General features: G+C 40.2%; 2 protein-coding genes across 2 annotated transcripts in view; both read left to right on the top strand.

Annotated features, from left to right (window-relative positions):
* LOC133664809 (5'-3' exoribonuclease 1-like) overlaps positions 1-6,885 on the top strand; it is a 34,064-nt gene extending 27,179 nt beyond the window's left edge. Inside the window, 2 exon segments of the mRNA XM_062069729.1 lie at positions 6,551-6,686; positions 6,689-6,885. Coding sequence (XP_061925713.1) covers positions 6,551-6,686; positions 6,689-6,885 — 333 coding nt within the window.
* An 11,915-nt stretch (positions 6,886-18,800) lies between these two features.
* Positions 18,801-64,130, top strand: LOC133664278 (5'-3' exoribonuclease 1-like). Its single transcript, XM_062068790.1, has 25 exons — positions 18,801-18,835; positions 24,076-24,171; positions 24,277-24,380; positions 24,585-24,710; positions 27,387-27,549; positions 30,440-30,553; positions 30,853-30,951; positions 33,676-33,791; positions 33,850-33,996; positions 34,062-34,151; positions 35,209-35,344; positions 37,968-38,157; positions 38,219-38,288; positions 38,350-38,539; positions 40,053-40,121; positions 40,221-40,304; positions 44,366-44,449; positions 44,518-44,697; positions 47,015-47,123; positions 48,578-48,735; positions 48,856-48,969; positions 49,960-50,059; positions 50,117-50,361; positions 52,371-52,478; positions 60,925-64,130. Exons 2-25 carry the CDS (start codon positions 24,082-24,084, stop codon positions 61,213-61,215), a joined length of 3,177 nt encoding a protein of 1,058 aa, XP_061924774.1. The 5' UTR covers positions 18,801-18,835; positions 24,076-24,081; the 3' UTR covers positions 61,216-64,130.
* Positions 64,131-69,758: the final 5,628 nt, after the last annotated feature.

The raw sequence follows: 69,758 nt of genomic DNA, 5'->3' as shown, positions 1-69,758 counted from the left end.
TGTGTAATGTGAGAGTATGTGTACTTTGAAGCACTGTTGATGTGTACTGTATGAGTATGTGTACTATGAAGTACTGTTGATGTGTAATGTGAGAGTATGTGTACTTTGAAGTACTGTTGATGTGTAGTGTGGTAAATATGTGTACTTTGAAGTACTGTTGATGTGTAATGTGAGAGTATGTGTACTTTGAAGTACTGTTGATGTGTAGTGTGGGACTATGTGTACTTTGAAGTACTGTTGATGTGTAGTGTGGTAAATATGTGTACTTTGAAGTACTGTTGATGTGTACTGTGGGAGTATGTGTACTTTGAAGTACTGTTGATGTGTACTGTGGGAGTATGTGTATTTTGAAGTACTGTTGATGTGTAGTGTGTGAGTATGTGTACTTTGAAGTACTGTTGATGTGTAGTGTGTGAGTATGTGTACTTTGAAGTATTGTTGATGTGTAGTGTGAGAGTACATGTACTTTAAAGTACTGTTGATGTGTAGTGTGGGAGTATGTGTACTATGAAGTAGTGATGATGTGTAGTATGTGAGTATGTGTACTTTGAAGTACTGTTGATGTGTAGTGTGAGAGTACATGTACTTTAAAGTACTGTTGATGTGTAGTGTGTGAGTATGTGTACTATGAAGTAGTGATGATGTGTAGTGTGTGAGTTTGTGTACTTTGAAGTACTGTTGATGTGTAGTGTGTGAGTATGTGTACTTTGAAGTACTGTTGATGTGTAATGTGAGAGTACATGTACTTTAAAGTACTGTTGATGTGTAGTGTGGGAGTATGTGTACTATGAAGTAGGGATGATGTGTAGTGTGTGAGTATGTGTACTTTGAAGTACTGTTGATGTGTAGTGTGTGAGTATGTGTACTATGAAGTACTGTTGATGTGTAGTGTGTGAGTATGTGTACTATGAAGTAGTGATGATGTGTAGTGTGTGAGTATGTGTACTATGAAGTAGTGAATATGTGTACTGTGTGAGTATGTGTACTATGAAGTAGTGATGATGTGTAGTGTGTGAGTATGTGTACTTTGAAGTACTGTTGATGTGTAGTGTGTGAGTATGTGTACTTTGAAGTACTGTTTATGTGTAGTGTGTGAGTATGTGTACTTTGAAGTACTGTTGATGTGTAGTGTGAGAGTACATGTACTTTAAAGTACTGTTGATGTGTAGTGTGGGAGTATGTGTACTATGAAGTAGGGATGATGTGTAGTGTGTGAGTATGTGTACTATGAAGTAGTGATGATGTGTAGTGTGTGAGTATGTGTACTATGAAGTAGTGAATATGTGTACTGTGTGAGTATGTGTACTATGAAGTAGTGATGATGTGTAGTGTGTGAGTATGTGTACTATGAAGTAGTGATGATGTGTAGTGTGTGAGTATGTGTACTTTGAAGTACTGTTGATGTGTAGTGTGTGAGTATGTGTACTATGAAGTAGTGATGATGTGTAGTGTGTGAGTATGTGTACTAAGAAGTAGTGATGATGTGTAGTGTGTGAGTATGTGTACTATGAAGTAGTGATGATGTGTAGTGTGTGAGTATGTGTACTATGAAGTAGTGATGATGTGTAGTGTGTGAGTATGTGTACTATGAAGTAGTGATGATGTGTAGTGTGTGAGTATGTGTACTATGAAGTAGTGATGATGTGTAGTGTGTGAGTATGTGTACTATGAAGTAGTGTTGATGTGTAGTGTGTGAGTATGTGTACTATGAAGTAGTGATGATGTGTAGTGTGTGAGTATGTGTACTATGAAGTAGTGAATATGTGTACTGTGTGAGTATGTGTACTATGAAGTAGTGATGATGTGTAGTGTGTGAGTATGTGTACTATGAAGTAGTGATGATGTGTAGTGTGTGAGTATGTGTACTTTGAAGTACTGTTGATGTGTAGTGTGTGAGTATGTGTACTATGAAGTGGTGATGATGTGTAGTGTGTGAGTATGTGTACTATGAAGTAGTGATGATGTGTAGTGTGTGAGTATGTGTACTTTGAAGTACTGTTGATGTGTAGTGTGGGAGTATGTGTACTATGAAGTAGTGATGATGTGTAGTGTGTGAGTATGTGTACTTTGAAGTACTGTTGATGTGTAGTGTGTGAGTATGTGTACTATGAAGTACTGTTGATGTGTAGTGTGTGAGTATGTGTACTATGAAGTAGGGAATGTATAACTGTGGAGATTGAGATGGAAAGGAAGAGAAATGTCATCGTTACGTGTGTATATAGGGCACCGAGGTCCAGAGTAGATGAATTTAATGATAAACTTGAAGAAATACTGTGCCATCTAAATGAAAAGAAAACATATGTCATGTGTGGGGATCTAAATATTGATTTGCTGAGCGCTCCTAGAAATACATCAACAAGCGAATATCTAGAGATACTGTATAGTAAAGGATTATATCCGTTGATCACCAAACCAAGTCGAATAACAACAACGTGCGCCACACTGATTGATCATATCTTTATAAATGTTGTAGAAAAAAACAAAATCAAGAGTGGATTGGTAGTTAATGATATCAGCGACCATCTACCTGTATTTTTTACTTATGAGTGCCAAATCAATGAGGGGGACTGTCAAGTCAACAGGAAGAGAGAAGAAACAGCCCACAAATATGTAAGGAAAAGATTAAGAACCGAAGCGACAATTGACATGTTTAGAAGCGACCTTCTTGTAAGGGATTGGATGGAGGTATATGTAGGAGAGGTAAATGATGCATATGAAGCTTTTTTAAATATATATTTATCACTGTATGAAAAACATTGCCCAAATATGCTATATAAACAAAAGGACAATTACAGTGAAACTCCTTGGATCACAAGGGGACTACAGAATGCATGTAAAAAGAAAAATAGACTTTACAAGGTATTTTTAAAATCTAGGACAAATGCAGCAGAAATTAAATATAAGGTTTATAAAAACAGGTTGACAACAATAATGAGACAAGCCAAAAAAGACTATTATAGTAACTTGTTAGAAATAAATAAAGCCAATATCAAAGGAACATGGAACATATTGAAAAAGGTGATGGGAAGCACACCGGGACCTATCAGCCCGCCAAACCACTTTGTAAAAGAAGAAAAGATAATAAAAAATATGGACGAAGTGGCAAATGAGTTTAACTCATTTTTTGTAAACGTAGGTCCAAAACTAGCAGAAAATATAGAAAAACATGATGATGGGTCATTTCAGAATGGGTTGGGAGGTGGAGGCAGAGTACTTAAGTCAATGTTTTTGGGAGAAGTCAGTGAAAATGAAATTATAACAATTGTAAATAAATTAAAGAACAAAACATCAACAGACGATGATGGGTTAGATATGATAATTGTAAAAAAGACAATTGACTGCATCATTGAGCCTCTCTGCTATATCTTCAATCTCTCTTTCAATACAGGGACCTTCCCAGATAGAATGAAGGTAGCAAAGGTTATTCCACTCTTTAAAGATGGGGATAAGCACATGTTTACTAATTACAGACCGGTATCACTTCTGTCCCAATTCTCTAAGGTGCTTGAAAAAATATTTGTACAAAAATTAGACCATTTTATTGAAAAAAACAAGTTGTTGAGCGAGAGCCAGTATGGATTTCGTTCAAACAGATCTACTGCCTCTGCTGTGATGAACATAATTGAGGACATAACAACAGCCACCGATAGTAAGAAATACACAGTAGGGGTGTTTATAGACCTTAAGAAAGCGTTTGACACAATCGATCACTCTATCCTTTTATCCAAATTACATTCATACGGTGTGAGAGGAATAGTTTTAGATTGGTTAAATAGCTACTTGAATAACAGACAACAATATGTACAATATGCTGCTAATACATCTGAAAATATGAGTATTAAGTGTGGAATTCCACAAGGGTCTGTTCTGGGACCGAAACTATTTATTTTATACATAAATGATATCTGTGATGTGTCAAAATTACTCAATTTTGTATTATTTGCTGACGATACCAACTTTTACAGCTCTGGACATGACTTAAATGAATTACTAAAGAGTATGGAACAGGAAATGGTCAAACTCAAAAAATGGTTTGACGTTAACAAATTATCATTGAATTTGAAAAAAACTAAGTTCATGATTTTTAGTAAGAGAAAAAAGCCTGAAAATATTGTACTGTCAATAGCTGGAACAAGCATTGAAAAAGTCTCTGAGATTAGATTTTTGGGAGTGATTTTAGATGATAATATTAGTTGGAAATCGCATATCTCACATGTTAGAAAAAAGATGGCTAAAAGTATATTTATATTAAATAAGGTAAAAGATGTATTAGATTATAAAGCAATGCGTACACTGTATTGTGCACTTGTACTGCCTTATATCAATTATTGTGTGGAAATATGGGGTAGTACATATAAGAGTAACACAAAGCCACTGTACCTCCTTCAGAAGAGAGCGATCAGAATCATACACAAAACAGGTTATAGAGAGCACACAAATGGATTATTTATTAGCTCAGGACTTTACAAATTTTATGAACTAGTTGAGCAGCAGACATTATTGGTTATGTTCAGGGCTAGTAGTCAAGAGCTACCAACAAATCTACAAAAAAATTTCACTTTAATAGAAAAAGAAGGAAGAAGGAAAGGGCACTTTAAGCATCAGCTTGCACGAACAACATCAAAACAAATGTGTACATCAGTGGTGGGAGTAAAACTCTGGAACTCTCTCCATAATGAAATAAAGCAATGTAAAAACACATTTCAATTAAAAAAAGTCTTTAAAAACAGAACTATGATGTTATATGAGCACTGACAAAAGGGACGCAAAGGGAAAAATAAGGGGGAAAAAATAAAAATAAAAAATAAAAATAATAATAAACACACAAAAAAAACAACGCTTACATTATCCTACATGACTGTAGGTATTGTATAGTCTAGCTTTCCTTTCATTTTTTTTTTTTTTTTTCTTTATCGACATGCACTATGGATCCTTGGTTGAATGATCACATTGTTCTTAGCTTTGTTTGGTTTGAATGATACCTTGTTATGATAGCCTTGTTCTATTCAGTTTTGTTTGGTTTGAATGATTACCTTATTCTTTTTCAGTTTGTTTGGTTTGGATGATTGCCTTGTTCTTTTTCAGTTTGTTTGGTTTGAGTGATTGCCTTATTTTTTCAGTTTTTGTTTTGTTTGTTTATTTTTTGTTCAACTTATCTTGCTTGTTTATTCTTTTCATTGATTGTTTGTTCTATTAATTTCTATGAGTGTGTGCACTGGGTAGGGGTACAAACTTGTAGTTTTTAGGCAACAATAACTTTTCTTGTCAACTGGGTCATACATGTCCTGTAGCCTTTTTTACTACTCTAGAGTCTACGCCCCTGGTGGGTGGGTGCGTGTGGGTGTGGGTGCCTGTGTGTGCATATGTGATATATTGTTTTGTATTGATTTGTTGCATTGGATGTTCTAATGCACTACCGGCAAAGAGATACCAAGAAAATGTTTCTTTTGTGCGAAGGGGCAGGAAATATAAGATTTTCTTCATCCTGTTCCTTTTCGACATGGCTGTGTATTGAATGCAGTAAGGTATGTGAGATTGTTGAAATGTTGTTGAAATGTACACATCCAAGTACGAAATAAATAAATAATTGAAAAAAATTGAAATAATTGAATTGAATTGATGATGTGTAGTGTGTGAGTATGTGTACTATGAAGTAGTGATAATGTGTAGTGTGTGAGTATGTGTACTATGAAGTAGTGAATATGTGTACTGTGTGAGTATGTGTACTATGAAGTAGTGATGATGTGTAGTGTGTGAGTATGTGTACTATGAAGTAGTGATGATGTGTAGTGTGTGAGTATGTGTACTATGAAGTAGTGATGATGTGTAGTGTGTGAGTATGTGTACTATGAAGTAGTGTTGATGTGTAGTGTGTGAGTATGTGTACTATGAAGTAGTGATGATGTGTAGTGTGTGAGTATGTGTACTATGAAGTAGTGAATATGTGTACTGTGTGAGTATTAGTACTATGAAGTAGTGATGATGTGTAGTGTGTGAGTATGTGTACTATGAAGTAGTGATGATGTGTAGTGTGTGAGTATGTGTACTTTGAAGTACTGTTGATGTGTAGTGTGTGAGTATGTGTACTATGAAGTGGTGATGATGTGTAGTGTGTGAGTATGTGTACTATGAAGTAGTGATGATGTGTAGTGTGTGAGTATGTGTACTATGAAGTAGTGATGATGTGTAGTGTGTGAGTATGTGTACTATGAAGTAGTGATGATGTGTAGTGTGAGAGTACATGTACTTTAAAGTACTGTTGATGTGTAGTGTGGGAGTATGTGTACTATGAAGTAGTGATGATGTGTAGTGTGTGAGTATGTGTACTTTGAAGTACTGTTGATGTGTAGTGTGTGAGTATGTGTACTATGAAGTACTGTTGATGTGTAGTGTGTGAGTATGTGTACTATGAAGTAGTGATGATGTGTAGTGTGTGAGTATGTGTACTATGAAGTAGTGTTGATGTGTAGTGTGTGAGTATGTGTACTATGAAGTAGTGATGATGTGTAGTGTGTGAGTATGTGTACTATGAAGTGTGTACTGCCTACAGTTTGACCGTGAACACTTCAGCCATGTCTTCGTGGACCTGAAGTGGTTTGAGAGCAAGGTGGGCAACAAGTACCTGAACCAGGCTGCTGGGCTTGCGGCAGAGCAGGAAGCGGCCAAGGCGGAGGTAGCTAGTACTTCCTAGCAAACACCTTGTGCTCCCTGGTCCATGACACGTCTGCATCTCTTCAGGTGTCTGTGACATCATCACATCAGGTGTTGGGAGGCGGGGTCAAGGAGGAGGAGGAGGAGGAAGATGACCTCTTTGAAACAGAGTTCAGACAGTACAAGCGCACCTACTACATGACCAAGATGGAGGTGGACGTGGTGTCTGAGTGAGTCACACACGCACACACACACACACACACACGCACACACACACACACACACACACACACACACACACACACACACACACACACACACACACACACACTTCTTCTTAGCTGTCCATGGTGTAGGATGATGACAGAGGGAGGGGGGGTTCAGCAATGTTGCCGCTGTTGCCACTTGATGCGGCTGTGGAGTCTGATGCGTGAGCCGCACTTCCCTCTGCAGATGGGGCAGGGGAGCCCGCAGATGGGGCAGGGGAGCCCGCAGATGGGGCAGGGGAGCCCACAGATGGGGCAGGGGAGCCCGCACAGATGGGGCAGGGGAGCCCCGACGTTGGGGGTAATGTCACAGGGCACGTCTCTCAGACCTTCTTTGCTGGTTGCTGTGGTTTATTAGGGTTCGCATGTACCCTGTACAAAGGACTCCCACAGGGAGTCCTTTGTACAGGGTACATGCGAACCTATTGAAATTGTAAGGTTTATTATTATTCCGCAGCTTTGCGCACTACGTTGCCCCCCATAACATGCTTCAAATCTCACCAAATTGTATACACACATAGAAAAACTGTGACAGCACACTTTAGTAAAAAAACCAAACCCCAATTAAAGCTGCAAGCAGCGTTGGTCGGGTCCGCATTTTGGCAGGTGCTAGTCCTAATTAGATCGCAATTTCCGCCAGTCCTGATGTGTGTAAAAAGTTTGGTGAGTTTTGAAGTATTTTAAGGGGGTCAAATTACAGCGCAAAGAGGCACAAATGAGTGTTTTTATGAAACTTTTGTTTTGAAGGGGTGATTGCCAACTTCCTGTTGATTTTTGCTGAAGGATGTCAGTGTGTGAAATGTAGCTCTAAGTCAGACCTACATAGAGGTTTTTGTTGCATGTCTCTACAATATTCGTACGGGGAGTTAGAGGAAGTTGTGTCTGTGTTTTTTTCCTAGGTGCTGCGGCACAGTGGTTCTTTTCTTTGAAGGCTCGTAAAATCAAAACCGTAGCACTTATTACAACGCTTTCGCCAACTTTTAATCAGAAGGTTTCAATCTCTCTTCTGTAGAAGTTTGAAGCCGAAACGACAAACGCGCTTGGAGGAGATAATGTTTGATGTTTGGTGACCGGTTTCAACAAAAATTTTGTTTTGAAGGAGGGATAGCAAACTTCCTGTTGATTTTTGCTGAAGGATGTCAATCTATGAAATGTAGGTCTAAGTGAGACCTACGTAGAGGTTTTTATTTCATGTCTCTAAGACGTTCCTACCGGAAGTTACAAGCCGTTTTGTCTGTGTTTTCCTCTGAGAAGCAGTTTTGTCTCTGTTTTATTCAAAAATTGCGCTAGAGCGCATTTTTGAGTTTTAGGGTTCTGGTTTTTTTAGATCGCAATTTCCACCAGTCCCGATGTGTGTAAAAATTTTGGTGAGTTTTGAAGTATTTTAAGGGGGTCTAATTACAGCTCAAAGAGGCAAAAATTAGTGTTTTTAGTCATTTTTTGCCAACTTCCTGTTGGTTTTTGCCCGAGGATGTGAAATTATGAATTGTAGGTCTAAGTGAGACCTACGTACAGGTTTTTGTTTCATGTCTCTACGACCTTTTTAGTGGGAGTTACAGGCAGTTTTTTTTTTTTTTTTCCTAGGGGGCACTAGAGCGCAATTTTGATTTTTGGGGTTTGGTTTTTTTACTAAAGTGTGCTGTCCCAGTTTTTCTATGTGTGTATAAAATTTGGTGAGTTTTGAAGCATGTTAAGGGGGGCAATGTAGTGCACAAAGCTGCGGAATAATAATCAACCTTACAATTTCAATAGGTTCCTTTGTACCTGTACAAAGGACTCCCTGTGGGAGTCCTTTGTACAGGGTACATGCGGACCCTAAAAATCAAAATTGCGCCCTAGCGCCCCCTAGGAAAAAAACAAAAACAAACTGCCTGTAACTCCCACTAGGAAGGTCGTAGAGACATGAAACAAAAACCTCTATGTAGGTGTCACTTAGACCTACAATTCATAATTTCACATCCTCGGGCAAAAACCAACAGTAAGTTGGCAATTTCCCCTTCAACACAAAAAATGACTAAAAACACTCATTTTTGTCTCTGAGCTGTAATTTGACCCCCTCAAAATACTTCAAAACTCACCAAACTTTTTTACACACATCGGGCCTGGTAGAAATTGCGACCAAAAAAAAAAACCGAACCCCAAAACTCAAAATTGCGCTCTAGCACAATTTTTGAATAAAACAGAGACAAAACTGCTTCTCAGAGGAAAACACAGACAAAACTGCTTGTAACTTCCGGTAGGAACGTTTTAGAGACATGAAACAAAAACCTCTACGTAGGTCTCACTTAGACCTACATTTCATAGATTGACATCCTTCAGCAAAAATCAACAGGAAGTTTGATATCCCCACTTCAAAACAATTTTTTTTTAAAAACCGGTCACCAAACATCAAACATTATCTTCTCTGAGCACGTTTGTCGTTTTGGCTTCAAACTACTACAGGAGAGAGATTGAACCCTTCTGATTAAAAGTTGGCGAAAGCGTTTTAATAAGTGCTACGGTTTTGATTTTACGAGCCTTCAAAGAAAAGAACCACTGTGCCGCAGCACCTAGGAAAAAAACACAGACACAACTTCCTCTAACTCCCAGTACGAATGTCGTAGAGACATGCAACAAAAACCTCTATGTAGGTCTCACTCAGGACTACCACTGGACAAAAGTATTGGGACACCTAGGACTAGCACCAGCCAAAATGCGGACCCGACCAACGCTGCTTGCAGCTTTAATTTGGGATGTTAACGTTAGCATTAGCATGTGATCTATCATGTATATCATCTAATTGCTGCCTGAATGCTACTGGCTACTATTAGCATTAGCATGTGATCTATCATGTATATCATCTAATTGCTGCCTGAATGCTACTGGCTACTATTAGCATTAGCATGTGATCTATCATGTATATCATCTAATTGCTGCCTGAATGCTACTGGCTACTATTAGCATTAGCATGTGATCTATCATGTATATCATCTAATTGCTGCCGGAATGCTACTGGCTACTATTAGCATTAGCATGTGATCTATCATGTATATCATCTAATTGCTGCCTGAATGCTACTGGCTACTATTAGCATTAGCATGTGATCTATCATGTATATCATCTAATTGCTGCCTGAATGCTACTGGCTACTATTAGCATTAGCATGTGATCTATTATGTATATCATCTAATTGCTGCCTGAATGCTACTGGCTACTATTAGCATTAGCATGTGATCTATCATGTATATCATCTAATTGCTGCCTGAATGCTACAGGTTACTATTAGCATTAGCATGTAATCTATTATGTATATCATCTAATTGCTGCCTGAATGCTACTGGCTACTATTAGCATTAGCATGTGATCTATCATGTATATCATCTAATTGCTGCCTGAATGGTGCGGGCTACTATTAGCATTAGCATTAGCATGTGAGCTATCATGTATATCACCACTTGGTTTGTAACGGGCCGCACAAGAATTTTTTTTTTTTTTTTTTTTATGAAATCAACATAAAAAACACAATATATACATTATATATTAATATAGATCAATACAGTCTGCAGGGATACAGTCCGTAAGCACACATGATTGTATTTATTTATGTAAAAAAAATTTTTTAAAAAAACGTGGAATATAGCACATAGTACAAAGTGTATACAAGTAGTATTAGTATATGTTTCCCGTGAGTTCCTAGCACAGCAGGCCAGATGTTACGTGGAATATAGCACATAGTACAAAGTGTATACAAGTAGTATTAATATGTTTCCAGTGAGTTCCTAGCCCAGCAGGCCAGATGTTACGTGGAATATAGTACAAAGTGTAGTATTAATATATATTGATGTTTCCAGTGAGTTCCTAGCACAGCAGGCCAGATGTTACGTGGAATATAGCACATAGTACAAAGTGTAGTATTAATATATATTGATGTTTCCAGTGAGTTCCTAGCCCAGCAGGCCAGATGTTACGTGGAATATAGCACATAGTACAAAGTGTAGTATTAATATATGTTTCCAGTGAGTTCCTAGCACAGCAGGCCAGATGTTACGTGGAATATAGCACATAGTACAAAGTGTAGTATTAATATATGTTTCCAGTGAGTTCCTAGCCCAGCAGGCCAGATGTTACGTGGAATATAGCACATAGTACAAAGTGTATACAAGTAGTATTAATATATGTTTCCAGTGAATTCCTAGCACAGCAGGCCAGATGTTACGTGGAATATAGCACATAGTACAAAGTCTATACAAGTAGTATTAATATATGTTTCCAGTGAGTTCCTAGCCCAGCAGGCCAGATGTTATGTGGAATATAGCACATAGTACAAAGTGTATACAAGTAGTATTAATATATGTTTCCAGTGAGTTCCTAGCCCAGCAGGCCAGATGTTACGTGGAATATAGCACATAGTACAAAGTGTAGTATTATATATTGATGTTTCCAGTGAGTTCCTAGCCCAGCAGGCAAGATGTTACGTGGAATATAGCACATAGTACAAAGTGTAGTATTAATATATATTGATGTTTCCAGTGAGTTCCTAGCCCAGCAGGCCAGATGTTACGTGGAATATAGCACATAGTACAAAGTGTAGTATTAATTGATGTTTCCAGTGAGTTCCTAGCACAACAGGCCAGATGTTACGTGGAATATAGCACATAGTACAAAGTGTATGCAAGTAGTATTAATATAAGTTTCCAGTGAGTTCCTAGCACAGCAGGCCAGATGTTACGTGGAATATAGCACATAGTACAAAGTCTATACAAGTAGTATTAATATATGTTTCCAGTGAGTTCCTAGCACAGCAGGCCAGATGTTACGTGGAATATAGCACATAGTACAAAGTGTATACAAGTAGTATTAATATATGTTTCCAGTGAGTTCCTAGCCCAGCAGGCCAGATGTTACGTGGAATATAGCACATAGTACACAGTGTAGTATTAATATATATTGATGTTTCCAGTGAGTTCCTAGCACAGCAGGCCAGATGTTACATGGAATATAGCACATAGTACAAAGTGTAGTATTAATATATATTAATGTTTCCAGTGAGTTCCTAGCACAGCAGGCCAGATGTTACGTGGAATATAGCACATAGTACAAAGTGTAGTATTAATATATATTGATGTTTCCAGTGAGTTCCTAGCACAGCAGGCCAGATGTTACGTGGAATATAGCACATAGTACAAAGTGTAGTATTAATATATATTGATGTTTCCAGTGAGTTCCTAGCCCAGCAGGCCAGATGTTATGTGGAATATAGCACATAGTACAAAGTGTAGTATTAATATATATTGATGTTTCCAGTGAGTTCCTAGCCCAGCAGGCCAGATGTTACGTGGAATATAGCACATAGTACAAAGTGTAGTATTAATATATATTGATGTTTCCAGTGAGTTCCTAGCACAGCAGGCCAGATGTTACGTGGAATATAGTACAAAGTGTAGTATTAATATATATTGATGTTTCCAGTGAGTTCCTAGCCCAGCAGGCCAGATGTTATGTGGAATATAGCACATAGTACAAAGTGTATACAAGTAGTATTAATATATGTTTCCAGTGAGTTCCTAGCACAGCAGGCCAGATGTTACGTGGAATATAGCACATAGTACAAAGTGTATACAAGTAGTATTAATATATGTTTCCAGTGAGTTCCTAGCACAGCAGGCCAGATGTTACGTGGAATATAGCACATAGTACAAAGTGTATACAAGTAGTATTAATATGTTTCCAGTGAGTTCCTAGCCCAGCAGGCCAGATGTTACGTGGAATATAGCACATAGTACAAAGTGTAGTATTAATATATATTGATGTTTCCAGTGAGTTCCTAGCACAGCAGGCCAGAAGTTACGTGGAATATAGCACATAGTACAAAGTGTAGTATTAATATATATTGATGTTTCCAGTGAGTTCCTAGCACAGCAGGCCAGATGTTACGTGGAATATAGCACATAGTACAAAGTGTAGTATTAATATATATTGATGTTTCCAGTGAGTTCCTAGCCCAGCAGGCCAGATGTTACGTGGAATATAGCACATAGTACAAAGTGTAGTATTAATATATATTGATGTTTCCAGTGAGTTCCTAGCCCAGCAGGCCAGATGTTACGTGGAATATAGCACATAGTACAAAGTGTAGTATTAATATATATTGATGTTTCCAGTGAGTTCCTAGCCCAGCAGGCCAGATGTTACGTGGAAGGTCTCCAGTGGATCCTTCACTATTATTACCATGGAGTCAAATCCTGGAGCTGGTGAGAACATGATCCTTGTAGATGATTATTGCCATGGTCCGTCCTCTAATGAGCAACATAATGTTCAGGTACTACCCCTACCACTACGCACCTTTCCTGTCCGACATCAAGAACATAGCACAGCTGCACTTGACCTTTGACCTGGGGAAAGCCTTCCTGCCCTTCCAGCAGCTGTTGGCAGTCCTGCCTGCTGCTAGCATGGAGCTACTACCTGAATGCTACAGGGTAATGTTAGCATTAGCATTAGCATGTGATCTATCATCTAATTGCTGCCTGAATGCTACTGGGTAACGTTAGCATTAGCATGTGATCTATCATGTATATCATCTAATTGCTGCCTGAATGCTACTGGCTACTATTAGCATTAGCATGTGATCTATCATGTATATCATCTAATTGCTGCCTGAATGCTACTGGCTACTATTAGCATTAGCATGTGATCTATCATGTATATCATCTAATTGCTGTCTAAATGCTACTGGCTACTATTAGCATTAACATGTGATCTATCATGTATATCATCTAATTGCTGTCTGAATGTTACAGGGTACTATTAGCATTAGCATGTGATCTATCATGTATATCATCTAATTGCTGCCTGAATGCTACTGGCTACTATTAGCATTAGCATGTGATCTATCATGAATATCATCTAATTGCTGCCTGAATGCTACTGGCTACTATTAGCATTAGCATGTGATCTATCATGTATATAATCTAATTGCTGCCTGAATGCTACTGGCTACTATTAGCATTAGCATGTGATCTATCATGTATATCATCTAATTGCTGCCTGAATGCTACTGGCTACTATTAGCATTAGCATGTGATCTATCATGTATATCATCTAATTGCTGCCTGAATGCTACTGGCTACTATTAGCATTAGCATGTGATCTATCATGTATATCATCTAATTGCTGCCTGAATGCTACAGGGTACTATTAGCATTAGCATGTGATCTATCATGTATATCATCTAATTGCTGCCTGAATGCTACAGGGTACTATTAGCATTAGCATGTGATCTATCATGTATATCATCTAATTGCTGCCTGAATGCTACAGGGTACTATTAGCATTAGCATGTGATCTATCATGTATATCATCTAATTGCTGCCTGAATGCTACAGGGTACTATTAGCATTAGCATGTGATCTATCATGTATATCATCTAATTGCTGCCTGAATGCTACTGGCTACTTTTAGCATTAGCATGTGATCTATCATGTATATCATCTAATTGCTGCCTGAATGCTACTGGCTACTATTAGCATTAGCATGTGATCTATCATGTATATCATCTAATTGCTGCCTGAATGCTACTGGCTACTATTAGCACTAGCATGTGATCTATCATGTATATCATCTAATTGCTGCCTGAATGCTACTGGCTACTATTAGCATTAGCATGTGATCTATCATGTATATCATCTAATTGCTGCCTGAATGCTACAGGGTACTATTAGCATTAGCATGTGATCTATCATGTATATCATCTAATTGCTGCCTGAATGCTACAGGGTACTATTAGCATTAGCATGTGATCTATCATGTATATCATCTAATTTCTGCCTGAATGCTACAGGGTACTATTAGCATTAGCATGTGATCTATCATGTATATCATCTAATTGCTGCCTGAATGCTACTGGCTACTATTAGCATTAGCATGTGATCTATCATGTATATCATCTAATTGCTGTCTAAATGCTACAGGGTACTATTAGCATTAGCATGTGATCTATCATGTATATCATCTAATTGCTGCCTGAATGCTACTGGCTACTATTAGCATTAGCATGTGATCTATCAGGTATATCATCTAATTGCTGCCTGAATGCTACTGGCTACTATTAGCATTAGCATGTGATCTATCATGTATATCATCTAATTGCTGCCTGAATGCTACTGGCTACTATTAGCATTAACATGTGATCTATCATGTATATCATCTAATTGCTGCCTGAATGCTTCAGGGTACTATTAGCATTAGCATGTGATCTATCATGTATATCATCTAATTGCTGCCTGAATGCTACTGGCTACTATTAGCATTAGCATGTGATCTATCATGTATATCATCTAATTGCTGCCTGAATGCTACTGGCTACTATTAGCATTAACATGTGATCTATCATGTATATCATCTTATTGCTGCCTGAATGCTACTGGCTACTATTAGCATTAGCATGTGATCTATCATGTATATCATCTAATTGCTGCCTGAATGCTACTGGCTACTATTAGCATTAGCATGTGATCTATCATGTATATCATCTAATTGCTGCCTGAATGCTACTGGCTACTATTAGCATTAGCATGTGATCTATCATGTATATCATCTAATTGCTGCCTGAATGCTACTGGCTACTATTAGCATTAGCATGTGATCTATCATGTATATCCTCTAATTGCTGCCTGAATGGTGCAGGCTACTATTAGCATTAGCATGTGAGCTATCATGTATACCACCACTTGGTTTGCACCGGCCTTCAAAAGTGTCGACTCATTTGAAAGTTTATCCAAGTAACCATGATTGTTGCACTTAAGGGCTTTTATTTTGATGTTTTAGCCCCTGATGAGCAGTGAAGATTCCCCCATCATTGACTATTACCCCACTGACTTCAAAACAGACCTGAATGGCAAGCAGCAGGAGTGGGAGGCCATTGTTCTCATCCCCTTCATCGATGAGGTACTTCTACTTCAAATGTATATATTGTATCAGCATGTCATATTTATTTTCTCACATTTAAACACTCTCAAAGTTCAAACATTGGTGGATTTAAAACAAATAAGTACCGTACACTACTGTATTAAAGAATGAAACCAAAGATCAAAACCTGTTTTTAAGGATTTTTTTTACCTATAAATAAGCCTGGGTTTTATCGTAAAGCCAGCAGCATTTCCACACATAACCAGTCACACCATCTTTTTGGGCCTTAAATCCTTCGCTCTTGTCTTCATCCTGCATTACAACAAAATAGGTCGGTCTCATCCATATTAAAAACTAGTTCAAGACCATTTCCCTCACCACAGTATACATTCTGCACTGTACAGGATTGATTGACAATGGTCTACAGTCCCTTAGCCAATCAGGATGCAGAACACATGGCAGCCATGGACATGTGCAATGACGAGATGTTTCTCCACAGAGACACCTGCTGGCAGCCATGGACATGTGCAATGACAAGATGTTTCTCCACAGAGACACCTGATGGCAGCCATGGACATGTGCAATGACAAGATGTTTCTCCACAGAGACACCTGCTGGCAGCCATGGACATGTGCAATGACGAGATGTTTCTCCACAGAGACACCTGCTGGCAGCCATGGACATGTGCAATGACAAGATGCGCAGAGAAGAACGTGAGAGAAACCATCACAAAGAGTGTGCTCTCTACTTCTACGATGCAGACATGGACTTCACTCTCACCTCCTGCCTGCCTCACATCTTCCCCCACATGCAGCACTGTCACGTCAGGTACCTCCTACAACTCCCAGCATGCACCTGTGTACGTCCTCCTACAACTCCCAGCATGCACCTGTGTGACTCCACCCTACTCTCTGCCTTTGTAGGACACAAAACATTCCTATGGACGCCTGGCAAGTTCCACTAAAACACCTTTACAGGACTGTGGACCGCTCAGCCACCTACTTCTGTGGTTTCCCCACGCTGCAGCACATCAAACATAAGGTACATCATCTACTTCTGTGCTTTCCCCACGCTGCAACACATCAAACATAAGGTACATCATCTACTTCTGTGGTTTCCCCACGCTGCAACACATCAAACATAAGGTACATCATCTACTTCTGTGGTTTCCCCACACTGCAACACATCAAACATAAGGTACATCATCTACTTCTGTGGTTTCCCCACGCTGCAACACATCAAACATAAGGTACATCACCTACTTCTGTGGTTTCCCCACGCTGCAGCACATCAAACATAAGGTACATCACCTACTTCTGTGGTTTCCCCACGCTGCAGCACATCAAACATAAGGTACATCATATACGTATGTGGTTTCCCCACGCTGCAACACATCAAACATAAGGTACATCATATACTTCTGTGGTTTCCCCACGCTGCAGCACATCAAACATAAGGTACATCATCTACTTCTGTGGTTTCCCCACGCTGCAACACATCAAACATAAGGTACATCATATACTTCTGTGGTTTCCCCACGCTGCAGCACATCAAACATAAGGTACATCATCTACTTCTGTGGTTTCCCCACACTGCAACACATCAAACATAAGGTACATCATCTACTTCTGTGGTTTCCCCACACTGCAACACATCAAACATAAGGTACATCATCTACTTCTGTGGTTTCCCCACGCTGCAACACATCAAACATAAGGTACATCATCTACTTCTGTGGTTTCCCCACGCTGCAGCACATCAAACATAAGGTACATCACCTACTTCTGTGGTTTCCCCACGCTGCAGCACATCAAACATAAGGTACATCACCTACTTCTGTGGTTTCCCCACGCTGCAACACATCAAACATAAGGTACGTCATCTACTTCTGTGGTTTCCCCACGCTGCAACACATCAAACATAAGGTACGTCATCTACTTCTGTGGTTTCCCCACGCTGCAACACATCAAACATAAGGTACGTCATCTACTTCTGTGGTTTCCCCACGCTGCAGCACATCAAACATAAGGTACATCATCTACTTCTGTGGTTTCCCCACGCTGCAACACATCAAACATAAGGTACATCATCTACTTCTGTGGTTTCCCCACGTTGCAGCACATCAAACATAAGGTACATCATCTACTTCTGTGGTTTCCCCATGTTGCAGCACATCAAACATAAGGTACATCATCTACTTCTGTGGTTTCCCCACGTTGCAGCACATCAAACATAAGGTACATCATCTACATTATATACTTCTGTGGTTTCCCCACGCTGCAACACATCAAACATAAGGTACATCATCTACTTCTGTGGTTTCCCCACGCTGCAACACATCAAACATAAGGTACATCACCTACTTCTGTGGTTTCCCCACGCTGCAGCACATCAAACATAAGGTACATCATCTACTTCTGTGGTTTCCCCACGCTGCAACACATCAAACATAAGGTACATCATATACTTCTGTGGTTTCCCCACGCTGCAACACATCAAACATAAGGTACATCATTTACTTCTGTGGTTTCCCCACGCTGCAACACATCAAACATAAGGAACATCATTTACTTCTGTGGTTTCCCCACGCTGCAACACATCAAACATAAAGTACATCATCTACTTCTGTGGTTTCCCCACGTTTCAGCACATCAAACATAAGGTACATCATCTACATCATATACTTCTGTGGTTTCCCCACGCTGCAGCACATCAAACATAAGGTACATCATCTACATTATATACTTTTGTGGTTTCCCCACGCTGCAACACATCAGACATAAGGTACATCATATACTTCTGTGGTTTCCCCACGCTGCAGCACATCAAACATAAGGTACATCACCTACTTCTGTGGTTTCCCCACGCTGCAGCACATCAAACATAAGGTACATCATATACTTCTGTGGTTTCCCCACGCTGCAACACATCAAACATAAGGTACATCATCTACTTCTGTGGTTTCCCCACACTGCAACACATCAAACATCATCTACTTCTGTGGTTTCCCCACGCTGCAGCACATCAAACATAAGGTACATCATCTACATCATATACTTCTGTGGTATGCACCGATTACATCATGTACAGTATGCACTGACTACATTATGTACAGTGAGCACCAACTACATCATGTACAGTATGCACTGACTACATCATGTACAGTATACACCAACTACATCCTCAAATGTGCATAAAATATGTTTTGGGGTTAAAAATGTACATAAAAGATGTTTTGAGGTTAAAAATAAATATACATAAAATATGTTTTGGGGTTAAAATTGTACATAATATGTTTTGAGGTTAAAAATAAATATACGTAAAATATGTTTTGGGGTTAAAAATGTACATAAAAGATGTATTGAGGTTAAAAATAAATATTCGTAAAATATGTTTTGGGGTTAAAAATGTACATAAAATATGTTTTGAGGTTAAAAATGTACGTAAAATATGTTTTGAGATTAAAAATAAATGTACATAAAATATGTTTTGGGGTTAAAAATGTACATAAAATATGTTTTGAGGTTAAAAACAAATTTACATAAAATATGTTTTGGAGTTAAAAATGTACATAAAATATGTTTTGAGGTTAAAAATGTACATAAAAGATGTTTTGAGGTTAAAAAATTAATGTACATAAAATGTTTTGGGGTTAAAAATGTACATAAAATATGGTTTGAGGTTAAAACAAATGTACATAAAAGATGTTTTGAGGTTAAAAATGTACATAAAAGATGTTTGGGGTTAAAAATGTACATAAAAGATGTTTTGAGGTTAAAAAAATTTACATAAAAGATGTTTTGAGGTTAAAAATGAATATACATAAAATATGTTTTGGGGTTAAAATTATACATAAAAAATGTTTTGAGGTTAAAAAGGTACATAAAAGATGTTTTGGGTCAAAAGACACGTTAAGTGATTGTGATATCAGATACAAAAAGACAGCAATGTGTGGATTAAAGATGGATGAAGTCATATCAGATACAAAAGAAAGACATTTAGAGAGTAAGCTGTGACTAAAATACATGTCATGCTGTGAGATGTGGGTGTGAAGGACATGTCCACCGAGCCCCAGGAATGTATCAAGTGTCTTTATCTTTGCAACATAACAGAGGACGACTCTAACTTGGACTAGAAAGAACTGAAATATTCATGACAACACCAACAATGTACATGAACGTTGTAGAGGACAACTATGTGTACATGAACATTGTAGAGGACAACTATGTGTACATGAACATTGTAGAGGACAACTATGTGTACATGAACATTGTAGAGGACAACCTATGTGTACATGAACATTGTAGAGGAGAACTATGTGTACATGAACATTGTAGAGGAGAACTATGTGTACATGAACATTGTAGAGGACAACTATGTGTACATGAACATTGTAGAGGACAACCTATGTGTACATGAACATTGTAGAGGACAACTATGTGTACATGAACATTGTAGAGGACAACTATGTGTACATGAACATTGTAGAGGACAACCTATGTGTACATGAACATTGTAGAGGACAACCTATGTGTACATGAACATTGTAGAGGAGAACTATGTGTACATGAACATTTTAGAGGAGAACTATGTGTACATGAACATTGTAGAGGAGAACTATGTGTACATGAACATTGTAGAGGACAACCTATGTGTACATGAACATTGTAGAGGAGAACTATGTGTACATGAACATTGTAGAGGAGAACTATGTGTACATGAACATTGTAGAGGACAACTATGTGTACATGAACATTGTAGAGGACAACCTATGTGTACATGAACATTGTAGAGGAGAACTATGTGTACATGAACATTGTAGAGGAGAACTATGTGTACATGAACATTGTAGAGGATAACTATGTGTACATGAACGTTGTAGAGGAGAACTATGTGTACATGAACATTGTAGAGGACAACTATGTGTACATGAACATTGTAGAGGAGAACTATGTGTACATGAACATTGTAGAGGACAACTATGTGTACATGAACATTGTAGAGGACAACTATGTGTACATGAACATTGTAGAGGACAACTATGTGTACATGAACATTGTAGAGGAGAACTATGTGTACATGAACATTGTAGAGGACAACCTATGTGTACATGAACATTGTAGAGGAGAACTATGTGTACATGAACATTGTAGAGGACAACTATGTGTACATGAACATTGTAGAGGACAACCTATGTGTACATGAACATTGTAGAGGACAACTATGTGTACATGAACATTGTAGAGGACAACTATGTGTACATGAACATTGTAGAGGAGAACTATGTGTACATGAACATTGTAGAAGAGAACTATGTGTACATGAACATTGTAGAGGAGAACTATGTACATATGAACATTGTAGAGGAGAACTATGTGTACATGAACATTGTAGAGGACAACCTATGTGTACATGAACATTGTAGAGGAGAACTATGTGTACATGAACATTGTAGAGGATAACTATGTGTACATGAACGTTGTAGAGGAGAACTATGTGTACATGAACATTGTAGAGGACAACTATGTGTACATGAACATTGTAGAGGAGAACTATGTGTACATGAACATTGTAGAGGACAACTATGTGTACATGAACATTGTAGAGGACAACTATGTGTACATGAACATTGTAGAGGACAACTATGTGTACATGAACATTGTAGAGGAGAACTATGTGTACATGAACATTGTAGAGGACAACCTATGTGTACATGAACATTGTAGAGGAGAACTATGTGTACATGAACATTGTAGAGGACAACTATGTGTACATGAACATTGTAGAGGACAACTATGTGTACATGAACATTGTAGAGGACAACTATGTGTACATGAACATTGTAGAGGACAACCTATGTGTACATGAACATTGTAGAGGAGAACTATGTGTACATGAACATTGTAGAAGAGAACTATGTGTACATGAACATTGTAGAAGAGAACTATGTGTACATGAACATTGTAGAGGAGAACTATGTGTACATGAACATTGTAGAGGACAACCTATGTGTACATGAACATTGTAGAGGACAACCTATGTGTACATGAACATTGTAGAGGAGAACTATGTGTACATGAACATTGTAGAGGAGAACTATGTGTACATGAACATTGTAGAGGAGAACTATGTGTACATGAACATTGTAGAGGACAACCTATGTGTACATGAACATTGTAGAGGAGAACTATGTACATATGAACGTTGTAGAGGAGAACTATGTGTACATGAACATTGTAGAGGACAACTATGTGTACATGAACATTGTAGAGGACAACTATGTGTACATGAACATTGTAGAGGAGAACTATGTGTACATGAACATTGTAGAGGAGAACTATGTGTACATGAACATTGTAGAGGACAACTATGTGTACATGAACATTGTAGAGGAGAACTATGTGTACATGAACATTGTAGAGGAGAACTATGTGTACATGAACATTGTAGAGGACAACTATGTGTACATGAACATTGTAGAGGACAACTATGTGTACATGAACATTGTAGAGGACAACCTATGTGTACATGAACATTGTAGGGGAGAACTATGTGTACATGAACATTGTAGAGGACAACCTATGTGTACATGAACATTGTAGAGGAGAACTGTGTGTACATGAACATTGTAGAGGAGAACTATGTACATATGAACGTTGTAGAGGAGAACTATGTGTACATGAACATTGTAGAGGACAACTATGTGTACATGAACATTGTAGAGGACAACTATGTGTACATGAACATTGTAGAGGAGAACTATGTGTACATGAACATTGTAGAGGAGAACTATGTGTACATGAACATTGTAGAGGACAACTATGTGTACATGAACATTGTAGAGGAGAACTGTGTACATGAACATTGTAGAGGACAACTATGTGTACATGAACATTGTAGAGGACAACTATGTGTACATGAACATTGTAGAGGAGAACTATGTGTACATGAACATTGTAGAGGACAACCTATGTGTACATGAACATTGTAGGGGAGAACTATGTGTACATGAACATTGTAGAGGACAACCTATGTGTACATGAACATTGTAGAGGAGAACTGTGTGTACATGAACATTGTAGAGGAGAACTATGTGTACATGAACATTGTAGAGGACAACTATGTGTACATGAACATTGTAGAGGAGAACTATGTGTACATGAACATCGTAGAGGAGAACTATGTGTACATGAACATTGTAGAGGAGAACTATGTGTACATGAACATTGTAGAGGAGAACTATGTGTACATGAACATTGTAGAGGAGAACTATGTGTACATGAACATTGTAGAGGAGAACTATGTGTACATGAACATTGTAGAGGACAACTATGTGTACATGAACATTGTAGAGGACAACTATGTGTACATGAACATTGTAGAGGAGAACTATGTGTACATGAACATTGTAGAGGAGAACTATGTGTACATGAACATTGTAGAGGACAACTATGTGTACATGAACATTGTAGAGGAGAACTGTGTACATGAACATTGTAGAGGACAACTATGTGTACATGAACATTGTAGAGGACAACTATGTGTACATGAACATTGTAGAGGAGAACTATGTGTACATGAACATTGTAGAGGACAACCTATGTGTACATGAACATTGTAGGGGAGAACTATGTGTACATGAACATTGTAGAGGACAACCTATGTGTACATGAACATTGTAGAGGAGAACTGTGTGTACATGAACATTGTAGAGGAGAACTATGTGTACATGAACATTGTAGAGGACAACTATGTGTACATGAACATTGTAGAGGAGAACTATGTGTACATGAACATCGTAGAGGAGAACTATGTGTACATGAACATTGTAGAGGAGAACTATGTGTACATGAACATTGTAGAGGAGAACTATGTGTACATGAACATTGTAGAGGAGAACTATGTGTACATGAACATTGTAGAGGAGAACTATGTGTACATGAACATTGTAGAGGACAACTATGTGTACATGAACATTGTAGAGGAGAACTATGTGTACATGAACATTGTAGAGGAGAACTATGTGTACATGAACATTGTAGAGGAGAACTACGTGTACATGAACATTGTAGAGGACAACAATGTGTACATGAACATTGTAGAGGACAACTATGTGTACATGAACATTGTAGAGGAGAACTACGTGTACATGAACATTGTAGAGGACAACTATGTGTACATGAACATTGTAGAGGACAACTATGTGTACATGAACATTGTAGAGGAGACATGATGTATGTTCATGACGTCACTAAACATCATGTGTTCACCTCAGTTCCACATGAAGAAGAGCGGGGTGGTGGTGTTCCAGCAGAGCAGCAGAGGTGAGAACATGATGTTGAGCATCATCACTCCTCCACAAGAAGACATGGTAAGTCCTTCAAATACTCTGCATGTTTTATAAATACCATGTCTTCTATGTCCTTGCAGCTCTGCATGCTTTATAAATGTGTGTGTGTGTTGTATGTCCTTGCAGCTGTGTGAGCAGGTGGCTGAAGGAGTGCTGGGCAGGTGTGTGTTTGTCAACTGGCCACACCTGGAGGAAGCTCGCATCATCGCTGTGTCCGATGGAGAACGCAAGTAAGGCCACCTTCATGTCCTGATAAGCCACGCCCACTACACGGCACAAGGAAAACAACATTATTAGCCACACCTTCACACATGGCACACAGTAGCGTAGTAGACCTAAGTATTCATTACATTTTATTGAACAAGTATATTTCATAGTTTAGACCTCCAGTTTGAATAGTAACACTGTGTACATCTTGTCTGTGTGCTGGGCAGGTTCTACCTGCAGGAAGCAGCAGGTGTGCAGAGGGTGTATGACACACCTCCACCCACACAAGTCTCCTACCTGTCAGACAAGGAGCAGAGAGACTGGGAGAAAGACGTCCAAGGCATCACTGAAGAGTGAGTAGGTGTAGTCAGTGACCTCAGCACAGTTGATGTTGAAGGCATGAGTGAAGAGTAAGTAGGTGTAGTGAGTGACCTCAGCACAGTTGATGTTGAAGGCATGAGTGAAGAGTGAGTAGCTGTAGTGAGTGACCTCAGCACAGTTGATGTTGAAGGCATGAGTGAAGAGTAAGTAGGTGTAGTGAGTGACCTCAGCACAGTTGATGTTGAAGGCATGAGTGAAGAGTGAGTAGGTGTAGTGAGTGACCTCAGCACAGTTGATGTTGAAGGCATGAGTGAAGAGTAAGTAGGTGTAGTGAGTGACCTCAGCACAGTTGATGTTGAAGGCATGAGTGAAGAGTAAGTAGGTGTAGTGAGTGACCTCAGCACAGTTGATGTTGAAGGCATCACTGAAGAGTGAGTAGGTGTAGTCAGTGATCTCAGCACAGTTGATGTTGAAGGCATGAGTGAAGAGTAAGTAGCTGTAGTGAGTGACCTCAGCACAGTTGATGTTGAAGGCATGAGTGAAGAGTGAGTAGCTGTAGTCAGTGACCTCAGCACAGTTGATGTTGAAGGTATGAGTGAAGAGTAAGTAGGTGTAGTGAGTGACCTCAGCACAGTTGATGTTGAAGGCATGAGTGAAGAGTAAGTAGCTGTAGTGGGACGGTATAGCTCGGTTGGTAGAGCGGCCGTGCCAGCAACTTGAGGGTTGCAGGTTCGATCCCCGCTTCCGCCATCCTAGTCACTGCCGTTGTGTCCTTGGGCAAGACACTTTACCCACCTGCTCCCAGTGCCACCCACACTGGTTTAAATGTAACTTAGATATTGGGTTTCACAATGTAAAGCGCTTTGAGTCACTTGAGAAAAAGCGCTATATAAATGTAATTCACTTCACTTCACTTCACTAGTGAGTGACCTCAGCACAGTTGATGTTGAAGGCATGAGTGAAGAGTAAGTAGCTGTAGTGAGTGACCTCAGCACAGTTGATGTTGAAGGCATGAGTGAAGAGTGAGTAGCTGTAGTCAGTGACCTCAGCACAGTTGATGTTGAAGGCATGAGTGAAGAGTGAGTAGCTGTAGTCAGTGACCTCAGCACAGTTGATGTTGAAGGTATGAGTGAAGAGTAAGTAGGTGTAGTGAGTGACCTCAGCACAGTTGATGTTGAAGGCATGAGTGAAGAGTAAGTAGGTGTAGTGAGTGACCTCAGCACAGTTGATGTTGAAGGCATGAGTGAAGAGTAAGTAGCTGTAGTGAGTGACCTCAGCACAGTTGATGTTGAAGGCATGAGTGAAGAGTAAGTAGGTGTAGTGAGTGACCTCAGCACAGTTGATGTTGAAGGCATGAGTGAAGAGTAAGTAGGTGTAGTGAGTGACCTCAGCACAGTTGATGTTGAAGGCATGAGTGAAGAGTAAGTAGGTGTAGTGAGTGACCTCAGCACAGTTGATGTTGAAGGCATGAGTGAAGAGTAAGTAGGTGTAGTGAGTGACCTCAGCACAGTTGATGTTGAAGGCATGAGTGAAGAGTAAGTAGCTGTAGTGAGTGACCTCAGCACAGTTGATGTTGAAGGCATGAGTGAAGAGTGAGTAGCTGTAGTGAGTGACCTCAGCACAGTTGATGTTGAAGGCATGAGTGAAGAGTAAGTACCTGTAGTGAGTGACCTCAGCACAGTTGATGTTGAAGGCATGAGTGAAGAGTAAGTGAAGGCATGAGTGAAGAGTAAGTAGCTGTAGTGAGTGACCTCATCACAGTTGATGTTGAAGGCATGAGTGAAGAGTGAGTAGCTGTAGTGAGTGACCTCATCACAGTTGATGTTGAAGGCATGAGTGAAGAGTAAGTAGCTGTAGTGAGTGACCTCATCACAGTTGATGTTGAAGGCATGAGTGAAGAGTAAGTAGCTGTAGTGAGTGACCTCAGCACAGTTGATGTTGAAGGCATGAGTGAAGAGTAAGTAGCTGTAGCGAGTGACCTCAGCACAGTTGATGTTGAAGGCATGAGTGAAGAGTAAGTAGCTGTAGTGAGTGACCTCAGCACAGTTGATGTTGAAGGCATGAGTGAAGAGTAAGTAGCTGTAGTGAGTGACCTCAGCACAGTTGATGTTGAAGGCATGAGTGAAGAGTAACTAGCTGTAGTGAGTGACCTCAGCACAGTTGATGTTGAAGGCATGAGTGAAGAGTAAGTAGCTGTAGTGAGTGACCTCAGCACAGTTGATGTTGAAGGCATGAGTGAAGAGTAAGTAGCTGTAGTGAGTGACCTCAGCACAGTTGATGTTGAAGGCATGAGTGAAGAGTAAGTAGCTGTAGTGAGTGACCTCAGCACAGTTGATGTTGAAGGCATGAGTGAAGAGTAAGTAGGTGTAGTGAGTGACCTCAGCACAGTTGATGTTGAAGGCATGAGTGAAGAGTAAGTAGGTGTAGTGAGTGACCTCAGCACAGTTGATGTTGAAGGCATGAGTGAAGAGTAAGTAACTGTAGTGAGTGACCTCAGCACAGTTGATGTTGAAGGCATGAGTGAAGAGTGAGTAGCTGTAGTGAGTGACCTCAGCACAGTTGATGTTGAAGGCATGAGTGAAGAGTAAGTAGGTGTAGTGTGTGACCTCAGCACAGTTGATGTTGAAGGCATGAGTGAAGAGTAAGTGAAGGCATGAGTGAAGAGTAAGTAGGTGTAGTGAGTGACCTCAGGTGTATGTCGTTCACAGTTTGGTGAAGAAGAAAGGCATCCAGGTGAACGAGACCTCGGTGCTTCTGTACGGCCAGCTGCTGACAGGAAGGAAGTTTGTACCTAAAGGCGGTGGTGTGGTGGAGCTGGAGAAGCAATGGGCCAAACAAGTCATTCCCTTTGCCTACCAGACTGTGGTCAAGGTACTAACTCTTCCAAAACATGTTTGATTGGTCAACTGACTTATTGACACACAAATACTCTCCAAATGTTTATTTACATGCCTGATTGTCTGCAACAAGGCAGTAAAACGGCTGAGCAAACAAAACACAAGTCATGGACCCACCAGCTGCACAAGCTAACTCTGCATCAGATAAACAGACTCAATAAGAGGAGTGGTCCACTACCGACTAACTCTGCATCAGTTAAACAGACTAAATACGAGGAGTGGTCCACTCCCGACTAACTCTGCATCAGTTAAACAGAGTCAATAAGAGGAGTGGTCCACTCCCGACTAACTCTGCATCAGTTAAACAGAGTCAATAAGAGGAGTGGTCCACTCCCGACTAACTCTGCATCAGTTAAACAGAGTCAATAAGAGGAGTGGTCCACTCCCGACTAACTCTGCATCAGTTAAACAGAGTCAATAAGAGGAGTGGTCCACTCCCGACTAACTCTGCATCAGTTAAACAGAGTCAATAAGAGGAGTGGTCCACTCCCGACTAACTCTGCATCAGTTAAACAGAGTCAATAAGAGGAGTGGTCCACTCCCGACTAACTCTGCATCAGTTAAACAGAGTCAATAAGAGGAGTGGTCCACTCCCGACTAACTCTGCACCAGTTAAACAGAGTCAATAAGAGGAGTGGTCCACTCCCGACTAACTCTGCATCAGTTAAACAGACTCAATAAGAGGAGTGGTCCACTCCCGACTAACTCTGCATCAGTTAAACAGAGTCAATAAGAGGAGTGGTCCACTAACAACTAACTCTGCATCAGTTAAACAGAGTCAATAAGAGGAGTGGTCCACTCCCGACTAACTCTGCATCAGTTAAACAGACTCAATAAGAGGAGTGGTCCACTAACAACTAACTCTGCATCAGTTAAACAGAGTCAATAAGAGGAGTGGTCCACTCCCGACTAACTCTGCATCAGTTAAACAGAGTCAATAAGAGGAGTGGTCCACTAACAACTAACTCTGCATCAGTTAAACAGACTCAATAAGAGGAGTGGTCCACTCCCGACTAACTCTGCATCAGTTAAACAGAGTCAATAAGAGGAGTGGTCCACTAACGACTAACTCTGCATCAGTTAAACAGACTCAATAAGAGGAGTGGTCCACTCCCGACTAACTCTGCATCAGTTAAACAGAGTCAATAAGAGGAGTGGTCCACTACCGACTAACTCTGCATCAGTTAAACAGAGTCAATAAGAGGAGTGGTCCACTACCGACTAACTCTGCATCAGTTAAACAGACTCAATAAGAGGAGTGGTCCACTAACAACTAACTCTGCATCAGTTAAACAGAGTCAATAAGAGGAGTGGTCCACTCCCGACTAACTCTGCATCAGTTAAACAGACTCAATAAGAGGAGTGGTCCACTAACAACTAACTCTGCATCAGTTAAACAGAGTCAATAAGAGGAGTGGTCCACTCCCGACTAACTCTGCATCAGTTAAACAGAGTCAATAAGAGGAGTGGTCCACTGACAACTAACTCTGCATCAGTTAAACAGAGTCAATAAGAGGATACAGTAGAAATAGTGATAAAGTGTAACTTCTGACAGTGTGCCACATCTACTACATCCAAGGTCATTTAGGGATGTATGTGAGAATGGTGGGAGGTGTACCTATTATATTGTCCAACATTTAGCTAAATCCTCAATACTGGTTCAAGAAGACTAAGTTGTATTGTCCTCAGCAATGTTTTAATACTGACATAGTTGACTCACTTAGTTGAAATAAAAACAGGTATTGTGTGATTGTGTGTTCCAGGACATGAGTTAGTTGAAATTAAAAGAGTTATTGTGTTATTGTGTGTTCCAGGACATGAGTTAGTTGAAATTAAAAGAGTTGTTGTGTTATTGTGTGTTCCAGGACATGAGTTAGTTGAAATTAAAACAGTTATTGTGTGATTGTGTGTTCCAGGACATGAGTTAGTTGAAATTAAAACAGTTATTGTGTTATTGTGTGTTCCAGGACATGAGTTAGTTGAAATTAAAAGAGTTGTTGTGTTATTGTGTGTTCCAGGACATGAGTTAGTTGAAATTAAAACAGTTATTGTGTGATTGTGTGTTCCAGGACATGAGTTAGTTGAAATTAAAACAGTTATTGTGTGTTCCAGGACATGAGTTAGTTGAAATTAAAACAGGTATTGTGTGATTGTGTGTTCCAGGACATGAGTTAGTTGAAATTAAAACAGTTATTGTGTGATTGTGTGTTCCAGGACATGAGTTAGTTGAAATTAAAGCAGTTATTGTGTGATTGTGTGTTCCAGGACATGAGTTAGTTGAAATTAAAACAGTTATTGTGTTATTGTGTGTTCCAGGACATGAGTTAGTTGAAATTAAAACAGTTATTGTGTGTTCCAGGACATGAGTTAGTTGAAATTAAAACAGTTATTGTGTGTTCCAGGACATGAGTTAGTTGAAATTAAAACAGTTATTGTGTTATTGTGTGTTCCAGGACATGAGTTAGTTGAAATTAAAACAGGTATTGTGTGATTGTGTGTTCCAGGACATGAGTTAGTTGAAATTAAAAGTGTTATTGTGTGTTCCAGGACATGAGTTAGTTGAAATTAAAAGAGTTATTGTGTGTTCCAGGACATGAGTTAGTTGAAATTAAAAGAGTTATTGTGTGTTTCAGGACATGAGTTAGTTGAAATTAAAAGAGTTATTGTGTGAGTGTGTGTTCCAGGACATGAGTTAGTTGAAATTAAAAGAGTTATTGTGTGATTGTGTGTTCCAGGACATGAGTTAGTTGAAATTAAAAGTGTTATTGTGTGTTCCAGGACATGAGTTAGTTGAAATTAAAAGAGTTATTGTGTGTTCCAGGACATGAGTTAGTTGAAATTAAAAGAGTTATTGTGTGTTGCAGGACATCAAGGCCTTTTATTCCTCCTTGAGCACCTTCAGCAGCCTAGAAGAACTATTCCCTCCTCACACAACCGTCTTCATGGTGGCCAACCCCTACTACGCTGCCATGGGAGAGGTGTGTGCACCACACCACTACATCACACTCCTACCACCACTACGTCACACTCCTGCCACCACTACATCACACCCCTACCAGCACTACATCACACTCCTACCACCACTACATCACACTCCTACCACCACTACGTCACACTCCTACCACCACTACATCACACTCCTACCACCACTACATCACACTCCTACCACCACTACATCACACTCCTACCACCACTACATCACACTCCTACCACCACTACATCACACTCCTACCACCACTACATCACAGGAAGTGGACTAACTCCTTCCTGTCCACAGGTGCAAGACTCCAGTGATGTCATCAAAGAAGGACGTATACGTGTGGTCTTCAACGTGCCGCATGAACCCCAACTGGAGGCTCTCATCCACAACCAGCATGTAAGACTTACTCACTTACTTACACAACCAGCATGTAGTTGTGATGTAGAGAGTAGTTGCCACTGTATATATTGTATCTGCCATGTAGTTGTGATGTGGATAGTAGTTGCCACTGTATATATTGTATCTGCCATGTAGTTGTGATGTAGAGAGTAGTTGCCACTGTATATATTGTATCTGCCATGTAGTTGTGATGTAGATAGTAGTTGCCATTGTATATATTGTATCTGCCATGTAGTTGTGATGTAGAGAGTAGTTGCCACTGTATATATTGTATCTGCCATGTAGTTGTGATGTAGTTGCCACTGTATATATTGTATCTGCCATGTAGTTGTGATGTAGAGAGTAGTTGCCACTGTATATATTGTATCTGCCATGTAGTTGTGATGTAGATAGTAGTTGCCACTGTATATATTGTATCTGCCATGTAGTTGTGATGTAGAGAGTAGTTGCCACTGTATATATTGTATCTGCCATGTAGTTGTGATGTAGATAGTAGTTGCCACTGTATATATTGTATCTGCCATGTAGTTGTGATGTAGATAGTAGTTGCCACTGTATATATTGTATCTGCCATGTAGTTGTGATGGAGATAGTAGTTGCCACTGTATATATTGTATCTGCCATGTAGTTGTGATGTAGTTGCCACTGTATATATTGTATCTGCCATGTAGTTGTGATGTAGATAGTAGTTGCCACTGTATATATTGTATCTGCCATGTAGTTGTGATGTGGATAGTAGTTGCCACTGTATATATTGTATCTGCCATGTAGTTGTGATGTAGAGAGTAGTTGCCACTGTATATATTGTATCTGCCATGTAGTTGTGATGTAGATAGTAGTTGCCATTGTATATATTGTATCTGCCATGTAGTTGTGATGTAGAGAGTAGTTGCCACTGTATATATTGTATCTGCCATGTAGTTGTGATGTAGTTGCCACTGTATATATTGTATCTGCCATGTAGTTGTGATGTAGAGAGTAGTTGCCACTGTATATATTGTATCTGCCATGTAGTTGTGATGTAGATAGTAGTTGCCACTGTATATGTTGTATCTGCCATGTAGTTGTGATGTAGAGAGTAGTTGCCACTGTATATATTGTATCTGCCATGTAGTTGTGATGTAGATAGTAGTTGCCACTGTATATATTGTATCTGCCATGTAGTTGTGATGTAGATAGTAGTTGCCACTGTATATATTGTATCTGCCATGTAGTTGTGATGGAGATAGTAGTTGCCACTGTATATATTGTATCTGCCATGTAGTTGTGATGTAGTTGCCACTGTATATATTGTATCTGCCATGTAGTTGTGATGTAGATAGTAGTTGCCACTGTATATATTGTATCTGCCATGTAGTTGTGATGTAGATAGTAGTTGCCACTGTATATATTGTATCTGCCATGTAGTTGTGATGTAGATAGTAGTTGCCACTGTATATATTGTATCTGCCATGTAGTTGTGATGTAGAGAGTAGTTGCCACTGTATATATTGTATCTGCCATGTAGTTGTGATGTAGATAGTAGTTGCCACTGTATATATTGTATCTGCCATGTAGTTGTGATGTAGAGAGTAGTTGCCACTGTATATATTGTATCTGCCATGTAGTTGTGATGTAGATAGTAGTTGCCACTGTATATATTGTATCTGCCATGTAGTTGTGATGTAGAGAGTAGTTGCCACTGTATATATTGTATCTGCCATGTAGTTGTGATGTAGAGAGTAGTTGCCACTGTATATATTGTATCTGCCATGTAGTTGTGATGTAGTTGCCACTGTATATATTGTATCTGCCATGTAGTTGTGATGTAGTTGCCACTGTATATATTGTATCTGCCATGTAGTTGTGATGTAGAGAGTAGTTGCCACTGTATATATTGTATCTGCCATGTAGTTGTGATGTAGTTGCCACTGTATATATTGTATCTGCCATGTAGTTGTGATGTAGAGAGTAGTTGCCACTGTATATATTGTATCTGCCATGTAGTTGTGATGTAGAGAGTAGCTGCCACTGTATATATTGTATCTGCCATGTAGTTGTGATGTAGATAGTAGTTGCCACTGTATATATTGTATCTGCCATGTAGTTGTGATGTAGAGAGTAGTTGCCACTGTATATATTGTATCTGCCATGTAGTTGTGATGTAGAGAGTAGCTGCCACTGTATATATTGTATCTGCCATGTAGTTGTGATGTAGTTGCCACTGTATATATTGTATCTGCCATGTAGTTGTGATGTAGAGCAGTGGTCCCCAACCTTTTTGTAGCTGCGGACCGGTCAACGCTTAAAAATTTGTCCCACAGACCGGTGTGGGGTGGTGTATTTAAAAAAAAAATATATATATATATATATATATATTTTTTTTTTTTTTTTTTTTTTACATAAATAAATACAATCATGTGTGCTTACAGACTTATCCCTGCAGACTGTATTGATCTTTATTGATATATAATGTATATATTGTGTTTTTTATGTTGATTTCATTTTTTTTTTTTTTAAGTATTTTTTTTTTTTTTTTAATTCTTGTGCGGCCCGGTATCAATCGGTCCGCGGACCGGTACCGGGCCGTGGCCCGGTGGTTGGGGACCACTGATGTAGAGAGTAGTTGCCACTGTATATATTGTATCTGCCATGTAGTTGTGATGTAGTTGCCACTGTTTATATTGTATCTGCCATGTAGTTGTGATGTAGAGAGTATCTGCCGCCTCTTGTGTTTGACAGAAGTACTGTGTCAAGTACAATCCCGGGTATGTGGTGGCGTCCCGTCTGGGTATGACCAGCTACCTGGTGTCCCGCTTCTCCGGCAGCATCTTCATCGGCAGAGGCAGCAAAAAGAAGTGAGTGTGCATGTTTGGCAACCAAGAGCGCCGCTAAAAGGACTGTTCTGCTGCCAAGTCCCTGTGGCGAGCAGAAAGCCAACGTGGGCCTCAACCTGAAGTTCAACAAGAAGAACGAGGAGGTCCCTGGCTACACCAGGAGGACCGAGAAGGAGTGGCTCTACTCCGCCGCCGTGGAGGAGCTTTTGGCGGAATACCTGGACAGGTGAGGAAACGCCATTTTAGTGCACCAGGTAGGACGACGGTGTTGGGAACTTGTGGTGTGGACAGGTTCTCCGAGGTGTTTGACGCCGTGTCCAGGAACTCTCATGACGACGTGTTCTACGAAGACGACGTCTGGCCGGGGGAGGACCAGAACGGGTAAACCACTCCACTTTCAAAGTCCTGTCTGCCATCTTGTTCTTGTATTAGCAACTATAGGACTCATGCTAACCACCACACATATTAGCAACTACACGACTCATGCTAACCACCACACATATTAGCAACTACACGACTCATGCTAACCACCACACATATTAGCAACTACACGACTCATGCTAACCACCACACGTATTAGCAACTACACGACTCATGCTAACCACCACACATATTAGCAACTACACGACTCATGCTAACCACCACACATATTAGCAACTACACGACTCATGCTAACCACCACACATATTAGCAACTACACGACTCATGCTAACCACCACACGTATTAGCAACTACACGACTCATGCTAACCACCACACATATTAGCAACTACACGACTCATGCTAACCACCACACATATTAGCAACTACACGACTCATGCTAACCACCACACATATTAGCAACTACACGACTCATGCTAACCACCACACATATTAGCAACTACACGACTCATGCTAACCACCACACGTATTAGCAACTACACGACTCATGCTAACCACCACACTTACTAGCAACTACACGACTCATGCTAACCACCACACATATTAGCAACTACACGACTCATGCTAACCACCACACATATTAGCAACTACACGACTCATGCTAACCACCACACATATTAGCAACTACACGACTCATGCTAACCACCACACATATTAGCAACTACACGACTCATGCTAACCACCACACATATTAGCAACTACACGACTCATGCTAACCACCACACATATTAGCAACTACACGACTCATGCTAACCACCACACATATTAGCAACTACACGACTCATGCTAACCACCACACATATTAGCAACTACACGACTCATGCTAACCACCACACATATTAGCAACTACAGGACTCATGTTAAAACTGTATCATGACATCAGTCAATATCGATGATTATTGATATTTAGTTTTCCAGAAAAGTGGTTTAGATTTGCAGCAGACGCAGGACAAGTGTCCATGTACATGTTGTCATGGCGATGACTGACTGGTCCACAGGGCAGAGAAGGTGTCAGAGATCACCACATGGCTGAAAGGTCACCCTGTCAGCTCCATCAGCAGGGCGTCATGTGACCTGCAGGTGCTGGACGCTGCCATCGTGGAGAAAATTGAGGAGGCGGTGGAGAAGTCCAAGGTTGTACCCACTTCCTGTCACACCTTCATGTCCTCTACCTTGTTCTGACACACTTCCTGTCACACCTTCATGTCCTCTACCTTGTTCTGACACACTTCCTGTCACACCTTCATGTCCTCTACCTTGTTCTGACACACTTCCTGTCACACCTTCATGTCCTCTACCTTGTTCTGACACACTTCCTGTCACACCTTCATGTCCTCTACCTTGTTCTGACACACTTCCTGTCACACCTTCATGTCCTCTACCTTGTTCTGACACACTTCCTGTCACACCATGTCCTCTACCTTGTTCTGACCCGCTTCCTGTCACACCTTCATGTCCTCTACCTTGTTCTGAGACACTTCCTGTCACACCTTCATGTCCTCTACCTTGTTCTGACCCACTTCCTGTCACACCTTCATGTCCTCTACCTTGTTCTGACGCACTTCCTGTCACACCTTCATGTCCTCTACCTTGTTCTGACACACTTCCTGTCACACCTTCATGTCCTCTACCTTGTTCTGACACACTTCCTGTCACACCTTCATGTCCTCTACCTTGTTCTGACACACTTCCTGTCATACCTTCATGTCCTCTACCTTGTTCTGACACACTTCCTGTCACACCTTCATGTCCTCTACCTTGTTCTGACGCACTTCCTGTCACACCTTCATGTCCTCTACCTTGTTCTGACCCACTTCCTGTCACACCTTCATGTCCTCTACCTTGTTCTGACGCACTTCCTGTCACACCTTCATGTCCTCTACCTTGTTCTGACACACTTCCTGTCACACCTTCATGTCCTCTACCTTGTTCTGACACACTTCCTGTCACACCTTCATGTCCTCTACCTTGTTCTGACACACTTCCTGTCACACCTTCATGTCCTCTACCTTGTTCTGACACACTTCCTGTCACACCTTCATGTCCTCTACCTTGTTCTGACCCACTTCCTGTCACACCTTCATGTCCTCTACCTTGTTCTGACACACTTCCTGTCACACCTTCATGTCCTCTACCTTGTTCTGACGCACTTCCTGTCACACCTTCATGTCCTCTACCTTGTTCTGACACACTTCTTGTCACACCTTCATGTCCTCTACCTTGTTCTGACACACTTCCTGTCACACCTTCATGTCCTCTACCTTGTTCTGACACACTTCCTGTCACACCTTCATGTCCTCTACCTTGTTCTGACACACTTCCTGTCACACCTTCATGTCCTCTACCTTGTTCTGACACACTTCCTGTCACACCATGTCCTCTACCTTGTTCTGACCCACTTCCTGTCACACCTTCATGTCCTCTACCTTGTTCTGACACACTTCCTGTCACACCTTCATGTCCACTACCTTGTTCTGACACACTTCCTGTCACACCTTCATGTCCTCTACCTTGTTCTGACCCACTTCCTGTCACACCTTCATGTCCTCTACCTTGTTCTGACCCACTTCCTGTCACACCTTCATGTCCTCTACCTTGTTCTGACGCACTTCCTGTCACACCTTCATGTCCTCTACCTTGTTCTGACACACTTCCTGTCACACCTTCATGTCCTCTACCTTGTTCTGACACACTTCCTGTCACACCTTCATGTCCTCTACCTTGTTCTGACACACTTCCTGTCATACCTTCATGTCCTCTACCTTGTTCTGACACACTTCCTGTCACACCTGCATGTCCTCTACCTTGTTCTGACGCACTTCCTGTCACACCTTCATGTCCTCTACCTTGTGCTGACACACTTCCTGTCACACCTTCATGTCCTCTACCTTGTTCTGACACACTTCCTGTCACACCTTCATGTCCTCTACCTTGTTCTGACACACTTCCTGTCACACCTTCATGTCCTCTACCTTGTTCTGACACACTTCCTGTCACACCTTCATGTCCTCTACCTTGTTCTGACACACTTCCTGTCACACCTTCATGTCCTCTACCTTGTTCTGACACACTTCCTGTCACACCTTCATGTCCTCTACCTTGTTCTGACACACTTCCTGTCACACCTGCATGTCCTCTACCTTGTTCTGACGCACTTCCTGTCACACCTTCATGTCCTCTACCTTGTTCTGACACACTTCCTGTCACACCTTCATGTCCTCTACCTTGTTCTGACACACTTCCTGTCACACCTTCATGTCCTCTACCTTGTTTTGACACACTTCCTGTCACACCTTCATGTCCTCTACCTTGTTCTGACGCACTTCCTGTCACACCTTCATGTCCTCTACCTTGTTCTGACACACTTCCTGTCACACCTTCATGTCCTCTACCTTGTTCTGACACACTTCCTGTCACACCTTCATGTCCTCTACCTTGTTCTGACCCACTTCCTGTCACACCTTCATGTCCTCTACCTTGTTCTGACCCACTTCCTGTCACACCTTCATGTCCTCTTACCTTGTTCTGACACACTTCCTGTCACACCTTCATGTCCTCTACCTTGTTCTGACACACTTCCTGTCACACCTTCATGTCCTCTACCTTGTTCTGACACACTTCCTGTCACACCTTCATGTCCTCTACCTTGTTCTGACACACTTCCTGTCACACCTTCATGTCCTCTACCTTGTTCTGACACACTTCCTGTCACACCTTCATGTCCTCTACCTTGTTCTGACACACTTCCACATCTCAGGTGAAGAAGAGCACCAAGAAAGTCCGAGTCACTGTCAAGCCACACCTCCTCTTCAGGCCCCTGGAGCAGCAACAGGGGGTGGTCCCAGACCCCAATGCCGAGTACCGCCTGTTTGACCGCGTCATCAACACCCGAGAGAGCTTCACGGTGCCACTGGGTCTGAGAGGAACGGTCATCGGCATCAAAGGAGGTGAGGCAGGAGACCAGGAGTGAGGTGACACATGTATTGACTGCTGATGTCACCCCGGCAGCTGAGCGTGAGGACGAGGTTCTCTACGAGGTTCTGTTCGACGAGGAGTTCTCTGGTGGCCTCAACATCAGGTGAGCACTGAAGGGGACCAGTACAAGGACTGGTTGGATGACACTGAGTCCATGTGGTCAGGTGCACGTCGCCTCGTTGTTACCGCCTGCCACCCAGCGCTCTGATGAACGTGTCCCATGGCGGCCGAACAGATCCCAGCTCGCACAAACTCACCGCCATCGTCAAACCTCAGCCTGCCGCCAACTTCTACTCTCAGCAGCATGTGGGGAACCTCAACCACTCGCCACGCTCGCCCTTTGTCGCCACACAGGTAACAACATTATTATTAGTATTATTATTGACACACTGATATATGTTTCTACTTTCATGTAACAACATTATTATTATTGTTATTGACACACTGATATGTTTCTACTTTCATGTAACAACATTATTATTATTGTTATTATTGACACACTGATATGTTTCTACTTTCATGTAACAACATTATTATTATTGTTATTGACACTGTAATATATGTTTCTACTTTCATGTAACATTATTATTATTGTTATTATTGTTATTGACACAGTAATATGTTTCTACTTTCATGTACCAACATTATTATTATGATTATTGTTATTGACACAGTGATCTATGTTTCTATATTCATGCAGCACAACATTATGATTATTGTTATTGACACAGTGATCTATGTTTCTATATTCATGCAGCACAACAAGCACAATATTATGATTATTGTTATTGACACAGTGATTTATGTTTCTATATTCATGCAGCACAACATTATGATTATTGTTATTGACACAGTGCTCTATGTTTCTATATTCATGCAGCACAACAAGCACAATATTATGATTATTGTTATTGACACAGTGATTTATGTTTCTATATTCATGCAGCACAACATTATGATTATTGTTATTGACACAGTGATCTATGTTTCTATATTCATGCAGCACAACATTATGATTATTGTTATTGACACAGTGATCTATGTTTCTATATTCATGCAGCACAACAAGCACAATATTATGATTATTGTTATTGACACAGTGATCTATGTTTCTACATTCATGCAGCACAACATTATGATTGTTGTTATTGACACAGTGATCTATGTTTCTATATTCATGAAGCACAACATTATGATTATTGTTATTGACACAGTGATCTATGTTTCTGTATTCATGCAGCACAACATTATGATTATTGTTATTGACACAGTGATCTATTTTTCTATATTCATGCAGCACAACAATATGATTATTGTTATTGACACAGTGATCTATTTTTCTATATTCATGCAGCACAACAATATGATTATTGTTATTGACACAGTGATCTATTTTTCTATATTCATGAAGCACAACATTATGATTATTGTTATTGACACAGTGATCTATGTTTCTATATTCATGCAGCACAACATTATGATTATTGTTATTGACACAGTGATCTATGTTTCTATATTCATGCAGCACAACATTATGATTATTGTTATTGACACAGTGATCTATGTTTCTATATTCATGCAGCACAACATTATGATTATTGTTATTGACACAGTGATCTATGTTTCTAAATCCATGCAGCACAACATTATGATTATTGTTATTGACACAGTGATCTATGTTTCTATATCCATGCAGCACAACATTATGATTATTGTTATTGACACAGTGATCTATGTTTCTATATCCATGCAGCACAACATTATGATTATTGTTATTGACACAGTGATCTATGTTTCTATATCCATGCAGCACAACATTATGATTATTGTTACTGACACAGTGATCTATGTTTCTATATCCATGCAGCACAACAAGCACGCTGCTCCTCAAGGCAACTCCACTTCTAAGGTTCCGATCCACAAACAACAAGCGAAGGTCCACTTTTCTCTCATAATCTTTTCACATCATTATTATTATTATTATTATTATTGTATTTGAAGATTGTGCTGAGGCTGCCACTTTGTCCACTTGCAGAGTAAAGAGGCGTACACTGATGTGTGGCAAACTCTGCACAAGTCTGCTCCTCCTCAACACCCTCCTGCCCACTGGCAAAACCATGTACCTTTTTACCCATTATTATTATACTCATAGCATTAATTATACATATTTGACTTATTATAGCATTTATGTCTTTTTTTTTAACTTATTATGGCATTTTTAATATATTTGTAACTTATCATAGCACTAATTATACATATTCTACTCATTACAGCATTAATTATACATATTTGACTTATTATAGCATTTATTTTATATATTTTTTTACTTATTATGGCATTTTTAATATAGTTTTTACATATCATAGCACTAATTATACATATTTTACTTATAGCATTTATGATATCAATTTTACTTATTATAGGACTTATGCATTTTTTACTGATAGCATTCATTAAGCATATTTTACTTACTGCATTTATTATATATATTTTACTCATCATAGCACTAGTTATACATATTTGATTTATTATACATATCTTACTTCTTATAGCACTTACTCACATTTGACTCATGATACACATTTTATATGTAGTAGTAAAATGGTTGTTGATAGCAGTTGTAGACTATTGTCTTTGATGTGGATGTACCTGTAACAAGTCATGTTACAAACTCACTATGTCTACATGCACTAAATTAGTCTGATTTCTCATTTAGTCCAACTCTAAATAAGCCTCCTACAACCCATGGAAACACCTTAATCCAATCGTGTTCGGTTTTTGATCAATCGGGACTAACACACCTGGACAGCAACCTTCATCTGGAACAGTATCAGTCAGGGCACAAGATAGTCCAGAGCAGTAACAACCTTCATCTGGAACAGTATCAGTCAGGTCACAAGATAGTCCACAACATTAACAACCTTCATCTGGAACAGTATCAGTCAGGTCACAAGATAGTCCAGAACAATAACAACCTTCATCTGGAACAGTATCAGTCAGGTCACAAGATAGTCCACAACAATAACAACCTTCATCTGGAACAGTATCAGTCAGGTCACAAGATAGTCCACAACAATAACAACCTTCATCTGGAACAGTATCAGTCAGGTCACAAGATAGTCCACAACAATAACAACCTTCATCTGGAACAGTATCAGTCAGGGCACAAGATAGTCCAGAGCAGTAACAACCTTCATCTGGAACAGTATCAGTCAGGGCACAAGATAGTCCAGAGCAGTAACAACCTTCATCTGGAACAGAATCAGTCAGGTCACAAGATAGTCCACAACAATAACAACCTTCATCTGGAACAGTATCAGTCAGGGCACAAGATAGTCCACAACATTAACAACCTTCATCTGGAACAGTATCAGTCAGGTCACAAGATAGTCCACAACAATAACAACCTTCATCTGGAACAGTATCAGTCAGTTCACAAGATAGTCCACAACAATAACAACCTTCATCTGGAACAGTATCAGTCAGGGCACAAGATAGTCCACAACAATAACAACCTTCATCTGGAACAGTATCAGTCAGGGCACAAGATAGTCCACAACAATAACAACCTTCATCTGGAACAGTATCAGTCAGGGCACAAGATAGTCCACAACAATAACAACCTTCATCTGGAACAGTATCAGTCAGGGCACAAGATAGTCCACAACAATAACAACCTTCATCTGGAACAGTATCAGTCAGGGCACAAGATAGTCCACAACAATAACAACCTTCATCTGGAACAGTATCAGTCAGGTCACAAGATAGTCCACAACAATAACAACCTTCATCTGGAACAGTATCAGTCAGGTCACAAGATAGTCCACAACAATAACAACCTTCATCTGGAACAGTATCAGTCAGGGCACAAGATAGTCCACAACAATAACAACCTTCATCTGGAACAGTATCAGTCAGGGCACAAGATAGTCCACAACAATAACAACCTTCATCTGGAACAGTATCAGTCAGGGCACAAGATGGTCCACAACAATAACAACCTTCATCTGGAACAGTATCAGTCAGGGCACAAGATGGTCCACAACAATAACAACCTTCATCTGGAACAGTATCAGTCAGGTCACAAGATAGTCCACAACAATAACAACCTTCATCTGGAACAGTATTAGTCAGGGCACAAGATAGTCCACAACAATAACAACCTTCATCTGGAACAGTATCAGTCAGGGCACAAGATAGTCCAGAACAATAACAACCTTCATCTGGAACAGTATCAGTCAGGGCACAAGATAGTCCACAACAATAACAACCTTCATCTGGAACAGTATCAGTCAGGGCACAAGATAGTCCACAACAATAACAACCTTCATCTGGAACAGTATCAGTCAGGGCACAAGATAGTCCACAACAATAACAACCTTCATCTGGAACAGTATCAGTCAGGGCACAAGATAGTCCACAACAATAACAACCTTCATCTGGAACAGTATCAGTCAGGGCACAAGATAGTCCACAACAATAACAACCTTCATCTGGAACAGTATCAGTCAGGGCACAAGATAGTCCACAACAATAACAACCTTCATCTGGAACAGTATCAGTCAGGTCACAAGATAGTCCACAACAATAACAACCTTCATCTGGAACAGTATCAGTCAGGGCACAAGATAGTCCAGAGCAGTAACAACCTTCATCTGGAACAGTATCAGTCAGGGCACAAGATAGTCCAGAGCAGTAACAACCTTCATCTGGAACAGTATCAGTCAGGGCACAAGATAGTCCAGAGCAGTAACAACCTTCATCTGGAACAGTATCAGTCAGGTCACAAGATAGTCCAGAGCAGTAACAACCTTCATCTGGAACAGTATCAGTCAGGTCACAAGATAGTCCACAACATTAACAACCTTCATCTGGAACAGTATCAGTCAGGTCACAAGATAGTCCACAACAATAGCAACCTTCATCTGGAACAGTATCAGTCAGGGCACAAGATATTCCACAACATTAACAACCTTCATCTGGAACAGTATCAGTCAGGTCACAAGATAGTCCACAACAATAACAACCTTCATCTGGAACAGTATCAGTCAGGTCACAAGATAGTCCACAACAATAACAACCTTCATCTGGAACAGTATCAGTCAGGGCACAAGATAGTCCACAACAATAACAACCTTCATCTGGAACAGTATCAGTCAGGGCACAAGATAGTCCACAACAATAACAACCTTCATCTGGAACAGTATCAGTCAGGGCACAAGATAGTCCAGAACAATAACAACCTTCATCTGGAACAATATCAGTCAGGGCACAAGATAGTCCAGAACAATAACAACCTTCATCTGGAACAGTATCAGTCAGGTCACAAGATAGTCCACAACAATAACAACCTTCATCTGGAACAGTATCAGTCAGGGCACAAGATAGTCCAGGACAATAACAACCTTCATCTGGAACAGTATCAGTCAGGTCACAAGATAGACCCTTGGACTTTAGACATAGGTGTGAAAATACAAAACCAAACTACTTGAGGAATCAGACTAATTTACTGCATGTAAACGTAGTGAGTGTGTACTTAGTGTGTACTTGTACTCTGTAGGATGTGTCCATGCTGTATTTTGCAGACTTCAAAGTGTGTACTTAGTGTGTACTTGTACTCTGTAGGATGTGTCCATGCTGTATTTTGCAGACTTCAAAGTGTGTACTTAGTGTGTACTTGTACTCTGTAGGATGTGTCCATGCTGTATTTTGCAGCCTTCAAAGTGTGTACTTAGTGTGTACTTGTACTCTGTAGGATGTGTCCATGCTGTATTTTGCAGCCTTCAAAGTGTGTACTTAGTGTGTACTTGTACTATGTAGGATGTGTCCATGCTGTATTTTGCAGACTTCAAAGTGTGTACTTAGTGTGTACTTGTACTCTGTAGGATGTGTCCATGCTGTATTTTGAAGACTTCAAAGTGTGTACTTAGTGTGTACTTGTACTCTGTAGGATGTGTCCATGCTGTATTTTGCAGCCTTCAAAGTGTGTACTTAGTGTGTACTTGTACTCTGTAGGATGTGTCCATGCTGTATTTTGCAGCCTTCAAAGTGTGTACTTAGTGTGTACTTGTACTCTGTAGGATGTGTCCATGCTGTATTTTGCAGCCTTCAAAGTGTGTACTTAGTGTGTACTTGTACTCTGTAGGATGTGTCCATGCTGTATTTGTGTGTATTTTGCAGCCTTCAATGGCTCCCATCAGACTGTTGAAGAAAAATGAAGATCTAGATTTGCACAACAGCGACTCTAAAGTCAACTCCTCTAAAGTCAGTACCTGCATGCCTGCCTTTTTTTCTGCTCTGTACTCTGTCTTCACACCTTTTCTGTCTGTCAGCCATCGCTGGAGTTTGAGGAGCTTTTAGCCAGCCTGAAGATCTCCAAGGAGTGCCAGGAGCCTGCAGACCTTCCTGCACCTGCACCTGTACCTGCTCCTGGTCCTGCACCTGCTCCTGGTCCTGCACCTGCACCCTGCAGCCAGTCAGACCAGCCCTTGTCCCCACAGTCCTTTGCCCTGGTGAGCAGCACTGACTTCATGTGTTCATCAGTCATAACTTCGTAGTCCCACTGATTCCCAGGAGTCATGTGGCCATCTTAGGCTACTGACTTCATGTGTTCATCAGTCATAACTTCATAGTCCCACTGATTCGCAGGAGTCATGTGGCCACCTTCAGTCTACTGACTTCATGTGTTCATCAGTCATAACTTCATAGTCCCACTGATTCCCAGGACTCATGTGGCCACCTTCAGTCTACTGACTTCATGTGTTCATCAGTCATAACTTCATAGTCCCACTGATTCCCAGGAGTCATGTGGCCATCTTAGGCTACTGACTTCATGTGTTCATCAGTCATAACTTCATAGTCCCACTGATTCCCAGGAGTCATGTGGCCACCTTAGGCTACTGACTTCATGTGTTCATCAGTCATAACTTCATAGTCCCACTGATTCCCAGGAGTCATGTGGCCACCTTCAGTCTACTGACTTCATGTGTTCATCAGTCATAACTTCATAGTCCCACTGATTCCCAGGACTCATGTGGCCACCTTCAGTCTACTGACTTCATGTGTTCATCAGTCATAACTTCATAGTCCCACTGATTCCCAGGAGTCATGTGGCCATCTTAGGCTACTGACTTCATGTGTTCATCAGTCATAACTTCATAGTCCCACTGATTCCCAGGAGTCATGTGGCCACCTTCAGTCTACTGACTTCATGTGTTCATCAGTCATAACTTCATAGTCCCACTGATTCCCCGGAGTCATGTGGCCACCTTCAGTCTACTGACTTCATGTGTTCATCAGTCATAACTTCATAGTCCCACTGATTCCCAGGAGTCATGTGGCCACCTTCAGTCTACTGACTTCATGTGTTCATCAGTCATAACTTCATAGTCCCACTGATTCCCAGGAGTCATGTGGCCACCTTCAGTCAACTGACTTCATGTGTTCATCAGTCATAACTTCATAGTCCCACTGATTCCCAGGAGTCATGTGGCCACCTTCAGTCTACTGACTTCATGTGTTCATCAGTCATAACTTCATAGTCCCACTGATTCCCAGGAGTCATGTGGCCACCTTCAGTCTACTGACTTCATGTGTTCATCAGTCATAACTTCATAGTCCCACTGATTCCCAGGAGTCATGTGGCCATCTTAGTCTACTGACTTCATGTGTTCATCAGTCATAACTTCATAGTCCCACTGATTCCCAGGAGTCATGTGGCCATCTTCAGTCTACTGACTTCATGTGTTCATCATTCATAACTTCATAGTCCCACTGATTCCCAGGAGTCATGTGGCCACCTTCAGTCTACTGACTTCATGTGTTCATCAGTCATAACTTCATAGTGCCACTGATTCCCAGGAGTCACGTGGCCATCTTAGGCTACTGACTTCATGTGTTCATCAGTCATAACTTCATAGTCCCACTGATTCCCAGGAGTCATGTGGCCATCTTCAGTCTACTGACTTCATGTTTTCATCATTCATAACTTCATAGTCCCACTGATTCCCAGGAGTCATATGGCCACCTTCAGTCTACTGACTTCATGTGTTCATCAGTCATAACTTCATAGTCCCACTGATTCCCAGGAGTCATGTGGCCATCTTCAGTCTACTGACTTCATGTGTTCATCATTCATAACTTCATAGTCCCACTGATTCCCAGGAGTCATGTGGCCACCTTCAGTCTACTGACTTCATGTGTTCATCAGTCATAACTTCATAGTCCCACTGATTCCCAGGAGTCATGTGGCCATCTTAGGCTACTGACTTCATGTGTTCATCAGTCATAACTTCATAGTCCCACTGATTCCCAGGAGTCATGTGGCCATCTTAGGCTACTGACTTCATGTGTTCATCAGTCATAACTTCATAGTCCCACTGATTCCCAGGAGTCATGTGGCCACCTTCAGTCTACTGACTTCATGTGTTCATCAGTCATAACTTCATAGTCCCACTGATTCCCAGGAGTCATGTGGCCACCTTCAGTCTACTGACTTCATGTGTTCATCAGTCATAACTTCATAGTCCCACTGATTCCCAGGAGTCATGTGGCCACCTTCAGTCTACTGACTTCATGTGTTCATCAGTCATAACTTCATAGTCCCACTGATTCCCAGGAGTCATGTGGCCACCTTCAGTCTACTAACTTCATGTGTTCATCAGTCATAACTTCATAGTCCCACTGATTCCCAGGAGTCATGTGGCCACCTTCAGTCTACTGACTTCATGTGTTCATCAGTCATAACTTCATAGTCCCACTGATTCCCAGGAGTCATGTGGCCACCTTCAGTCTACTGACTTCATGTGTTCATGTGTTCATGTGTTGCAGAAGGGCACCATGGTGCTGAAGGAGATGTTGAAGATAGACAACAGTCAGCAGAAGGAACCACAAGTGTGTGAGGCTCAGAAGAACATGAGAAGAAGATCTAAAAAACTAGGTACTATCATGTCCTGTGCTACTTTCACTCTAATAGTCTTTTTATAACAAACAACCTTCAGGCTTACTACTTTTACCCACAATTTACCCCACTTTCACCTGCATTTTACCCCACTTCTAACAAAGCTTTACCCCGGTTTTATCTGAATTTTACCCTACTTTTAAGCAGGTTTTATCCAAATTTTACCCAAGTTTTACCCTAGATTTCACCAAGTTTTACCCCAGATTTCACCAAGTTTTACCCCAGATTTCATCAAGTTTTACCCCAGTTTACCCGAGTTTTACCCAGTTCTAACAAAGCTTTTATCTGAATTTTACCCTAGTTTTAACTAAGTTTTACCCCAGTTTTAACCAAAGTTTACACCAGTTATTCCCCAGTTTACCCGAGTTTTACCCAGTTCTAACAAAGCTTTTATCTGAATTTTACCCTAGTTTTAACTAAGTTTTACCCCAGTTTTAACCAAAGTTTACAGCAGTTATTCCCCAGTTTACCCGAGTTTTACCCAGTTCTAACAAAGCTTTTATCTGAATTTTACCCTGGTTTTAACTAAGTTTTACCCCAGTTTTAACCAAAGTTTACACCAGTTATTCCCCAGTTTACCCGAGTTTTACCCAGTTCTAACAAAGCTTTTATCTGAATTTTACCCTAATTTTAACTGTTTTACCCCAGTTTTAACCAAAGTTTACAGCAGTTATTCCCCAGTTTACCCGAGTTTTACCCAGTTCTAACAAAGCTTTTATCTGAATTTTACCCTAGTTTTAACTGTTTTACCCCAGTTTTAGCCAAAGTTTACACCAGTTATTCCCCAGTTTACCCGAGTTTTACCCAGTTCTAACAAAGCTTTTATCTGAATTTTACCCTAGTTTTAACTAAGTTTTACCCCAGTTTTAACCAAAGTTTACAGCAGTTATTCCCCAGTTTACCCGAGTTTTACCCAGTTCTAACAAAGCTTTTATCTGAATTTTACCCTAGTTTTAACTAAGTTTTACCCCAGTTTTAACCAAAGTTTACAGCAGTTATTCCCCAGTTTACCTGAGTTTTACCCAGTTCTAACAAAGCTTTTATCTGAATTTTACCCTGGTTTTAACTAAGTTTTACCCCAGTTTTAACCAAAGCTTACAGCAGTTATTCCCCAGTTTACCCGAGTTTTACCCAGTTCTAACAAAGCTTTTATCTGAATTTTACCCTAGTTTTAACTAAGTTTTACCCCAGTTTTAACCAAAGTTTACACCAGTTATTCCCCAGTTTACCCGAGTTTTACCCAGTTCTAACAAAGCTTTTATCTGAATTTTACCCTAGTTTTAACTAAGTTTTACCCCAGTTTTTACCAAGTTCTACCACAGTTTTAATGTAGTTTTACCCAAATATTACTGGAGTTTTACCGCAGTGGTAAGTCATCATTCATTCACACTTTGATGGTGTGGCCAGCGTGCTAACTGTTAGCATGTCCACAGCTGCCATGATGAACGTTCCTCATGGAGATGCCTCTCCTCACCTGCCTGTCACCTGTGTCAACAACACCCTGATGGCCAGCAAGGTGTCAGAGCTGGGGTGTGTGTGTGGGGCGCTAGACATGGCACCTCCAGACTACACCTTCATGCACAACACACAGGTATGATCACCTGTGCACACACACACACACACTGCAAGTAATATCACCTGTGCACCACACACACACACGTACTTAGGGTGTGGTGTTGTGTCCCTAATGTTGTGTCCTCTGGGTACTTAGGGTGTGGTGTTGTGTCAAGTCAAGCTGTCCAACGGTCTGATCGTTCACGGACCACAGTGCCAGTCAGAGAACGAGGCCAAAGAAAAAGCTGCTTTCTTCGCCTTACAAAGATTGGTATGACATGATTTCATTGGCCTTACAAAGATTGGTATGACATGATTTCATTGGCCTTATAAAGATTGGTATGACATGATGTCATTGGCCTTACAAAGACTGGTATGCCATGACGTCATTGGCCTTACAAAGATTAGTATGACATGATGTCATTGGCCTTACAAAGATTGGTATGACATGATTTCATTGGCCTTACAAAGATTGGTATGACATGATGTCATTGGCCCTACAAAGATTGGTATGACATAATTTCATTGGCCTTACAAAGATTGGTATGCCATGACGTCATTGGCCTTACAAAGATTGGTATGACATGATTTCATTGGCCTTACAAAGATTGGTATGACATAATTTCATTGGCCCTACAAAGATTGGTATGACATAATTTCATTGGCCTTCCAAAGATTGGTATGACATGATGTCATTGGCCTTACAAAGATTGGTATGACATGATGTCATTGGCCTTCCAAAGATTGGTATGACATGATGTCATTGGCCTTACAAAGATTGGTATGACATGATTTCATTGGCCTTACAAAGATTGGTATGACATGATGTCATTGGCCTTCCAAAGATTGGTATGACATGATGTCATTGGCATTCCAAAGATTGGTAAGACATGATGTCATTGGCCTTCCAAAGATTGGTATGACATGATGTCATTGGCCTTACAAAGATTGGTATGACATGATTTCATTGGCCTTACAAAGATTGGTATGACATGATGTCATTGGCCTTCCAAAGATTGGTATGACATGATGTCATTGGCCTTACAAAGATTGGTATGACATGATGTCATTGGCCTTCCAAAGATTGGTATGACATGATGTCATTGGCCTTTCAAAGATTGGTATGCCATGACGTCATTGGCCTTACAAAGATTGGTATGACATGATGTCATTGGCCTTACAAAGATTGGTATGACATGATGTCATTGGCCTTCCAAAGATGGGTATGTCATTCATCATGATGTGATCAAACTATGTCCAGAGTTCACTGGGCCCAAGCTTCCCTCTCCAAGCTCCAGTTTACCGCGGTGGCGTTGAACACCTGCAGGCTCCGTCCATCAGAGCCATCTTCAACCAGCCAGGTGAGGAACGTAACTGAGGTCAAAGTGATGTCGTCATGGCAACGCTGCTGCTTTCAGGTGGCTTGATGATGCCGCCCCAGGCCTGTGGCCCCGCCCCTTTGTGGGCGGTACCTCTTCCTGCTCACCTGCACCACCAGAACCAAAACTTCTACAGAGCAGCGGGTGTGTTTCCTGTGCGGCCGCACCATGTTGCACCTGTGGGCTCGCACCATGTTACACCTGTGGGCTCGCACCATGTTGCACCTGTGGGCTCGCACCATGTTGCACCTGTGGGCTCGCACAAGCAGTTCATCCCCTTGCAGGTCAGAGAACACCACTTTTCACTCTTACTTTTTACTCAACTTTGACCCAACTTTGACTCAACTTTGACCCAACTTTTACTCAACTTTTACTCAACTTTGACCCAACTTTGACCCAACTTTGACCCAACTTTGACTCAACTTTGACCCAACTTTGACTCAACTTTGACCCAACTTTGACTCAACTTTGACTCAACTTTGACCCAACTTTGACTCAACTTTGACTCAACTTTGACCCAACTTTGACCCAACTTTGACCCAACTTTGACTCAACTTTGACCCAACTTTGACTCAACTTTGACCCAACTTTGACTCAACTTTGACTCAACTTTGACTCAACTTTGACCCAACTTTGACTCAACTTTGACTCAACTTTGACCCAACTTTTACTCAACTTTGACCCAACTTTGACCCAACTTTGACCCAACTTTGACCCAACTTTGATTCAACTTTGACCCAACATTGACCCAACTTTGACTCAACTTTGACCCAACTTTGACCCAACTTTGACCCAACTTTTACTCAACTTTGACCCAACTTTGACCCAACTTTGACCCAACTTTGACCCAACTTTGACTCAACTTTGACCCAACTTTTACTAAACTTTGACCCAACTTTGACCCAACTTTGACCCAACTTTGACCCAACTTTGACTCAACTTTGACTCAACTTTGACCCAACTTTGACTCAACTTTGACTCAACTTTGACCCAACTTTTACTCAACTTTGACCCAACTTTGACCCAACTTTGACTCAACTTTGACCCAACTTTGACCCAACTTTGACTCAACTTTGACCCAACTTTGACTCAACTTTGACTCAACTTTGACCCAACTTTGACTCAACTTTGACCCAACTTTGACCCAACTTTGACTCAACTTTGACTCAACTTTGACCCAACTTTGACCCAACTTTGACCCAACTTTGACCCAACTTTGACTCAACTTTGACTCAACTTTGACCCAACTTTGACTCAACTTTGACTCAACTTTGACCCAACTTTGACTCAACTTTGACCCAACTTTGACCCGACTTTGACCCGACTTTGACCCAACTTTGACCCAACTTTGACCCAACTTTGACCCAACTATGACTCAACTTTGACTCAACTTTGACCCAACTTTCACTCAACTTTGACCCAACTTTCACTCAACTTTGACCCAACTTTGACCCAACTTCCACTCAACTTTGACCCAACTTTGACCCAACTTTGACCCAACTTTGACCCAATTTTGACTCAACTTTGACCCAACTTTGACCCAACTTTGACCCAACTTTGACCCAACTTTGACTCAACTTTGACTCAACTTTGACCCAACTTTGACCCAACTTTCACTCAACTTTGACCCAACTTTGACCCAACTTTGACCCAACTTCCACTCAACTTTGACCCAACTTTCACTCAACTTTGACCCAACTTTCACTCAACTTTGACCCAACTTTGACCCAACTTCCACTCAACTTTGACCCAACTTTGACCCAACTTTCACTCAACTTTGACCCAACTTTGACCCAACTTTGACCCAACTTTCACTCAACTTTGACCCAACTTTGACCCAACTTTGACCCAACTTTGACCCAACTTTGACCCAACTTTGACTCAACTTTGACTCAACTTTGACTCAACTTTGACCCAACTTTCACTCAACTTTGACCCAACTTTGACCCAACTTTGACTCAACTTTGACTCAACTTTCACCCAACTTTGACCCAACTTTGACTCAACTTTGACCCAACTTTGACTCAACTTTGACCCAACTTTGACCCAACTTTGACTCAACTTTGACCCAACTTTGACCCAACTTTGACCCAACTTTGACCCAACTTTGACCCAACTTTGACCCAACTTTGACTCAACTTTGACCCAACTTTGACTCAACTTTGACCCAACTTTCACTCAACTTTGACCCAACTTTCACTCACCTTTGACCCAACTTTGACCCAACTTTGACCCAACTTTGACCCAACTTTGACTCAACTTTGACCCAACTTTGACTCAACTTTGACCCAACTTTGTGGGCTCGCACCATGTTACACCTGTGGGCTCGCACCATGTTGCACCTGTGGGCTCGCACCATGTTGCACCTGTGGGCTCGCACAAGCAGTTCATCCCCTTGCAGGTCAGAGAACACCACTTTTCACTCTTACTTTTTACTCAACTTTGACCCAACTTTGACTCAACTTTGACCCAACTTTTACTCAACTTTTACTCAACTTTGACCCAACTTTGACCCAACTTTGACCCAACTTTGACTCAACTTTGACCCAACTTTGACTCAACTTTGACCCAACTTTGACTCAACTTTGACTCAACTTTGACCCAACTTTGACTCAACTTTGACTCAACTTTGACCCAACTTTGACCCAACTTTGACCCAACTTTGACTCAACTTTGACCCAACTTTGACTCAACTTTGACCCAACTTTGACTCAACTTTGACTCAACTTTGACTCAACTTTGACCCAACTTTGACTCAACTTTGACTCAACTTTGACCCAACTTTTACTCAACTTTGACCCAACTTTGACCCAACTTTGACCCAACTTTGACCCAACTTTGATTCAACTTTGACCCAACTTTGACCCAACTTTGACTCAACTTTGACCCAACTTTGACCCAACTTTGACCCAACTTTCACTCAACTTTGACCCAACTTTGACCCAACTTCCACTCAACTTTGACTCAACTTTGACCCAACTTTGACCCAACTTTGACCCAACTTTGACCCAACTTTGACCCAACTTTGACCCAACTTTGACTCAACTTTGACTCAACTTTGACCCAACTTTCACTCAACTTTGACCCAACTTTCACTCAACTTTGACCCAACTTTGACTCAACTTTGACTCAACTTTGACCCAACTTTGACCCAACTTTGACTGAACTTTGACCCAACTTTGACCCAACTTTGACCCAACTTTGATCCAACTTTGACCCAACTTTGACTCAACTTTGACCCAACTTTGACTCAACTTTGACCCAACTTTGACTCAACTTTGACCCAACTTTCACTCAACTTTGACCCAACTTTGACCCAACTTTGACCCAACTTTGACCCAACTTTGACTCAACTTTGACTCAACTTTGACTCAACTTTGACCCAACTTTGACCCAACTTTGACCCAACTTTGACTCAACTTTGACCCAACTTTGACCCAACTTTGACCCAACTTTGATCCAACTTTGACCCAACTTTGACTCAACTTTGACCCAACTTTGACTCAACTTTGACCCAACTTTGACTCAACTTTGACCCAACTTTCACTCAACTTTGACCCAACTTTGACCCAACTTTGACCCAACTTTGACTCAACTTTGACCCAACTTTGACCCAACTTTCACCCAACTTTGACCCAACTTTCACTCAACTTTGACCCAACTTTGACCCAACTTTGACTCAACTTTGACCCAACTTTGACCCAACTTTGACCCAACTTTGACCCAACTTTCACTCAACTTTGTCCCAACTTTGACCCAACTTTGACCCAACTTTGACCCAACTTTGACCCAACTTTCACTCAACTTTCACTCAACTTTGACCCAACTTTGACCCAACTTTCACTCAACTTTGTCCCAACTTTGACCCAACTTTGACCCAACTTTGACCCAACTTTCACTCAACTTTGACTCAACTTTCACTCAACTTTGACCCAACTTTGACTCAACTTTGACCCAACTTTGACTCAACTTTGACTCAACTTTGACTCAACTTTGACCCAACTTTGACTCAACTTTGACTCAACTTTGACCCAACTTTGACTCAACTTTGACCCAACTTTGACTCAACTTTGACTCAACTTTGACCCAACTTTGACCCAACTTTGACCCAACTTTGACTCAACTTTGACTCAACTTTGACCCAACTTTGACCCAACTTTGACTCAACTTTGACCCAACTTTGACTGTAGTTTTACCCAAGTTTACTCTAGTTTTACCCAAGTTTTACCCAATATTTACTCTAGTTTTACTCTAGTTTTACTCTAGTTGTACCCAAGTTTTACTCTAGTTTTACCCAAGTTTTACCCAAGTTTTACTCTTAAAAACTGGAGTAAAACTTGGGTAAAACTGCGGGATTGCCATCTTGGTGAAGGAGAGGTGGTGTAATCCTGGACATGTTACTGTTAAGGAGTGTGTTTGTATGCCGGACATTGAACTTCTGGCTGTTGGAATTCGACCATATTGTTTGCCAAGGGAGTTTACTTGTGTAATCTTCATCGGAGTGTATGTTCCTCCTTCTGCTGACAAAGCTGTTGCTTGTGACACCATTTATGCCGCTGTTGCTAAGCAACAGACCAAACATCCCGATGCCCTCATTCTCCTTTCGGGTGACTTTGATCATGTTTCTTTGGACTCTATTTCACCCACTTTCCATCAATATGTGCACTGTGCAATAAAACTCTGGACCTGCTTTATGCTAATTCAAAAGATGCATACTGCCCTAACACCCCCCCGGGACGGTCTGATCACAATCTGGTGTTTTTAACACCTCAATATGTTCCTGCTGTGAGGAGGCGGCCCGTTTCAACAAAGTCAGAGCAAAGGAGAAGCCAGGAGGCATGCATTGCTTTACAGGATTGCTTTGAGACTACAGACTGGGAAGTACTCTGTAAGCCTCACGGGACAGACATTGACAGCATCACAGACAGCATCACAGACTACATCAATTTCTGTGAGGACTCCATCATCCCTACAAAAACTGTCCACTGTTACCCAAATAACAAGCCCTGGATCACCAGCCAGCTAAAGGTGCTGCTGAATAAAAAAAAGAAGCTAGCCTTCAGATCTGGTGATCGGGACGAGTTGAGGAGGATTCAGTGGCAGCTTAAAGTTCAGCTGCGAGAAGGGAAAGATGCCTACAGGAGGAAGCTAGAGGCTAAGCTCCAACAGAACAACACTCATGATGTGTGGAAGGGCATGAAAGCCATCACAGGCTTCAACAACAAAGCCTAACTGCTGGATGGGGGTGTAGATAGAGCCAACCAGCTGAATTTGTTTTTCAATAGATTTAGCAATACACCCCTTACTGGCCCTCCCCCCACTACTCCTGTCCTCACACCTCCCCTGACCATCAATCCACAAACTCCTTCTCTGTTACCTGCCACCGCTGTTTCTTTTCCCCCCTCCCCCACTTCCACCCCCACTGTGAAAGCCAGCCCGGTGTGTCTGACACCTGGCCATGTGAGACGACAGCTGGAGAGAGTCAACCCAGCCAAGTCAGCAGGCCCTGACTGAGTCAACCCCTGGGTTCTGAAGACTTGTGCTGCTCAGCTAACTGAGATCCTGCACTTCATCTTCAACCTGAGTCTGAAGTTAGAAAGGATACCAGCACTATGGAAAACATCCTGCATGGTGCCGGTGCCCAAGAATCCCATCCCATCGGGCTTGAACGACTTTAGACCTGTTGCCCTGACGTCCCAGGTCATGAAGGTCCTCGAGAGACTTATGCTGGATCAGCTGAGACCCCTGGTGGCTCCTTCCCTGGATCCTCTACAGTTTGCATATCAGCCCCATGTAGGAGTGGATGATGCTGTTATCTACCTGCTGCATGGTACTCACTCTCACCTGGATGGTGGGAAGGGCTCTGTGAGGATCATGGTCTTTGATTTCTCCAGTGCCTTTAACACCATTCAGCCAATTCTGATGAGTGACAAGTATGGGTGTCAGTTCATCCATTGTCTCCTGGATCACTGATTACTTGTCTGACAGGCCCCAGTTTGTGCGACTGGGGAGCTCCCTGTCGGATACTGTGGTCAGTGGTGTAGGTGCTACACAGTCCTGTCTCCTTTCCTGTTCACCCTGTACACCTCAGACTTCCAGTACAGTTCCAGGTCCTGGCACCTGCAGAAATACTCTGACGACTCTGCTGTGGTCGGGTGTATCAGAGGGACAGGAATTGGACACTGATCGCTGACTTTGTGGAGTAGTCTCAGGCGAACCATCTGGTCCTTAATGTGGACAAGACCAAGGAGCTGGTCATCGACTTCAGGAAGAGAGTGACCCCGGTGGAGCCCATCAAGATCCGGGGCCGGGAGGTGGCAGTAGTGGAGCAGTATAAGTACTTGGGAGTCCACTTGAACAGCAGACTGGACTGGAAGGACAACTGCAAAGCTGTTTACCTGCTGTATAATCACTGGCCATACAGCAATAGATGACATCTGTCTATTACCTGATGATATCAGTCTATTACCTGTATAAAACACTGGCCATACAGCAATAGATGACATCTGTCTATTACCTGATGATATCAGTCTATTACCTGTATAAAACACTGGCCATACAGCAATAGATGACATCTGTCTATTACCTGATGATATCAGTCTATTACCTGATGAGCTAGTGTGTTGAACAATTTCCCTTGTAGATCATTAGTTTGTCTAAGTCTAAGTTTTACCCAAGTTTTACTCTAGTTTTACCCAAGTTTTACTCTAGTATTACCCAAGTTTTACTCCAGTTTTACCCAACCTTGACCCAACTTAGCAACTTTGACTCTAGTTTTACCCAAGTTTACTCTAGTTTTACCAAAGTTTTACTCTAGTTTTACCAAAGTTTACTCTAGTATCACCCAAGTTGTACTCTAGTATTACCCAAGTTTTACTCCAGTTTTACCCAACCTTGACCCAACTTAGCAACTTTGACTCTAGTTTTACCCAAGTTTACTCTAGTTTTACCAAAGTTTTACTCTAGTTTTACCAAAGTTTACTCTAGTATTACCCAAGTTTTCTCTAGTATTACCCAAGTTTTACTCTAGTACTACCCAAGTTTTACTCTAGTAATACCCAAGTTTTACTCCAGTTTTACCCAACCTTGACCCAACTTAGCAACTTTGACTCTAGTTTTACCCAAGTTTACTCTAGTTTTACCAAAGTTTTACTCTAGTTTTACCAAAGTTTACTCTAGTATCACCCAAGTTTTACTCTAGTATTACCCAAGTTTTACTCTAGTATTACCCAAGTTTTACTCCAGTTTTACCCAACCTTGACCCAACTTAGCAACTTTGACTCTAGTTTTACCCAAGTTTACGCTAGTTTTACCAAAGTTTTACTCTAGTTTTACCAAAGTTTACTCTAGTATTACCCAAGTTTTCTCTAGTATTACCAAAGTTTTACTCTAGTACTACCCAAGTTTTACTCTAGTAATACCCAAGTTTTACTCCAGTTTTACCCAACTTAGCAACTTTGACTCTAGTTTTACCCAAGTTTACTCTAGTTTTACCAAAGTTGTACTCTAGTTTTACCAAAGTTTACTCTAGTATTACCCAAGTTTTACCCAAGTTTTACTCTAGTATTACCCAAGTTTTACTCCAGTTTTACCTAACCTTGACCCAACCTTGACACAACTTTGACTCAATTTTGACCCAACTTTGACTGTAGTTTTACCCAAGTTTACTCTAGTTTTACCCAAGTTTACTCTAGTTTTACCCAAGTTTACTCTAGTTTTACCCAAGTTTTATTCACGTTTTACCCAAGTTTTACTCTAATTTTACCCAAGTTTTACTCTTGTTTTACCCAAATTTTACTCTAGTTTTACCCAAGTTTTACTCTAGTTTTACCCAAGTTTTACTCTAGTTTTACCCAAGTTTACTCTAGTTTTACCCAAGTTTACTCTAGTTTTACCCAAGTTTTATTCACGTTTTACCCAAGTTTTACTCTAATTTTACCCAAGTTTTACTCTTGTTTTACCCAAATTTTACTCTAGTTTTACCCAAGTTTTACTCTAGTTTTACCCAAGTTTTACTCTAGTTTTACCCAAGTTTTTCTCTAGTTTTTCTCTAGTTTTACCCAAGTTTTACACTAGTGTTACCCAAGTTTTACGCTAGTGTTACCCAAGTTTTACCCCACTTTTACTCCACTTGTACTCTACCTTTACCCAACTTTTACACAGGTTTTACTCGAGTACTAAGAGTAGTAGAAAGAGAGTATTACTACAAAGACTATTAAGAGTAGTAGAAAGTATTACTACAAAAAAGTACTAGGATGGGTACTACAAAAAGTACTAAGAGTAGCAGAAAGTAAGTATTACTACAAACAAGTACTAAGATGAGTACTACAAAGAGTACTAGGAGTAGTAGGAAGTGAGTATTACTACAAAGAGTAGTAGAAAGTGAAGTATTACTACATAGAGTAGTAGAAAGTGAAGTATTACTACATAGAGTAGTAGAAAGTGAAGTATTACTACATAGAGTAGTAGGAAGTGAGTATTACTACAAAGAGTACTAGGAGTAGTAGAAAGTGAAGTATTACTACAAAGAGAAGTAGAAAGTGAAGTATTACTACATAGAGTAGTAGAAAGTGAAGTATTACTACATAGAGTAGTAGAAAGTGAAGTATTACTATATAGAGTAGTAGAAAGTGAAGTATTACTACATAGAGTAGTAGAAAGTGAAGTATTACTACATAGAGTAGTAGAAACTGAAGTATTACTACAAAGAAGTAGAAAGTGAAGTATTACTACATAGAGTAGTAGAAAGAGAGTATTACTACATAGAGTAGTAGAAAGTGAAGTATTACTACATAGAGTAGTAGAAAGTGAAGTATTACTACATAGAGTAGTAGAAAGTGAGTATTACTACATAGAGTAGTAGAAAGTGAAGTATTACTACACAGAGTAGTAGAAAGTGAGTATTACTACACAGAGTAGTAGAAAGTGAAGTATTACTACATAGAGTAGTAGAAAGTGAAGTATTACTACATAGAGTAGTAGAAAGTGAGTATTACTACATAGAGTAGTAGAAAGTGAAGTATTACTACATAGAGTAGTAGAAAGTGAAGTATTACTACATAGAGTAGTAGAAAGTGAAGTATTACTACATAGAGTAGTAGAAAGTGAGTATTACTACATAGAGTAGTAGAAAGTGAAGTATTACTACACAGAGTAGTAGAAAGTGAAGTATTACTACACAGAGTAGTAGAAAGTGAGTATTACTACATAGAGTAGTAGAAAGTGAAGTATTACTACATAGAGTAGTAGAAAGTGAAGTATTACTACATAGAGTAGTAGAAAGTGAAGTATTACTACATAGAGTAGTAGAAAGTGAAGTATTACTACATAGAGTAGTAGAAAGTGAGTATTACTACATATAGTAGTAGAAAGTGAAGTATTACTAGGGGAGTAGTAGAAAGTGAAGTATTACTACATAGAGTAGTAGAAAGTGAGTATTACTACATAGAGTAGTAGAAAGTGAAGTATTACTACATAGAGTAGTAGAAAGTGAAGTATTACTACATAGAGTAGTAGAAAGTGAAGTATTACTACATAGAGTAGTAGAAAGTGAGTATTACTACATAGAGTAGTAGAAAGTGAAGTATTACTACATAGAGTAGTAGAAAGTGAAGTATTACTACATAAAGTAGTAGAAAGTGAAGTATTACTACATAGAGTAGTAGAAAGTGAAGTATTACTACAAAGAAGTAGAAAGTGAAGTATTACTACATAGAGTAGTAGAAAGTGAGTATTACTACATAGAGTAGTAGAAAGTGAGTATTACTACATAGAGTAGTAGGAAGTGAAGTATTACTACATAGAGTAGTAGAAAGTGAGTATTACTACATAGAGTAGTAGAAAGTGAAGTATTACTACATAGAGTAGTAGAAAGTGAAGTATTACTACATAGAGTAGTAGAAAGTGAGTGTTACTACATAGAGTAGTAGAAAGTGAAGTATTACTACACAGAGTAGTAGAAAGTGAAGTATTACTACACAGAGTAGTAGAAAGTGAGTATTACTACATAGAGTAGTAGAAAGTGAAGTATTACTACATAGAGTAGTAGAAAGTGAAGTATTACTACATAGAGTAGTAGGAAGTGAAGTATTACTACATAGAGTAGTAGAAAGTGAGTATTACTACATATAGTAGTAGAAAGTGAAGTATTACTAGGGGAGTAGTAGAAAGTGAAGTATTACTACATAGAGTAGTAGAAAGTGAGTATTACTACATAGAGTAGTAGAAAGTGAAGTATTACTACATAGAGTAGTAGAAAGTGAAGTATTACTACATAGAGTAGTAGAAAGTGAAGTATTACTACATAGAGTAGTAGAAAGTGAAGTATTACTACATAGAGTAGTATAAAGTGAAGTATTACTACATAGAGTAGTATAAAGTGAGTATTACTACATAGAGTAGTAGAAAGTGAAGTATTGCTACATAGAGTAGTAGAAAGTGAAGTATTACTACATAGAGTAGTAGAAAGTGAAGTATTACTACATAGAGTAGTAGAAAGTGAAGTATTACTACAAAGAGAAGTAGAAAGTGAAGTATTACTACATAGAGTAGTATAAAGTGAAGTATTACTACATAGAGTAGTAGAAAGTGAGTATTACTACATAGAGTAGTAGAAAGTGAAGTATTACTACATAGAGTAGTAGAAAGTGAAGTATTACTACATAGAGTAGTAGAAAGTGAAGTATTACTACATAGAGTAGTAGAAAGTGAGTATTACTACATAGAGTAGTAGAAAGTGAAGTATTACTACACAGAGTAGTAGAAAGTGAAGTATTACTACACAGAGTAGTAGAAAGTGAAGTATTACTAGAAGTATTACTAGAGTGAAGTGTGATGTTGTTGATCAGGTGACCAAGAAGCGGGTGTTGGCCAATAAGAAGAGTCAGGAGTTCTACAGCGCCGCCCAATCAGCGGCCAGGAGAGGCCAGGACACGCCCCCTGGTCAATCACACGCTCAGAAGCCCAGAGAAGACCAGTCGTCTCCTCGCGCAGAGGCTGTTGCCACGACAACGGCAGACCCGCACACTCCCCCCCGGCCAAATAAACCCTCAACTGGCCACACCCCCGGCTCCGCCTCCAAAAGGAAACACAGGAAACTGGCTGTCAACTTTGAGTCGGGTAAAGTGTCGGAGCAGTGATGTCATATCTTCATGTAACATGCTAACTCTAGCAACATGCTAACTTGAAAAATATACACATTTTAGCACCATGCCAACTATATCAACATGCTAACTCTAGCAACATGCTAACTTGAAAAATATACACATTTTAGCACCATGCCAACTATATCAACATGCTAACTTTAGCAACATGCTAACTTGAAAAATATACACATTTTAGCAACATGCCAACTATATCAACATGCTAACTCTAGCAACATGCCAACTATATCAACATGCTAACTCTAGCAATATGCTAACTCTGGCAACATGTCAACTTTTGCAACATGCTAACTTGAAAAATATACACATTTTAGCAACATGCCAACTATATCAACATGCTAACTCTAGCAACATGCTAACTCTGGCAACATGTTAACTTTTGCAACATGCTAACTTGAAAAATATACACATTTTAGCAGCACGCTAATTTAAGCAATGTACCTACTTTAGCACCATGCCAACTATATCAACATGCTAAGTTTAGCAAGATACCACCTTTTGCTACTTTTACGAAATGTTAACGTAGGCAACATGTTTACTTTAACATGCTCATTTTAGCAACATGTTAACTTTAACACGCTAGCTTTAGCAACATGTTAACAGAAGCAACATGTTAACTTTAGCAAGAAGTTAACTTTAACATCATGCTAGCTGTAGCAACATGTTCACTTTACCAACATGCTAATTTTAACATGTTTACTTTAGCGTCACGCTGACTTAAACAACATGCCAAATTTTGCAACATGCTAACTTTGGTCAAATGTTTACTTGTTATGGTAACTTTAAGAACATGTTAACTCTGGCAACATGCTTACATTGTAGCATCATGCTAACTTTAGCATACAGGACAACTTTAGCAACATGTTAACTGGAGCAACATACTTACTTAAGCAACATGCTAACTTTAATGTTTACTTGTTATCGTCACTGTAACTTTGACAAAATGCTAACTCTAACAACATGCTTACATTGTAGCATCATGCTAACTTTAGCATACATGACAACTTTAGCAACATGTTAACTGGAGCAACATGCTTACTTAAGCAACATGCTAACTTTAATGTTTACTTGTTATCGTCACTGTAACTTTGACAAAATGCTAACTCTAACAACATGCTTACATTGTAGCATCATGCTAACTTTAGCATACATGACAACTTTAGCAACATGTTAACTGGAGCAACATGCTAACTTTGATAACATGTTTACTTGTTATCGTCACTGTAACTTTGACAAAATGCTAACTCTAACAACATGCTTACATTGTAGCTTAATGCTAACTTTGACATGCATGTTAACTTTAGCAACATGCTAACTGAAGCAACATGTTTAATTTTGCAAAATGTTTACTTTAGCAAGACGCTAACTTTAGCAACATGCTAACTTTGGCATCACGTTAATTTTGGCGACATGTTTACGTTTTAGCATCATGCTAACTTTAGCAACATGCTAACTTTGACATCACATTAATCTTGGCGACATGTTTACGTTTTAGCATCGTGCTAACTTTAGCAACATGCTAACTTTGGCATCACATTAATTTTGGCGACATGTTTACGTTTTAGCATCATGCTAACTTTAGCATACATGACAACTTTAGCAACATGTTAACTGGAGCAACATGCTAACTTTGATGACATGTTTACTTGTTATCATCACTGTAACTTTGACAAAATGCTAACTTTTAACAACATGCTTACATTGTAGCTTAAGTTTGACATGCATGTTAACTTTAGCAACATGCTAACTGAAGCAACATGTTTAATTTTGCAAAATGTTTACTTAAGCAAGACGCTAACTTTAGCAACATGCTAACTTTGGCATCACGTTAATCTTGGCGACATGTTTACGTTTTAGCATCATGCTAACTTTAGCAACATGCTAACTTTGGCATCACATTAATCTCGGCGACATGTTTACGTTTTAGCATCATGCTGACTTTAGCAACATGCTAACTTTGGCATCACATTGATTTTGGCGACATGTTTACATTTTAACATCATGCTAACTTTAGCAACATGCTAACTTTGGCATCACATTAATTTTGGTGACATGTTTACGTTTTAGCATCATGCTAACTTTAGCAACATGCTAACTTTAGCAGCCAAAACTGTAAGATTTGCTGTGTTTTGATTTAAAAGTGATGTCATCTTTTCCTCGCCTTTGAAGGGCAAACTACAAATAGAAGTCAGAGAGTAGCTCCGCCCCCTTTGGTTTTCTTCAGAGGACTAAGTTTGGATGTAAAACTACTTCTTTGAAGACTAATTTGGTTAAAACACTTTTTAAATCTGCATGATCAGAGACTATTTTCTTGTTTTCATTCTGTACTTTTTTACATTTGCTTGTCTGTGGGAGTCAATATTTACTCCTGACTTAGTACAGTCCATCTTCAAGATAGTCAATATTTACTCCTGACTTAGTACAGTCCATCTTCAAGATAGTCAATATTACTCCTGACTTAGTACAGTCCATCTTCAAGATAGTCAATATTACTCCTGACTTAGTACAGTCCATCTTCAAGATAGTCAATATTACTCCTGACTTAGTACAGTCCATCTTCAAGATAGTCAATATTACTCCTGACTTAGTACAGTCCATCTTCAAGATAGTCAATATTACTCCTGACTTAGTACAGTCCCTCTTCAAGATAGTCAATATTACTCCTGACTTAGTACAGTCCCTCTTCAAGATAGTCAATATTACTCCTGACTTAGTACAGTCCCTCTTCAAGATAGTCAATATTACTCCTGACTTAGTACAGTCCAACACGTGACTAATCCTTTTATTTGTGTTGTTGACTTTTTATTTCTTGTAATATTTGTCCTGCTATGTTGTACAAGCTCTGATAGTCATGTGATCATGTTCAATTAAATGATTCTATGCTTTGGAAACGTCTCCTTGGTCTTTGTTCTGGTCCTGGCTCTTCTGGTCTTGACCAAATCCAAGGTCACCTTGGACATTCTCCTTCAAACATTTGGTTTTATTCTGCTCTTGTTTGGAGGACCAAGTATTTACTTCATGATTGGACTAAGTCCACCTGTGATCACCTTGTTTTATTCACGACTAAGTTGGACTATTTGTGTTTGGAGGACCAAGTATTTACTCCATGATTGGACTAAGTCCACCTGTGATCACCTTGTTTTATTCACGACTAAGTTGGACTATTTGTGTTTGGCGGACCAAGTATTTACTTCATGATTGGACTAAGTCCACCTGTGATCACCATGTTTTATTCACGACTAAGTTGGACTATTTGTGTTAGGAGGACCAAGTATTTACTTCATGATTGGACTAAGTCCACTTGTGATCACCATGTTTTATTCACGACTAAGTTGGACTATTTGTGTTTGGAGGACCAAGTATTTACTTCATGATTGGACTAAGTCCACCTGTGATCACCATGTTTTATTCACGACTAAGTTGGACTATTTGTGTTTGGAGGACCAAGTATTTACTTCATGATTGGACTAAGTCCACCTGTGATCACCATGTTTTATTCACGACTAAGTTGGACTATTTGTGTTTGGAGGACCAAGTATTTACTTCATAATTGGACAAAGTCCACCTGTGATCACCTTGTTTTATTCACGACTAAGTTGGACTATTTGTGTTTGGAGGACCAAGTATTTACTTCATGATTGGACTAAGTCCACCTGTGATCACCATGTTTTATTCACGACTAAGTTGGACTATTTGTGTTTGGAGGACCAAGTATTTACTTCATGATTGGACTAAGTCCACCTGTGATCACCATGTTTTATTCACGACTAAGTTGGACTATTTGTGTTTGGAGGACCAAGTATTTACTTCATGATTGGACTAAGTCCACCTGTGATCACCATGTTTTATTCACGACTAAGTTGGACTATTTGTGTTAGGAGGACCAAGTATTTACTTCATGATTGGACTAAGTCCACCTGTGATCACCATGTTTTATTCACGACTAAGTTGGACTATTTGTGTTTGGAGGACCAAGTATTTACTTCATGATTGGACTAAGTCCTCCTGTGATCACCATGTTTTTTTCACGACTAAGTTGGACTATTTGTGTTTGGAGGACCAAGTATTTACTTCATGATTGGACTAAGTCCACCTGTGATCACCATGTTTTTTTCACGACTAAGTTGGACTATTTGTGTTAGGAGGACCAAGTATTTACTTCATGATTGTACTAAGTCCACTTGTGATCATCATGTTTTATTCACGACTAAGTTGGACTATTTGTGTTTGGAGGACCAAGTATTTACTTCATGATTGGACTAAGTCCACCTGTGATCACCATGTTTTATTCACGACTAAGTTGGACTATTTGTGTTTGGAGGACCAAGTATTTACTTCATGATTGGACTAAGTCCACCTGTGATCACCATGTTTTATTCACGACTAAGTTGGACTATTTGTGTTTGGAGGACCAAGTATTTACTTCATGATTGGACAAAGTCCACCTGTGATCACCTTGTTTTATTCACGACTAAGTTGGACTATTTGTGTTTGGAGGACCAAGTATTTACTTCAGGATTGGACTAAGTCCACCTGTGATCACCATGTTTTATTCACGACTAAGTTGGACTATTTGTGTTTGGAGGACTAAGTATTTACTTCATGATTGGACTAAGTCCACCTGTGATCACCATGTTTTATTCACGACTAAGTTGGACTATTTGTGTTTGGAGGACCAAGTATTTACTTCATGATTGGACTAAGTCCACCTGTGATCACCATGTTTTATTCATGACTAAGTTGGACTATTTGTGTTTGGAGGACCAAGTATTTACTTCATGATTGGACAAAGTCCACCTGTGATCACCTTGTTTTATTCACGACTAAGTTGGACTATTTGTGTTTGGAGGACCAAGTATTTACTTCAGGATTGGACTAAGTCCACCTGTGATCACCATGTTTTATTCACGACTAAGTTGGACTATTTGTGTTTGGAGGACTAAGTATTTACTTCATGATTGGACTAAGTCCACCTGTGATCACCATGTTTTATTCACGACTAAGTTGGACTATTTGTGTTAGGAGGACCAAGTATTTACTTCATGATTGGACTAAGTCCACCTGTGATCACCATGTTTTATTCACGACTAAGTTGGACTATTTGTGTTTGGAGGACCAAGTATTTACTTCATGATTGGACTAAGTCCACCTGTGATCATCATGTTTTATTCACGACTAAGTTGGACTATTTGTGTTAGGAGGACCAAGTATTTACTTCATGATTGTACTAAGTCCACTTGTGATCATCATGTTTTATTCACGACTAAGTTGGACTATTTGTGTTTGGAGGACCAAGTATTTACTTCATGATTGGACTAAGTCCTCCTGTGATCACCATGTTTTATTCACGACTAAGTTGGACTATTTGTGTTTGGAGGACCAAGTATTTACTTCATGATTGGACTAAGTCCACCTGTGATCACCATGTTTTATTCACGACTAAGTTGGACTATTTGTGTTTGGAGGACCAAGTATTTACTTCATGATTGGACTAAGTCCACCTGTGATCACCTTGTTTTATTCACGACTAAGTTGGACTATTTGTGTTTGGAGGACCAAGTATTTACTTCAGGATTGGACTAAGTCCACCTGTGATCACCATGTTTTATTCACGACTAAGTTGGACTATTTGTGTTTGGAGGACTAAGTATTTACTTCATGATTGGACTAAGTCCACCTGTGATCCCCATGTTTTATTCACGACTAAGTTGGACTATTTGTGTTAGGAGGACCAAGTATTTACTTCATGATTGTACTAAGTCCACTTGTGATCATCATGTTTTATTCATGACTAAGTTGGACTATTTGTGTTTGGAGGACCAAGTATTTACTTCATGATTGGACTAAGTGCACTTGTGATCACCATGTTTTATTCACGACTAAGTTGGACTATTTGTGTTTGGAGGACCAAGTATTTACTTCATGATTGGACTAAGTCCACCTGTGATCACCATGTTTTTTTCACGACTAAGTTGGACTATTTGTGTTTGGAGGACCGAGTATTTACTTCATGATTGGACTAAGTCCACCTGTGATCACCTTGTTTTATTCACGACTAAGTTGGACTATTTGTGTTTGGAGGACCAAGTATTTACTTCATGATTGGACTAAGTCCACCTGTGATCATCATGTTTTATTCACGACTAAGTTGGACTATTTGTGTTAGGAGGACCAAGTATTTACTTCATGATTGGACTAAGTCCACCTGTGATCACCATGTTTTATTCACGACTAAGTTGGACTATTTGTGTTTGGAGGACCAAGTATTTACTTCATGATTGGACTAAGTCCACCTGTGATCACCATGTTTTATTCACGACTAAGTTGGACTATTTGTGTTTGGAGGACCAAGTATTTACTTCATGATTGGACTAAGTACCTGGTCACTGTTCTCAGCCTCACCAAAGCCCGCGAAAACAACCCCCACCCCCGAACCCCCTACCTGCCCCCCCCCCCTCTCCAACTCCGCCCCTCCCCCATCACCTGGCTGATGAACAATGGGCCTCACTCCCCCTCCCCCAAGCCTCTCCATCCAAACAGTGAACTGGACTGGACTGCTCTACAACTTCAATAACAACCAACATGGCCATCCCTCCTTTTTCCGGACATTACCTTTCCACAGCGGACTCTGATGTTCTTTTTGGTTCCAGTGGCCTACACATCATCCACCTTAATGTGAACAGCCTCTCTGGAACCAAACTCGACCAAATCAGAGAAACGTTCCTCAACACGAAGGTAAAAATCTTGTGTTTCTCTGAAACCAAATTTGATCAAAGTGTTTCTGACTCAGAGATAGAGATAGAAAACTTCTCGGTTATCAGAAAGGACAGGAATAAACATGGTGGGGGTGTTTGTATGTATATTCACCAGGATATTAAATACATAACTCGCACTGATCTCAACCACAATGGGGCGGAAATCAAATTTAAAAACGCTAAGCCGGTACTAATAGGGACTGTTTACAGACCCCCTAATCAGAGTGACTTCTATGGTGCTCTGGAGGAGTGCTTAGCTCTGGTAGACAACGTGGAGAAAATTATAACTGGAGATCTGAACACAGATATTCAACACAGAGATGCACCTGTCTTCAAATCTTACAGCAAGCTGTGTAATCGGCATGGTCTCTCCCAGCTACCTACAAGGGTGATTCCACCCAATCAACCATAGATCTCATTCTCACATCAGACCGGTATAACATAATCATGATCTGTGGTCTTAGCGACCACTATCTAACCTTCTGCACCCGCAAAATAGCTGAACCCAAAGCCAACGGCCACATAACAGCCAAATCCAGATCCCTTAGAAAATACTCCAGTGATAATTTCAACCTAAAATGAGATGAGTGGGACTGGTCCCCTGTGCTCACGAGCAACCTGGTCCATGTTGCTTGGGATCGCTTCAAAACAGTCAGCTGGTATCAGACAATACCTGATACCAGCAGGGCCGAGTCATCCGCAAACAAGAACAATTCACAGTCGCATGCCGATGACGTGTCGTTTATGTATATTAGGAACAGTAAATACCCGAGGTACCCTAGCACCTCCAAAACCCTCAAATCTAAACTCCAAACATCCCAGAACAAGCTAGTCAGATTACTTCTAGACCTCCACCCCAGATCCCACCTCACTCCTACCCACTTCTCCAAAGTGGGCTGGCTCAGGGTGGAGGACAGAGTTAAACAACTTGCACTGAGCCTAGTCTATAAAATCTGTTACACCTCCCTGATACCGAAGTACATGTCAAACTACTTCCTTAACGTAAATGACCGCCATAACCTCAAGTGGACCCCGACTTAAACAAGTTGACAAACTTATTGGGGTGTTACCATTTAGTGGTCAATTGTACGGAATATGTACTGTACGGTGCAACCTACTAATAAAAGTTTCAATCAATCAATCAATCAATCTACTTTGATACTTTACTGCTGGTCTAATGAATGTCATCATTGTGATTTTGACCCATATTATGGGTTATTTGACCTCTAACACTGTCTCTTCATCCTCCGGGTAGTCCAAAGAGGACTCACAGTCGGCAAATCCGGGTCACGGCACCAATTGAAAGAATTCTCGTGTTTCTGTTGTTGGACACAATTTGATTCTGCTAGGTCCCAAGGAGTTCAGTTTTAGATCTTAGCCCCTTGTACCAAGATGGTTCTTAGTCCATGGCACACCCACACCTCCTTGTAGACCCGAAGAGAGGTCTGGTAAAGCTGTCCTTGGTAATCAAGGAGACAGGTCTTAGAGACTTAGTCACTATCTAACTTAGTCAACATCTGACTTAGTCACTATCTGACTTAGTCACTATCTGACTTAGTCCACATCTGACCTAGTCAACATCTGACTTAGTCAACATCTGACTTAGTCAACATCTAACTTAGTCAAAATCTGACTTAAGTCAACATCTGACTTAGTCAACATCTAACTTGGTCCACATCTGACCTAGTCAACATCTGACTTAGTCAACATCTAACTTAGTCAAAATCTGACTTAGTCACTATCTAACTTAGTCAACATCTAACT

The sequence above is a fragment of the Entelurus aequoreus genome, linkage group LG14 (assembly GCF_033978785.1).
Source record: "Entelurus aequoreus isolate RoL-2023_Sb linkage group LG14, RoL_Eaeq_v1.1, whole genome shotgun sequence".
Lineage (NCBI taxonomy): Eukaryota > Metazoa > Chordata > Actinopteri > Syngnathiformes > Syngnathidae > Entelurus > Entelurus aequoreus.
The sequence above is the reverse complement of the archived record's forward strand: the minus strand, read 5'-3'. Positions and strand labels throughout refer to the sequence as shown.

What these genes read in the sequence shown, in the direction of transcription:
- LOC133664278 (XM_062068790.1), top strand. Translation starts at nt 24,082, where the DNA reads ATGAAGAAGAGCGGGGTGGTGGTGTTCCAGCAGAGCAGCAGAGGTGAG. An exon ending in TCCACAAACAACAAGCGAAG is followed by an intron (nt 40,122 to 40,220) that starts GTCCACTTTTCT and finishes GTCCACTTGCAG; the next exon opens with AGTAAAGAGGCGTACACTGA. An exon ending in TCTTCGCCTTACAAAGATTG is followed by an intron (nt 48,970 to 49,959) that starts GTATGACATGAT and finishes AACTATGTCCAG; the next exon opens with AGTTCACTGGGCCCAAGCTT.